At 43.5% G+C, this 72,089-nt stretch overlaps 3 protein-coding genes, 1 long non-coding RNA gene and 1 pseudogene across 17 annotated transcripts; 3 read left to right on the top strand and 2 right to left on the bottom strand.

Annotated features, from left to right (window-relative positions):
• The first annotated feature begins 1,271 nt into the window (after positions 1-1,271).
• On the top strand, positions 1,272-3,426 carry LOC127773475 (uncharacterized). Its single transcript, XM_052299542.1, has 3 exons — positions 1,272-2,738; positions 2,848-3,075; positions 3,193-3,426. The coding sequence occupies exons 1-3, from the start codon at positions 1,272-1,274 to the stop codon at positions 3,424-3,426; spliced, it is 1,929 nt and encodes a 642-aa protein (XP_052155502.1).
• Positions 3,427-4,233: 807 nt separating this feature from the next.
• LOC127774103 (zinc finger BED domain-containing protein RICESLEEPER 1) lies at positions 4,234-8,107 on the bottom strand. The gene is made up of 2 exons (XM_052300382.1): positions 7,836-8,107; positions 4,234-6,614 (listed from the first exon to the last, which is right to left on the bottom strand). Exon 2 carries the CDS (start codon positions 6,580-6,582, stop codon positions 4,414-4,416), a length of 2,169 nt encoding a protein of 722 aa, XP_052156342.1. The 5' UTR covers positions 6,583-6,614; positions 7,836-8,107; the 3' UTR covers positions 4,234-4,413.
• Positions 8,108-13,484: 5,377 nt separating this feature from the next.
• On the top strand, positions 13,485-18,351 carry LOC127774832 (uncharacterized; annotated as a pseudogene).
• Positions 18,352-22,119: 3,768 nt separating this feature from the next.
• On the top strand, positions 22,120-29,949 carry LOC127774494 (uncharacterized). 10 transcript variants are annotated; one of them, XR_008017761.1, is made up of 7 exons: positions 22,120-23,223; positions 23,326-25,506; positions 26,224-26,328; positions 27,827-27,891; positions 28,160-28,791; positions 29,119-29,207; positions 29,503-29,949. It is a non-coding gene; the product is annotated as an uncharacterized LOC127774494 (long non-coding RNA). The 10 variants fall into 10 exon arrangements; XR_008017754.1 differs by having other exon boundaries at positions 28,160-29,207; XR_008017760.1 differs by having other exon boundaries at positions 29,119-29,949.
• Positions 29,950-37,633: 7,684 nt separating this feature from the next.
• LOC127774492 (disease resistance protein PIK6-NP-like) lies at positions 37,634-60,507 on the bottom strand. Of its 5 annotated transcripts, none has more exons than XR_008017751.1 (11): positions 59,346-60,502; positions 56,415-58,503; positions 55,289-55,408; positions 54,832-54,942; positions 54,569-54,745; positions 54,286-54,414; positions 53,125-53,220; positions 52,666-52,851; positions 52,303-52,475; positions 51,866-52,193; positions 37,634-37,767 (listed from the first exon to the last, which is right to left on the bottom strand). XR_008017751.1 is itself a non-coding variant. In XM_052300752.1 (10 exons), the coding sequence occupies exons 1-10, from the start codon at positions 60,254-60,256 to the stop codon at positions 52,025-52,027; spliced, it is 4,161 nt and encodes a 1,386-aa protein (XP_052156712.1). In that variant the 5' UTR covers positions 60,257-60,502; the 3' UTR covers positions 51,782-52,024. The 5 variants fall into 5 exon arrangements, 1 of the variants encoding a protein (XP_052156712.1); XR_008017750.1 differs by lacking the exon at positions 37,634-37,767 and adding an exon at positions 44,471-45,079; XR_008017749.1 differs by lacking the exon at positions 37,634-37,767 and adding an exon at positions 49,788-50,257.
• Positions 60,508-72,089: the final 11,582 nt, after the last annotated feature.

Raw genomic sequence — 72,089 nt, forward strand, 5'->3', positions numbered from 1 at the left:
GGCGACGGCAACAGCGACGGGCCCTCCCCCGCGCGGATCTGACGGTGGCGGTCGTCCCCTGAGCGGATCCAGTGGTGTGCACGGGAGAGGCCAACCACGAGCAGGAGCGGTGACAGTAGGCTCGGGAGCAGCCGACCGCAGGTGGGAGCGGCTGCCTCCGGGTTCGGGAGGGGCGGATCGAGAGCCTGATGGAGGAGGCGTGGGGCAGCAGCGGTGGGGCCCTCCCTCACGCGGCCCTACGTGGATCCTGCGATGGTGGCAGGAGGAGCCTGACAGAGGAGGTGAGGGCGACAAAGAGGAGCGGTGGCGGACTATTGCGACGATGTCGCCGGCGGATAGCACCTAGCTAGGGTTTGGAGTTTTGATTTTTGGGGATTTTTATTTTTTTTATTTTATTTTTACGTGCAGACGACATAAACACTTGTACGCAAAAATAGTGATTTTCATAGACACTTTCGGGTAGACGAGCGGCCCACCCACACGCAAAAATAGGTTTTTGGCCGTATGAAAAAAAAAACTTTTTTAGTAGTGACTCTCACTAAGTTAACTTACGAGTGTTAGCAAATATATATGGTCTGACCTGTTTAGGAGGCTTATTTAACATGCCCCCACAACTTATGAAGCATTTTGGCCTCACTGGCAAAAAAAAAAAAAAAAAAAAAAAAACTTGCGAAGCATTTTTCCCAGTCTTGTTATTTATCAGTTACCTGGTTTTCTTTCCCTACATGTCCGGCATTTCAACATACGCAAAGTATAGCCTAAACTTGCACGGTTTGAAAAACTCTTTTGTTTCCTTTGTATTTTTATTTCCTGCATTGAACTAAATGCGTTTTTATGCTTATTAAGATCAAATTATTTATTTCATGCCGGTAAGGATCCACCAAAATACAATCTTTGAATTTTGAGCTATAGCATGTTTTGTTTTGTAAAAAAAAGAATGGCATATGATTCATTAGTTTGTTGGATGTCGATCAAATATAACAGTTGAAGAAAAACGATTGATAGCTAATGATGTTCCTCGCTAAACCCAATGCAACAGGGTCTTGACCGTCCACGATTACAGCATCGAGAGTGTTGGGGCAGTGTTGAACTCCACAACTAGTATGATTGAAACCTTTACGGCTTTCCAAAAGTCTGCGAAAAAGCATTTCACTGCTGCCTTCGTGTTCGGTTCGATGTGTGGTATTGTGCTGATGGTGCTCGCGCAAATAGTAGTGGTATTCCTCGCACTTTTAATTGAAGCTGTGCTGATCATCAATATGCTTGGGCCGATGGCATCCATGGTGATCTCAATGATCCGCCTAATACGGCACGATTATGGTGATGACAATGGAAATCTCAGAGCAGCCTTGTTCATATTTTACTCCCTAGCTCTGGCTCATAGTGTGTGCTTCTACTGCTGGTTCCTGCTTCAGTATTTCCTTGAGAAGTTGTCCAAGTCGGCAAGCAAAGAATTCGGCCTTAACAAGGACTTTGGGGGCCAAATATTGCTCCTTCAATACCTCCGAGAAACCAAAGCCAAGTGTGCAGATGATCTGAGCTTGCCCGGTGGCTGGAACATGGTCACATATGCTGTCGGATTGCTGAAATCCGTGTCCCGGGATGATCATCTGGATGGTTTACGGATGCTTGATGCATTCGTCGTCAACAAGAGGCCATCCATAAGACTGGAGCTACTGTCCTCCAGCGAATCCATCCAGAATCTGATCAAAATGCTTCAGTGGACTGGCCCGGCACTGGAGGACCAAGAGATGAGAGAACGCGCCGCAAGGATCGTGGCAGATGTTGCCACGGGTGCATTACACATTGTTCAGATACCAGGTGCCCTGCAGTGCATATCTTCTCTGCTTCAAGTATCTCCACTAAGACAATACTGCCAAGAGGTTGAAAAAGGTCCACAGAAACAGGATCAAGACAAGGAAGGAGGAGAAGAAGAAAAAGACAAGAACATGAATACTGCAATAGATGAGCAGATAACTGACAGGCTTCTAAGGATGGACAGAAGAGCGCAGAAATTCTTATTTGGGACGATGGATGAACAGAGCCCCTTCAAGCCCCAAGGCACTAGAGAGTTGATTCATCAGGGCCTACAGATACTTGAGAGGCTCGCATGTGACGACCAAAACTGCAGAGAGATCTGCTGCAACCAACGGCTGCTTACCAAGATCATTGCGCCAATCAATTCTCCTGCTTTACTTCACACAGATTATGACAATGCATGGGTTGATATACTGAGCATTTTGCTGAGGCTGGTGAGGCTGCTCATCAGTGCTCCTGGAGAAGCTGGCACAAGGGTATGCCATGATATCTCGGCTTGTGAGGACGCGGTCCGCAACTTGTTGGGGATTCTTGGCCAAAATGCAACTTATCCCATGCAACTTCAGGAAAATGCCATGGAGATTCTTACAGAAATAGCAATTGGTAGCCCTGCAATCATGGCGGAGGATTTCATCAGGAAGCTGTGGTGCATCTTCCTTTCCAACAGAGGAACAAGCAGATCGAGGAGAAAAGCAGGAGAACAACTTGCAAAACTGCTTTCTGCTCAAGGTGGAAATGGGCAGGTATTTGTCAAGGATGTATTTTGTGAAAATGATACAGTTGTTGCTCAACTCATTGATATACTTGTTCAAGACAAGGAGTGCCAGATAAGTGCGGCAGCAATATTGGAGCACTTATGTTGCCATTTTGTTAGGTACAATGAACTATCAGAGATATGTGTGGTTAAATTGTTGAGAATGGTAAACTTCTACTATTTTCTTTTACTAAAATCATTAACACGAATTAACCAAATGCAGTTATATGACACTTGATTATAAGTATACTGTTAATATATTATTATTCCTGCAGATACTTGATCTAATTAGTAAAATGGAAATAAAGGAGGAAACTGTACCAGGGGCAGGGGAAAGCAATAGTTTTGACGTACATAACGATGAAGAAAGCAAGCCTCCAAAACAATCTGGTCCGAAGAAGCCCTGGGTTCCGAAAAATGATGAGCTATCTGAAGAAACGAAATTTCTAGCAGCTCTGATGTCCCTTCTTGTGGTGATATGCAACAAAATGGTTGATGCACATGTATTTTGTTATGTCACATCAGTGGATGCAGCACTGGTGAAGAAGTTCAAGAAGATAATCGAAGCAAATAACAAAAACACAGCTGACTGTCTAAGAATAGTGAAACTTGCCTGTCAGGTGGTTATAGCGATAATTCATCTCAAACCTAGCTGCATCAAAGACTTCAATGGAAATCATTTCGATGCTGTACTGTCCACGGCTTTGAAGAACATGTCAGACATCGATAACTGCATGCTCTTTGCAGTCCAAGATTGTCAGATAACAAAGCCTGCCAGAACTCTCTCTTCTCTTGTAAAAGAAGCCCAGGGACTCCTCCAGAATGCACAAGATGTAACAGTCCTATCTGATTAAAATCATGTATTGCATCTCCAAGAATAACAGATCATCGAGTGTACTACTTGTCATCTGAAGACTGAAGTTATCTATTTTCTGAACTACACGAGCAAATGGAGTGTGCTGCCGTGTCTATTTTCTGTACCTAGTGTGCAAATGGAGTGTACCTTCTATATTCTGTACTATGCATGTCAATTGTCGAACATTGTATGAATACTTTAAAAGTGTAGTATCTCTGAAACATTTATTGACATAAGTACTGTTATATGTTTGGAATGGCAGTGTTATTATTGATTGTTTCAAAACTATGGTCTGAAGTTCATGTTGAGCTCAAATCTAAATTGGTGGATCCAGCCCATAATTGTAAGTATGCCATAGCAGTGAGTGAGTCAATATGCATTCTGTAAGATATATAACAGAAATTCTTACAGACAGAGCGGAAGATCATTTCATATATTCAACACATGTATTCTCTCTTACGGAAATTCTTACAGTTAGAGCACTAGATCCATTTCAGTCCAGAAATTCTGTCTTATTCAAAACAAAAGCAATAGATCATTTCATATATTCAACACATGTACTTAGAATTTGAAACAATTTAGGATTAAAAATACACCGTGCTAGGACGTACTTACAGTTAACGCCTGCTGCTGCGGCTTCTTCACCTGTTGCCCGATGCTTTTGTCGACGGGCACGGCAAGCCGTCCGCAAACCACCACCGCATGCTACAAGCCTACAAAGGATGATAATTAAGGGAAGTACGAACATAAGGCACCAACTGATACACATTACGCAGCCAGCGCACACACTACATGCAATGTCAGGTACAACTCTGATGGCATACTACAGACAAAGCGTACATAACAACATGAAAGAGTTAACAGAGTTCAATACAACAAATTACACCCTAGGAGGATAAGCTCAGATCACAATCAGTTCATAATCCCTGCCTAAAATACGCATAAGATGCTGTTGCTTCACAAAAAGGGGGGAATCACGGCGAGCCTATGCTGCATCCACCTTGACCAGCGCCGTACTTGGTGCCTCCGGGGTAGCTGGTAAATACTGAAGCCAGTCTTTGGCACAAACGAGCGCCTCCACAATTTCTGGACGCGATGAGCTTCTGTAGTCATCAAGCATGCGAGTTCCAGTTCCAGCAGAGAAAATAGAGTTGCCGCTGCTCACCATCGACATCGGAATGGCCAAGATATCCCGGGCCATCTTTGAGAGAGTAGGGTACTTGAGAGTGTTGAGCTTCCACCAGTTCAGAATGTCAAATTCCTGGATGCGCGGAGTGAGGGACTCATCCAGGTACTGTTCCAGTTCAGATTTTGTTGGCTGGCTTGTAGCTATCTCAGAAAGGTACATATCGAAGTCCACAAGTCCATCGCCGGTTGAAGGAGCAGTTGCTTGAGTACTATTCTCGCTAGCAGGTGCATTATTACCTCCCCCTTGCTCAACGTAAGCCGGCGTTAAGGGGAGGGGCTGTGCAACATACTCGTTGTAGAGCTCATGAACAGCATCATCCACCACCTTAACATATTTCGCAGCTTCAACACCATAAATTTTCGAGTAGCTGAACTCAACGAGCTTCATCTTGAAGCGCGGATCCATCACAACAGCAATAGCTAACACAAGGTTGCAATCTTTCCAGTACTTGTCAAATCTCTCGTGCATATCCTTGGCAATGCTGCTGAAAACAGGGTCTTCACACCCTGTGGCATTTGACAGCTCGAGCTGAAGTTTCCATGCCTCATGGAAAAAGAGATTTGAAGTTGGATTTGCTGCAGCCATGATGCTATGTGCTGAGTCATACAATAGCTTCAAGTAATTGCAGGCAGCCTCAACTTTTTTCCAGTCCTCAGCGGACGGTGCCTCGTTGTAGTTATCATCACTTGTCTCTAGAGTAGAAAAGGCCTGCTTATAATCCAAGGCAGCCAGCAGCATGAGATAGGTAGTGTTCCACTGTGTCGTAACATCCAGACAAAGGGTCTTGGTACTTGGGATCTCTAGTTGCAGAGCAATCTCTGCAAACTTCTCCTCACAGCTAGGAGAAGCTTTTATGAACTTAATGCTTTCGCGGATATTATAGATGACACCATGAATTGAAGCAATGACATCCTGAGCAACTGCATTCAGGATATGGGCATAACACCTTACAACAAATAGTTGGCCCTTGAGCATGAGGTTGTTCTTGTTGGAGAGATAATCCCTCAGATTCGCACTGTATATATCATGTGATGAGCAATCATTGTCCAATGTGATGGTGAATAGTTTGTCCTTCATATTCCAGTCTGAAAGGCTTGTACTAATAGCTTCACTAAGTGCATTCTCTGAATGAGGAGAAGACACCATCATGAAGTTTAGCATTCTTCGATGCATCTTCCACTCAGAGTCAATAAACTGCCCAGCAAGTGAAACATAGCCAAGAGTTTGGCTAGTTGTCCACAATCCAATAGCGAGGCTGATCCTTCCAGGCATAGTGTTGAATGCTTGCATGAGGTTTTCCTTTTCTTTCTGGTAAACAGCATACACCTCCCACTCCATTGTCTCAACATCTACAACCCTGAAACGTGGCTGCAGACTGTCAATAAAGGTAGTGAAGGCTGGCTGTTGAACAATGTGAAGTGGATAGTCATGCAAAATGATCATCTTCGCCAGATATGAGCAACTGCGTTCTTGATCAAAAGCAGCATTTGCATAACCAGTATATCTGTAACGCCTCTTAGACGGGCGCTCCACAGTACCCTCACCATCATTGTCAGTCCCTCCAGCTGGAGTCAGTAATAGCTTGTGCTCTTGGTTCTTAATTTTAGGACATGAACCCAAGGTAATGTGCCTCTTGAGATGGCTAGTGCCCGCAATTTTTGAACCAGAGCTGTAAGCAAAAGTTTGCTTGCACAGTTTGCAGCACGCCCGTGTAGCCCCTCCAGAGACAGCTTCAATAGTGAAGTGCTCCCACACTAGAGACTTCTTCCTACGGCGCCTTGATGTTGGAGGGATACTCATCTCAGCACTGACCAATTCATTTCCTTGGACCTCGTCACCTTGAATTAAGTCCTCCGCAAGGACCAATTCATCACCCTGAACTTCCTCAGCTAGAGCTTCCCCATTGCTTGGAACAATCTCGTTGCCTTGAACCACCAGGTTGTCGTTGCTGGTTTCCTCAGCCATGCTTCTTGGCTAGTAGCTAGAACTCACAAAATCTATCAAATAGTAACATGGTAACAGCAGAAGTCAGTATAACAATCATTTGGCCAAAAAAAAATTATCGAAATTGACTTATACACGGTTGTTTCAATAACAAACCAGTGTCACTACAGTGGCCTATTTAACAAAACAGGAAGACAAAAGAAAGACAACACGATTTCTTGATAACAAATTAGCAAACCAGGTTATAGCAACTGGAGCACAGATGAAACAACAAAAATATAGATGTCAAACTTAGACTGGGAAACATCTCTTCTCACTCCTCAGTAAAAATGCTTAAAGTACACAATTTAAATTAAATTTTATTTGCCACCGAAAGTGCAAACTTCATGAGCAGATACATGTGCTACGTTGTTTCCACAGTTGAGATATATTGACCCAACCATTAACTTCACCTATCAAGTTCATAACCTGAGCACCACATGTGTTTAGCCGAACACAGTGGCTGCTGATAATGAATTGCAGTAGTTGAATAGCACTGATAATGATATCTCACTAATGAACTGCATTCCCCAACCAACCTGATGAATAAACTGAAACAAATCAAGACCAAATATGATAGGAATAGGTTCATGAGTGCTATAACCACACAGCACTATAAATCTTTTTTGAGTTTCTAGTTTCATGAAAACAAAAACATCTAGTCTAAGATGATGAAAAACAAAAAGTAAGGACAATAAATTTAAACCTATTTCCAACTTATTTTTCATACTTGAAATGCATCGCTTCGGTAATAAAACTTCGGATGGTTTCTTTATTTATAAACTTGTAAAAATTCCAGGCATGATTAAAATTAACTCTTCATTTATAAAAACATCTCATTGCAAGTTAAACACTGAACTAACAACTTAGAGTTCTATGATATATACCATTTCTGAGTTTTTCTTTTCTTTGATCAGACTTTTAAGATCTTAACTTAGCAACAGATGAACTAACATACGCTCTGAATAGTGAAAGAATCAAGAAAATCACTTTGCAGTGAACTTAACCATACAAGTTCTAACAGCAGGAGAAAAGATATCCATGTACATATATGGAACTAGACAAGACATTGATTGAAAAGTATATACAGTTAAAATGCAGTAGAAATCAAGCATCTCAAACAGAATGTATCAAGCCATTCCACCAAAGAACCCCAAAGAAGGCATGTATGGCATATCAACTGCTATGCTTCTGTCCACACACGAGAAGCGGGTGAGGAGAGGATCAAGGTGTACCTGGTGCCGTGGATCTGGGCTTGAAGAAGACTGTTTCGACTCTGTGCAGCACTGTACAGCGGGGATGAAGGGAGGAGGCGCCTGCACCGAGGATGGAAGGGAGGCGGCGCCGGCACTGGGAAGGAAGGGGATGCGGTGCCTTAGGGGAAGCTGGCGGATGCGGTGGGAGGCGCTGGCGCCGCCGCCGGTGCGCGACGAGAGGAGGCGCCGGCGCGCGACGAGACAACAAGGAGAGGCGGCGCGGGAGCCGCTCGAGAAGAGAAGACGGGAGGCGGCCCGGAGTGGTGGATTTCCACCGGTTAGGTTAGTGGATGGATTTCTCTAGGGTTTGGGGTGTAATGGGCCGGCATATCCACCTTCCGGGGCCGAAATTTTACCAGGATTAAGTTCACCGGTAGTACCTCAACTTTTATATTGAGTTGTTTGACGTCCCTTATCTCCAGTACCAGAAATCTTCAGCCCTAACATATACAATACCGTGTAATTTGGGTCCTGTAGCAGTATGGATAGCTGGTTTCGCTGACGTGATATCCTAGTCAGCAAAATAAAAATAGAGTAAAAGTTGCAGTCTTGTGATAATTTCCCCACGCTATTGTTACAGCAAACCGAAATATATTACATGTTACAGCAAACTGATAGTTTTATCACTATAGTTGCAGTTTTCTGAAATTCACTCATAAAAATAATATGTGAGTTCCACATGTAAGTGAAGTGAGAAGAAAAAATACGGGGTCTGCTTGTCAATCCCATCATCTTAGAGAGGGGGAGGTCGGCAAGCCTGGGAGAGAGAGGAGGATAGAGGTGGCTGGCGATCCTGGCAGCCATGTTCACTGCCACACCCGATGACAACAAAGATGACGATGCACATGTACCATTGCGGCGCCCACCCTTCCAGCACCAGCCCATGCACATGAAGGCGGTGTCGCTCAGCTTCATCCCCGCGCGTGTTGACGAGAAACACGGTAGTCTGGGAGATATGCTTAACTTCAGTGCAGGTCCAAGACTTGTCTTGAGTGTGCTAAGGGCGTGTCAGCTGGTTTGATCCTGCAACAAGCAAGGAAAAAATAAGCAAAGTGAGTTAGCCAATAGCCGATCGGCTGATAGGTCGATGACGTATTGTTGATAGACTCAGCCAATATAGTTAGACCAAATCGGCTATAGACTAAGTAGGTCAAAGAATATAAAACCCTAAATATGTCGCATCGGCTATAATATCATCTACTTAGCTTGATAAATAGATTTCAAATGATATCATGAAACTAGTTGATGGAACAATATTTAGAGCAAGATATAGTTAAAAATAATGTACCAGTTAGTACTCTATTACATACTTATATAAACAAATCAATCTATAGAATTATATTAAATAGAGATCAATTACCAGGTATTATGAATGAAAATGTTGATAACGTATTATGAGTCATTCATTTATTGATCAATGTGGTACAATTTATAGATGGGAAAGGGGTAGCAACCGTAGACGCGATGGTTGTTGCCAAGGAGCGCCAAGTGGGGAGAAGGCGCGGTTGCGATCCTATCTTTAGAGATCACCCTATAGCTAGTTTCTTAACACATTTGAAAGATTATTTACATTAAAAACAATAAAACAACAATATTTTGTATAGCATATAATAGATAAATTATATTTTTAAAAAGGTAAAATGAAAAATCTAAAACTTATATACGAACTTTCATATTGTGTAAGGAGGCCATATGAAAAAATTTAAACTTGGATATATCAATTGTTAAGCTTATATATTCATAAGGGAATTTTGGGTTTTTTGAAAAAAGGCCCAACCCAATGATGCACTGTAAAACAATCTTCAGAAAAAGCAATAATTATTGAACTAAGATAAACTCAGTTGTATAAGATAATCCACTCCTATAATTTTTATAAGAGTTATTCTTTATATGTGGTAAGACCTATACTACAATTGCAACATTAGATATATAACAAAAAAAAACTCAGCCTAAAGTTGAACCACAGCCACCGAAAGGGCGGGATCCATGGCATAGTCTTTGCTTGCATTATCCAACAAGAGAAAGAACTCAGTGCTGGGTCCACTGGAAGAATAAGAAAAAGGAAAAAAGAGCATTGCTCTTCTTTGTCGGTTCGTTGCTTGAGCAGTGAGCCAGTGAGTACATGTTCCTCTTTCTCCTCTTCACGATCTAACGCCATGCCACGATGGCTTGGCCTTGGGGATGGTAGACGGCAGACCTGTATCCATATTGAATGAGGGTCTGTTTGAGGGAGCTGAGATTCTGAGAAGCTAGCTGGAGATTCTGAGAAGCTGACCTGAGCCTGATTGGGGAGCTTCTATGGGTTTGCTGATTGGTGTGCTAAGATGCTGAATTCCCTGAAATACCCCTGAAGTAGATGATCCTGATTGTTTGATAACTATTTGTTGTGTAGGGTAAACCCATGTACATACAAATTTTTAAAAGTACTGTTGTGAATACTGAACTCTCATAATTGTAGCTAATAAAAAAGTCATTGCTCCAATTTTTTAAGGCAATAAGGAGGGTCAAATTAATCACTTAGTGCAAACACATACATTGTACTTTTCCACCTAAATGTGTTCATCAAGCACATACAAAAGCCTAATTTGCCATCGCTATATATGCAAATAACAAAGTACTAATTAATTAACCACTACCATATATACATCAACCACATAGCAAAATACAACCTGAACCATATGCATAGTTTTATGTACCGCGTCGTCTATTTGCCATCAGAGAGTTTGCAATTAAATCCCGAAAGGGGCACATGTCACCATCATCTGGTGCTGTGCTAACATACGGTTCTTCTTCTTCTTCAGATGAATCGATTGGTGGCATATAGTCTTCATCATTGTCACTCACTGTGCAGCAGTGGGGAATAGGGTGATGTAGCTCGGCAGGGAGGAGGGGGATCCCTCACGGCGACGTTGGACCGGCGAGCTGATGGGGGCGTCGCGCGAGGAGGGACAGAGGACGCGAGGAGGGACAGAGGAGCTGACGACGAGCCGAAACGGAGGGGAGGAAGGGCCGTCCGCCGGGCTCCGGCGAGGAAGGACCGCACGAGGGCGTTGGTGCGGACCTCTCACATCTGGCGCGGCGTCGGCGTCGGCGCCGCCCCCCACGTGCGCGCGGCGACCTGGGGCTCGGCCTGGGCGCGACGAAGGACAGCTCGGCGGCGACTCCGGCGAGCGCGCGGGGGCTGGTTCCGGCGGGGAGGCGCTGCGCCGCGCCGCTCGCCCCTGCCTCGTCTCTCTCTCTCTCGCGCGGCTCGGTGTGTTCGACAGGGAAGCGTTGGATGAGGGGGGAGAGGGGTGTACCTCAGTGGCAAAGGTGGGTAATTTCCTACAACTTTAATGGGCTCATCCCTTAGAATCTCGGGAAGCTGAGAAAAGCTGGGAATCCCAGCTTCTACCCGGTAGTTCATTTTTGCAAGCTAGCTTTTTCAGATTGTACAAGAAGCTGGCCTGTTTGGTTGGGATTATGGCTTTTGGGACTAGCTGGAGAAGCTAGGGGGACTTACAAGGCCCCCCCCCCCCCCCCCCCCCCCCAAAACAGGGCCTGAGAATCCTCCGCCACTTATGGCTGGTTCATATTTTTTATGAAGTAAATTTTAGAAAACTGTAACTTTAGCGACAAAACTATCAGTTTGATATAACATTAGCGACATATTTCAGTTTGTTTCAATAATGGCGTGAGAATTTATCACGAAACTGCAATTTTTACATTATATGCTGCTACAGTACATATAGGTGACAACTGTAGCAGCATATAACGTAAAAGTTACAGCAAACTGAAACATGTCACTAATGTTACAGCAAAAGTTACAATTTTCTAAAATTTACTCTATTTTTCCGTAATTGATTATAAATCGTAATACTTATTAATAACATTCTTAACGAGTTTAAAGATAATAATAAAAAATAGACTGCGGTAGAAAAGATATCAAATCAGGAATAACATTAAATTTTAATATTTAATTTTTGGCTACGATTGATAAGCTGAAGAGTGTCCATTATTTGATTAATCCCTTACACAAGGGTTGAAAGAGATTTGGAGGAGAATAATTCTATACCGATTAATTCCCTTAATCTCCTCCCATCTCTTCAATCTTTGAGCGATGCTCTGGTTCTCTCTAATACTACCAGTATTATTAGGGGTAAATTAGTAATTTACTATAATATCACGTCACTTATTATTAGGGGTAAATTAGGAGTACCTGTCACTTATTTATGTTTCTCCCCAGCTAAATCAATCTACGATCATCCATTGCACCGGCATCGCTCATGTTCCATAAAAAATCTAAAAAAGAAGGAAAAAATATTTATTCACTACTAAATGAAAATTATACCCCTCCGCACATTTTTTTTGATAATAATGTCCCTTCATATTTCTATTATCACTAACTGAAATGGTAGTATAAATAGATCTAAACCCTTTGATCAAATTAGATCGAAAGTTTAGATTTAGTTTCTGCTACTAGTGAAAAGCATTGTACTGGGGCTCAATCTTTAGGCCATTTCCAACCCAAGACATTAGACATAGTTTCTATAAACTCCACATCATCAAACTACTCTTCCAATACAAACACCACTATTTCATACTTAAATTTAATACTACTTATCTCACATGATGTCTTAGATATTGTGTAGAAACCATGTCTCATGCAAGACATGGTTTCCTTCTCTTTTCTCATTTTTTCGCTTGCCACATCATTTTCTATTCTAGGTAGCAGCTTATTTAATACTATAGACACCATCCTAGTCATTGGGTTAGGAATGACATTAGGGCTCATCGAACAAGCCCTTGCTACATAATAAATTGAGCACAAAAACCACAGCTGTGTTCGGATATGGGGAGTTGGGAACTAAACTCCCCGCACGGAAAACGGAGCGGTCCATTAACGCGTGATTAATTAAATATTTGCTAATTTTTTTTTAAAAAAATAGATCAATATGTTTTTTAAGTAACTTTTGTATAGAAACTTTTGTAAAAAAACACATCGTTTAGTAGTTTAATAAACGTGCGCGTGAAAAAAGAGAGGGGTGAGTTAGGAACTCTGAGTTCCGAATACACCTGGCTAACCGAATCTTGTGCAACGAGGACCGAGGAACAAGCTTTGGGCGTTTCCACAGGTCCTCATTGCACCACATCCTCCTGCAATAGCTGCAATACCGACCTTGGCTCGAACTATCAAGTACTCCCTCCGTTTCGAAATGTTTGACACCGTTAACTTTTTAGCACATGTTTGACCGTTCGTCTTATTGAAAAACTTTTGTGAAATATATAAAATTATATGCCTACATAAAAATATATTTAATAATGAATCAAATGATAGGAAAATAATTAATAATTACTTAAATTTTTTTAATAAGACGAACGGTCAAATATGTTTAAAAAAGTCAATGGCGTCAAACATTTTGAAACGGAGGGAGCAGAGTTTTCGCCGTTGGTTCGATATATATATATAGGTGCAGTATTTGGTTGGAACTTAACCCATGCCAACTTCTTCTTCTCTCTCTCTCTCTTCTCGCTTGGTTATATCGGGCATCATATCCCACTCGAGATAGCCGCTACATATTACAGCTACCTATTCGATTGCAGGAGAAGATATATATAGAAGCAATTAGCAGGGGGAAGATCGATCAAATGAGAGAGAGCAACAACAACAACAACAGTGTCATACAAGGGCAGCATGAGGGAGGATCATCGGCGGCGGCGCTGCAGGCAGGGAGGCCGGAGCCGGACGCCCTCATCAACAGCATCGCGATAATCCGGGCGTTCACGGCGAAGGTCGTCGCCGGCGTGGGCTTCCTGGCGCTGACGTGGTCGACGGTCGTCCTCCTCGGCGGCTTCGTCTCCGCGCTGCCCATCAAGGAGTTTTGGTTCCTCACGTTTATCAGCATGATTCTTGCCTCCAGGTAAGTCATCGACGAAATTAACCCTCCCCTTTTAACATATCGACGAAATTCCCTAGCACAAAACTGCTTACTTAGCATGAGTGCTAGCCAGGGTTCACTTTATCGGTTGAGTCCTTTTGATCGGGGGTCATCGAAATCCCAAAATTTCTGAAAATTTGAGTAAAATTTAGTTAAATTAATTTGAACAAATATTACCCAAATTTATAAAAAAAAATTGAAAAATTTCAGCCGAAGTTATATCGTACCGGATGTGCGGAAATTTCGGTCCGAAATTTCCAACCCTGCTGCTAGCACGGATGCCGGTTAATTAGTGAGTGGTCTAATTCCATCACAGTTCAGTCTTCGCTATTGACATGATTAGATATTAGTACACGTTAGTTTATCACTAATCGTTAAATAAATTGTGACTACGTCATAAGTTATCACACATGAGTCGTCACAGTCGATATGTTTAATAAAACATTTTTTTATCACTAGTAATACGATAAAAATGATTGAAGAATATCTAGTCACTAGATATATCTAAAATATAATGGTGACAACAAGATAATTAGTCACTATAAAGACGCTTACTAGCTAGTGAGGATCAATGGCTTCATCACACAAAAAGAAATCACTGGTAATGCAGGAGTGGTCCAAGGGGGAGGACAAAGGAAAAAGGAGAGATGCTACGGATACAAGGGAGAGAGAGAGAGAGTGCATGGTCACAAGAAGAAATAAGGATTAGGCTTCAGCTAGCTCATGATGAATTGTATCATTTGTGATTTCGCCCGGTTCTTCCGTCCAGGAATGGGCCAGGTGAACCCGCAAGGGAGCGGCGCGGTGCCATTCCTGTCGAATTGATCTCCTGTTCTATCCCATTACCAACCCTAGTCCACAATATATAGATCTTGAATTCAAGAAGACACTATTTCATCCTTTTTTGACAAATTGATCTTTTCGAAAATTTATTCCGAAACTAGACTGTGAAAAAACTTTAACCAAAAATAGATCATCGGCTCAATGCCAACCGCCTTAGTGCTGAGGTTAGACAACTCAGTGCCATGCCCGTTGGCGCTGAGCAACCTGTCCACGTGGCAGCTAAGCCGATCCCCAAGTGTACGTGGCAGCGGATCAGCGTCAATCGGAATGGCGTTGAGTCAATAATCTCAGCGCCACTGTGATTGGCGTGGAACTCTGGGGCTTAGCCGCTTGCGCCCTGTCCGCCCAACACAGCTCCTGTGTTGGGCGGCCTGCAGGCGCTGAGCCGTCAAACCTCAGAGCCAGGGTAAATGGCACGGACACTTTGGACCTTAGCGCTAGCTAATTTGGCGCTGAGCTATGGGACTTAGGGACTTAGACGTCACTTGCGCTTGGGCTACCCAACACAGCTCCTATGTTGGAGCTCTGTTGGGCTCTGCCCTAGCGCTGAGGGTCAACGCCAATATCTTTGGTGCTGAGTTTGTTTGTTTGAGGAGGTAGGGCCCTAGGCAGAGAGATGACATTCTAGGTCTTTGTCCAGCCTTCATCTAAAACCTCACAAACAGAAATGCATGCCGGCCAAAATCATCCCCAAGAATCGAAAGTCATTTGCCTATCATCAGGTTCATTTACCATCTTATTCTCCATTTGAGTCACATCCAAGCCATCATCTGACAAATCCTTCCCTACGTCCACATCCATCTCATCCGGTACTTCCGACCATACCTATGCATTCTCCTCAACCTGTACTTCCTCTCATACCTCCACATCTTCCTTAATTGATTCTAACAAAGCCTTCCTACCTCCGCATCCTTCTCATCTGGTACTTCTACCCATACATCCACATCCTCCTAAACCCTACCTCCATATCTTAATTAATTAATTCTTCCTTCCGATCAACCACAAACACATCATTCTTCGGTTCATGACTGTAGGGGGGGGGGGGGTTTCTGTGCGCGGATTTTCACTGAGGTCTGAAATTTCTTTTTTCGATTCACTGTGGTCTATCTTTCAAGCAAACACCTCAAGCGATTTAAACTGTGAGCCCAATATTATATCTACATGTGTTTTCCATTCCACCTGTCCATTCAAATCTAACACATACTTATGTGATATGGGATCGGCGCCCACATCGTGTCTCCCTTGCATACAACCGACTCATGCTCCAATCCAATTCATTCTTCATGCGGAAAATTAACTCCTCAAATATAGGTTTGGCACGAAACACTAACGGCCTAATTAAGAGTCATCCTCTCAAATTGGCTTCCACCGATACTTTCGTCAACCACACAACCACCAAAATAGAGTCGTACCAATCACATCAATTAACTGATAAATAAGAGTGCATGATTATAAAATAGTATGTTGTTTTAAAGATAGAAAAATGACATGGGTACCCCAAAACTACCTACAAATTTTTTGAAATTTTAACGACTAACCACCGGCCAGAATATTCCTAGGATCTATACCTATCAACATGAACACGAATCAATATGAATCCCCAAAATATTTCACAATACAAAGGCACTATACATCCCTCCCAAATTCACCCGTAGCAAAAGAGTACAAAACTTGCAAATCAATACGAATCCTCTATACCAACATCAATATACAACTACAACATGACATACTTACCCACATTCCCTAATTCAACCACATCCCGAGCCACATTCAATAACCCACGGTTTCAACCAAAATACTCAACAAAAATGAGGGAAACATTGAGGAAATTAGGGTTTTTGGAGAGGATTTACCTTACAAATCAACCTCCAAAAGCAATGCCCACAAAATAACGTTCGATTTGAGGGAGATTTGAGAAGATTTTGGGAGCGAGGAGAGAGGGCTATGTGGGGTACAAATGAACCCTAGCCGGGCCCAGAAAAATAAGAGAGGAGTGCCTAGGCCGGGGCGACTCAGCCATGAGGTATAGGCCGCTAGGTTAGTGCCAACGCGGTTGGCGCGGAGGTTAGTGGGCTTAGCGCCAAGGCAGTTGGCGCTAACCACCTCCCACGCCAGCAGGGGATCGGCTTGGCCGCAGCATTGGCAAGGGGGTCAGCGCCAACCGTTTTGGTGTTAAGCCGGCTAATCTCAATGCCAACATTCCTGACGCTGACCTAGGGACCTATTTTTAGTTGAAGTTTTTTGAACGGGTTAGTTTCAAAATAAGTTTTTGGAAAGGACCAATTTGTCAAAAAGAAAAAAAAATGGCAAGCCTCGCCTCACTATGGAACACAGCCTTATGAATCATTTATTTTCATATTCATGTGTTTTATTAGTAGCTAATTAATGATCTTCCTCGCTGCATTTACTCCATTTCTCAATACCTGACTTTTTTTTTTACCTTCCCCTTAATTGCCCTTAGACCAAAGTGAATAAAAGTTTTATGCTTATATTTAGGGCATACCTCACTTTAGTGTTTACAAATTTTTAAAAAATAAGTTGTTAAAGTTTGAAAATATATAATGTTTGATGTCAGTTATTAATGATCTTAATCGCGGTAACCCAATGCAACAGGGTCTTGAGCGTCTACGATTACGTTAACGAGACTTACGCGGCACGAGTGAATCCTACGTTTGGTATGATAACCGGGGGATACTTCACGTTCCTCTCGAAGTTCGAAGCCAACCTCTCCGCTGGCTGCGCCGTGCGCTGCTGGAGGCTGTGTGTCATGCTCTTGGTCCAGCTCATCGCGATGGCACTGCTTATAGGCCTGCTTCTGATCGACGCCGTGTTCATCGTAAGCTTGGTTGGGCCGATGGCAACAATGGCGATCTCGCTGACGCGCCTGATACAGCACGACTACGATGGCTCAGACGCGTCGAGCAAAGGAAAGCTCAGGGCAGCCCTGTTCATCTTCTACTCTCTGGCTCTGCTCCATAGCCTGTGCTTCTACTTCTGGCTCCTGCTGCATTTCTCCCTCGAAATGTTGCCGATTCCGGCGAGCATAGAGGAGTATGGGCACGGCGACGGCGGCTACTACCAGATGCTGCTTCGTCAGTACCTCCAGGAAACCAAAACCAAGTGTGCGAATGATCCCAAGCTGCCAGGTGACTGGAACCTGGTGACATACGCCGTTGGGTTGCTGGATTCTGCATCCCCGGATGATCATCTGGATGGGCTAAGGATGCTCGACGTCTTGGCCATCAACAAGCAGCGCTCTGTACGGCTTGAGCTGCTGTCCTCGAGACACTCTGTCCAGAATCTCATCGAGATGCTTGAGTGGGATGGTCCGGACCAGGAGATGAGAGAGCGTGCCGCGAGGATTGTCGCCGATGTCGCTGCTGCGCTGCGCGTAGCCCAGATGCCAGCGGGAGCTCTGCACTGCATATCTTCTCTGCTAGAAGCCTCACCAAGATCTGACACCTTGAAGAAGCCGAAAGGCGGTAAGGAGTTGATTCATCGGGGCCTGCAGATTCTTGAGAGGCTCGCACGCGACGAGCACAACTGCAGGGAGATGTGCAACACCCAATGGCTGCTCCCCAAGATCACAGCACCAATCACTTCTCCCGCGTTCCTCGAGACAGAATATGACAGTGAATGGGTTGATATCCTAAGCATTTTGTTGAGGCTGGTGATGCGGCTTATCAGTGCTCCTGGAGAAGCCGGCACAGTGCTGTGCCATGAAATCTCAGCTAGCAATGATGCAGTCCACAACTTGCTGGGGATCCTTGACGGCCAAATCAAGTTTCCCTTGCAACTTCAGGAAAACGCCATGGATGTTCTTTCAGAAATATCAATAGGTTTATCTGCAGCCATGACCGAGAATTTAGTTAAGAAGTTGTACCACATCTTCCTTGCCAACAGTGGTATGAGCGGATTGAGGCCAAAAGCAGGGGAAGCGCTCGTGAAATTGATTTCTACTCAAGGTGCAAGTGGACAGGTACCTGTTATGGAGATATTCTGCAAAAGCATGTCCATGGAGCAAATCTGTGAAAGCGAGTCCACAGATGCACTGGATGTGAAGAGATATGGAACAGTTGTTGATCAACTCACTGATATACTTGTTAAAGACAAGGAATGCCAGATAAGTGCAGCAGCAATATTACAGCACTTATGTTCTCGTTTTACAAGGAGCTACGAACTATTAGAGCAAGATGTGGTTAAGCTGCTGATGTCGGCAAACCTCAATTGCTTTCTCTTTCTAACATCATTAGCATGAATCAACCATATGCAGTTATCTGAATAATTCAGTTAATGTGATGCCCGATCAAACAATATTAACCCTAAATTAGTAGTTCGCTCTAGATTGTTTATTTTTAGAAATTTGAATAGTGGGAGGTTATCTATATCAGATTTGCTATTTATCAATCATCTAGCATTCCCCTAAACTTGCATAATGCATAGGCTAAACTTATATACTTTAGAAAAGTACAACTTTAGTCTAGATGCATATTTATGCTTACATAGACCATAAACGTTTTCTCCATTTCAGTGGGGGATAAACAGCAAATTACTTTTTTTTCAATGTTTAGGTTAGAATATTCTTTGTTTGACAGAATAAAGGAAAAATATGAGTTATTGGACATTGACCTAGTGTTGGAAAAAAAGTGATTGATAGCGATATAGATACACTCACATGGTTATAACTTATACTAAGTACATTGCTAATATTTAGTTCCTTCGATATAAATTTTATTATTTACAATACATGGTTATAACTTATACTAAATATATTTGCTAGAAGTCAGTTCCTGTGAGATGAATTATATTATTGTAACTGTTGCAGATTCTTGATCTTATCCTATACGGTAAAACGGAAGGAGATGAGGAAACTGTATCAGAGGCAAGGGAAAGCAATAATTCTGAAATGCATAATGATGAAGAAAGCAAACCTCCAAAACCAGCTGGTCTGAAGAAGTCCTTGGTGGAGAAAAATGATGAGCTATCTGAAGAGAGGAAACATCTAGCAGCTCTGCTATCCCTTCTTGTGGTGATATGCGACAATTTGGTTGATGCAGATCTTTTTTCTAATGTCACATCTGTGAATGATGAACTGGCGAAGAAGCTCAAGAAGATAATAGAAGCAAATAATGAAAACACAGCTGACTGTCTGAGAATAGTGAAACTTACCTGTCAGGTGGTTATAGCGATAATTCATCTCAAACCTAGCTCCCTCAAAGACTTCAATGAAAGTAATTTCAATGATGTAGTGTCCACGGCTTTCAAGAACATGTCAGATATCGAAAACTGCATGCTCTTTGCAGTCAAAGATCGTCAGATAACAAAGCCTGCCAAAACTCTCTCTTCTCTTGTAAAAGAAACCCAGGGACTCCTCCACAATGCACAAGAAACAGGTAACAATTCTATCTGACTAAAATCATGTACTGTATCTCCAAGAGTAACATTGTACTTCTTGTCATCTGAAAATATTTTCTGAAATACGCGTGCAAATGGATTGTGCAGTCATGTCTATTTTCTGTACTAAGTGTGCGAATGGAGTGCGCCTTCTATATTCTGTACGTGTGCCGATTGTCGAACATTGTATGAATACTTTAAAAGTATAGTATCTCTGAAACATTTATTGGCACAAGTACTGTTATATGTTAGGAATGGCAATGTTAATATGTTATTATTGATTACTTCAAAACTATGGTTTGAAGTTCATGTTGAGCTCAAATCTAATTTGGTGGATCCAGCCCATAATTGTAAGTATGTCATAGTGAGTGAGTCGATATGCATTCTGTAAGATATAACAGAAAATCTTAAAGATAGAGCGGTAGATCATTACATATATTCAACACATGTATTCTCTCTTAACGGAAATTCTTACAGCTAGAGCACTAGATCCCACAATTTTTGATAATTTGACCCTTTGCAAAAACTAATTTTACAAATAAACCGCCGCCAAAACTTTTTTCAAAAATGACCCTTTTGTTCAGTGCCAAATTGTGTGGCGCTGAACTTAGACACCTCAGTGCCAAATAGCATGGCGCTAAATGTACGTTGGCACACTGACTCAGCCTTCCATCCGCGTTGGCACAGCATTCAGCGCCAGTTGACGTGGCGCTGAGGTGTCTAAGTTCAGCGCCATAGGATTATTTGGCGCTGAAAAAATGGTCATTTTTTAAATAAATTTTGGCGACGGTTCATTTGTAAAATTAGTTTTTTCAAAAGGACAAATTGTCAAAATTTGTGACTAGGTCCAGTCCAGCCCAGAAACTGTCTTATTCGAAACAAAAGCAATAAATCATTTCATATATTCAACACATCAGAAAACATAATGTTGGGCGGGTGCTGCTGCTGCTCAAGCATGCCACGTAGGATAAAAGTAGTGCGCGGGGGTGGAAATTTTGCCAAAAAAAACCCTCTGTTTTGTGTGTAATTCGATGTAGGTCCCTCCTACATGGAAACCCTTCTAAAAGCTGTATATTCCATGAAAAGGAGAGAAAGATCACGAATTAGGACCGCGCTGTGATAAATGGAAGCATAGGGGCTTTTACTCAAAACGACACCCACTAACCTTAACCTCACCCCAAAACCCTAGCTGCCGCCGCCACCCACGTCCCCTTCTCCCACTCGTCCCACTCTCTCTGTCTCCGTCTCGTGCCGTCACTGGGCGCCGCCTCCACCGTTGCCAAGCGCCTTCCCCTCGTGGCACGTCGTCGTCGTCACCACCGAGCGTGCCACCTCTACCTCTGCCTCGCGTCGCCTCAGGCCGTCTCCGACGGCCGATGTTCGGATCCGACCTCCATGTGGTCGGGGCAGGCAGATCTGACCGTCCACGTCCCCTTCTCGCCTCACTCTCTCGCTCACCTTCTCCTTCTCCCTCTGACCACCCCCGTCCAGATCCCATTTCGTTGCCGCTCCAGGTGCTGCGGATCAAGGGGCAGCTCAAGACGGCGAGCTTCGTGGTGGCACACATCGGCAATGACTTGGGCAGACAACATCCATGATGGCATGGGCTATTGGCGGCGGCAACCAAGCTCTAAATCTTATAGTGGCGAAGTCTTCCTTGTGGCGGCAACGACCGCATCTTCCTGGCAGCGACGGGATCACGGGATGTTCCTGGCAACAACAGCGGCGGCAACTTCTCGGAAGCAGCGGTGTGTTCCCGGTGACAGCAGCGGCTGCATCTTCCCTGCAGCGACGGTGTCTTCCCGGCGACGGCAACGTCGGCGATGACATCTCTCCTGGTGCAAGTTCTTCCTTCATCCACAAGAGAAATTTGCATATTTACCATCGCATAAAAGTGGCTTCGCTAGCATAACATCACTTAAATAGTCTTCGCTGGAATACCATTCTCAACTGGGTGCGGTCTGACACCTTGCCTTTTTCATCGTTTTTGGCTAATGAAAAAAATTTTGCTCGCTTTCAAGTTTTTTTTTTTTTGCCGAAACTGCCCTTGGATTTTGTTTTCCTCTCTATCCAAACCATGCCGTTCTTTTTTTTCCAAGTTCTTTCGCTCGCTCGCATCTCCTCCTGTCGACCGAGCGGAGGCGGAGGCGCGGTCTTGCCGGCGTCGAGCCACCTCACCGCCGCCGTCCTCGCCTTCTCTTGCCCCGTCCCCCATCCGCCCCACATCCCGCTCTCTCCTTCCTGTCGACCGAGCGGAAGCGCGGTCTCGCCGGCGTCGCCTTCCTGTCGCCCCGTTCTGCTCCCGCCGCCGCTTCCCGTCCCCCATCTACCCCAAAAGCGCCGCCGGGGAACGGGGAGAGGCGGCGCGGCGGTAGCTGACTCGGCAGCTAGCGGCGGCGGTGATGCCTGCGAGGGGAGCAGCGGGATTCGGGGGTGGTGGGGAGAGAGGCGGTGCAGCTGGCGGCATGGTGGGGTAACGGGGAGAGGCGGCGCGACGGCGGCAGTGGTGGGCGGCACCAGCGTCGCCGCTTCACTTTCTCCTCACGCCTCCGTCCTCAAGCAACCGAAGTCTCGAAGCAGCAAGAGGTAGAGATTCAGCATGTTGACCCCGGGCCCGGGGCATAAACGTCCGAGAAAAAGTGTAATTGAGGAAAAATAATAATTTCGAAATGCAAAAAACCACAAAAATGGCATCGCAGCGAATACCCACGACTTGGGAGTAGCATCCCAGCAAAGCCCTTTTAAGTTATGGTATTCTAGCAAAGCTATTTTTATACTATAGTAGATATGCAATTTTCTCCCTCCCTGCATGGACCACCTTAGCACCGTGTGACCCCCAACTCTGAGGACGACTAGCGGCGGCGGAGGATGGGGTCGTCACGGCAGAAGGCCTTCCACATGGTCCGGAAGCGTGGCAGGCGGCAGCATGTCGACTTCCGGTACCCGGCGGCCATGTCAATCGAGGAAGTCTGTGATCCCGACGAGGAACGCGTCGTCGCCGTGTTCCACGATTGCCTCGCCGCGCACGGCCTGCTCCTGGACAACCACGATGACTACCATATTATGCTAAAGGTTCACCAAAAGTTGCTTTGCTAATGGTGACTTTGCCTTCTCTTCTGATGCAGGTTTCTGAAGGTTAATCGAAGACGATGCAAATGTGGGCAGAGATGCTGAGATGGAGGAAAGAGATAGGAGTCGACATGATGTTGAAGGTGACCAGATAACAAAGCGCATTTGATTTAATAAGTTACAGTGTCTGAATAATATTTGGTTTGATATATTGATGAACTCCAGTGCTATGTTCTTGTGGTTAGGAGTTCTGCTATGTTCTTATGGTCAGGAGTTCCGAACAGGGATACCATGTTGTTGATCAGGAAGGCCAGCCGATGTACATCAAGAAGCTTGGCAAGATCAATCGAAACAAGCTGATGCAGATCACCACAGTGGACAGTTACAACTTACATCAATTAGCATGTTGTAGAGATTTAATTGCAGGTTATTTGCCGATTGCCATTAATAGGTTTTTTTTTGGCAGATTTTTTGCTACCTACAGTTCAGTTGACATGCTTTCTTACAGCTAATATTCAGACTACAACCACTACCAGTTCAACTAGCCTGTTTCTTGCTTCTTTTCATAAAGTTACACATATCTACATGGATTAAGTGTATTGTCAGAATCAAAACCTGGTAATTTTTTTAGCCTTTAAACCATTTATCTACTCCTAGCTATTTTGCTCATGCTCGATGTATTCTAAAAGCAAGATTGCAACCTTTGTCTTTGTTGCTATTCTAGGGTCATGGTAGTGAATTCATGGTAACACACTTGATCGTTAATTTTCAATTTCGGGACTTACTTTCTTAATTGAGTCGTCCTGTCAATTGGTTTCCAGGGAATTGATGGGGATTTCATAAGTAGTCAAGCTCGCCTGCCTTTAATTCTAATTATTGTATCCATGACGAATGGTGCGGCTTTGTGCACACATTGATGGCCATCTCCAGCATCATTCGTGTTCTTTGTGCATCACACACACATACCCCTCATCTTATTCTGTCTGCATCCAAACAAATTGAGGTTTGGATTGTAGGTCATTTCTATCATCTTAACAAATACAACTATATTTATCTAAAAAAGTGAATTCAACTATTTGGATAGGTAATTCTATGTGTGTATTGACCTCATTTTCAATGGTTTACATGCAAAGGTGAACACCAATTCTTAGTTTAATACAATTATGCCTGTTTGATGAAGCTACTGAATAATAAAACAGTCCATTTTAAGCGCAATAAAACAAGCCATTTTCAATTTTCTAGCACATCATGCAGGTATAGGACAAGCATTTCTTGTGTTAATCACTAGATTATGTTTACTTCTGGTGGCTCGGCTGTTTTGGTTTTTCATATCTTACAGCAAGCAGCTCGCTAAGTTTTTTTTTTCCTTTGCAGCCCTATTTACAGAAGAAAGATCAGAGTGGTGTTTCTAATATGACTGCAAAGATGAGCTATTTTATCATATGGTAAGAGCAAAGTATAAGGTCTAATCTATCTAGCCTTGCAGAGCACATTGCCGATTTCTACTAATGTATTTTTCTTTTCGTTGGTGGTCACAAAGTGTCCATAGGAGCATAGTTGCAGTGTTCCTTCAGTTATGAACAGGAACATGCTTATCTAAGCTGTTCTATTTTAGCTCTCTTTGTATGACTTGATTTCTTTTATCTAGCATGATTTATTTGTTCTACCATTCTTTAAAACTTGTTTTTTGCCTATTTTTTGGTGATTGACAAATACCACAGACATAAGACCAATTCAATATACACCATGCTGCATACAGGTAAATGTTAAACGCTTTCTTCTCTAATTTAGTTTCCTCTTCTTAAGTTTGAGATTTTCTAAGAGATACTAATACATTATCTCCTCCTGGCCATTAATACATTTAGGCCCCTTAAGGAATGCTAAGTTAACTCTTTAGGGGCATTTATGTGTTCTGTTTTTCAAGTTCGCTTTAAAAAAAACTTATGCTTTTGTTGGCATTTTTTTTCATTATACAGATGATAAAATATATTTTATAACATAAATATGCTTGCAATTCTACATCACAAACCATAAAGCCTCTCAGGATGTGCCCTTTTTAGCTATGACACGTCAGGTTACTGTAGTAGAAGCACACTAGGATTATACGGTGCCATTAACTGTTGTTGTGTGCTTGCATGTGCAGCTCTTGTTGGATCGTGTCTGCCCCGCTGCACGGCGCCGCCCCTCCGCTCCCCCCCCCCCCCCCACCCCCCCCGCGCCTTCACCACTCTCCTCGCCTTCCCCATCCGCTGTGCTGCCCCGCTGCACGCCGATTCCCCATCCACCGTTGCTCGATTTCTCTCCTCTCCCGCGCCGCCCCTCTGCCTTCGTTGCATCCCTCATGTGTCGCGCCTCTCCGTCGTCGTCGGATTGTCATGCCACCCGCCGCCGCCGCTTGCTCGTGGAGATGGCGATGACCGTTGAAGGTGAGGGTCCCTCGGAGTTTTCCTCTCTAAGATTTACTCAATTGGTCTGGTTCTGTACTGGCCTGATTTCGGCATTGTTTGGGCTCCGATTCGAGTGTCGCGGTGCGGCGATTGGGCAGCTAGTGTTCCGGTTCGAGTGGTGCTACGATTGGCTGGTGCTTGTTTACGGATTAGGGCGTTGGGTTCCCAATTGATCGCGCAAGATTTGTTGTAATGCTTGCGGCAATTCAGCAGTTGTCAAGTTAACTTTCCCAGATTAGTCTTGGCATTCTGTGAACACGACTTGCCCAAAAGCGTATCTGTTTATATCATTATATGTCACTTCAAAAGAGAGAGAGAGAGAGAGATAGAGAATAATCAAAGTGAATTAGATCCTCCAAGTTAGCACCCTTGTGTTGGGTCTTATGTTTTTGCCAGTAGTTTTTTAAGGGTGATTGCATTGATGCAGTCTGCCATTGTTTCCCTGGATTTCATGGCCACGACTGTAGCAGAAGTGAGTTCTATGTCTCTATGCTATCCATCCGTTTATCGAACTATTTTTCTTCGTCATCTATTAAGCTTTTCAGCACAGGTTCTTATGTGAAAAGATTTTTGTATGAGCTGGAATCCTTTAATGAATACCTAGATGGTAGAGATACATCTTTCTTAACTGATTGGGAGTTTTGCAGCATTTTATTGGGAGTTTATTTATATCTTGTTTTATGTTCTGCTTTTTAGGATTCAAGCACAGCCAATTCCAAGGGGTATAAATGGTATAAATAGAAGACCTTGAGGGAACAGAAAGAATCACCTTGCCTGTGCCTAATTGCTCCAAATTAAAAGGTAAGCACATATTGAATGAATAATTCTTGTTTTCAAGGAAGTTTCACCATCTTAATCGGGAATGTATAGCTCTCATAGCATTAGGTATATTTCTATGGACCTGAAACAATACACTGTTATATTGATGTAATATGCCCGCTTGTCAACTTGTTTGAAGCTGTATTTGAGACGTTTTACTTTAGAAAATCTTGATAAGCAATATTGCGTGCATAACTTATGCCATATAGCACCCTAATTTTATCGGTCAGAGGATAAAATAATAAGAGGAGATGGGTGAAGTGATTCCACACTAATTAACAGAGTGGTGTTGTATAGAAACCAAAGAATAATCAGTTACACCTACTGAGTTTCACAAATAAAAATGACAGACCTAGCTACAATGTACATCTACTGTAAACTAAAATGCAATCTTAAAAATAAAATCATGTTTACCTTCAAACCAGGGCAGATGGATTGAAATTCAATCTTTATGCTTCATAAAAATATTGTCCCTCAAATAATACCTAGGGTGACAAATACACTAATTATACAGAACTAACTGGAGTCATTGCCTCATCTTTTTTGGAGAAGGTTGAAAAACCTTAGGAGCAATTTAAGTAACAAATATTCATTCAAACTCATTTCCTTTTCTAAATCTATGACCAAAATAAAAATGGTTTCTTTTTTTCACAGTCCACAATAATTGTATTGTCACATGCTATAGCTAACAAATTCAGTGGAGTGTACATTTTATGGGACAAACGGTCTATGGGAGCACTATTCATTTTAATGTGCATTTTAATGAAAAAGGGATTTAAACAGCTGTATTTATAGTCACTGGTGTAACCTGTATGCTCATAAAATGTGTGCATCTTAAATTATGTTATATGGAATCAAGTTTCTCTCTCAGAAAAAAAAAGTGAAACACAAATTTCTGAGTTTGGTTTCTATACTAAGGGCTCATTCGGAATGCAGGATTGAAAAAACATAGGAATAGGAAAAATATAGGAATAGGATAGGAATGCAAGTGTAAAACAGAGGATTTGAAAACATAGGAATTTAATGTGAATAGGTGTGGATGGAGTAAAGGAAAAATATAGGAATCTTTAGAAGAAAATAGGTGCACTATTACAAAATTATCACATACTACTAGTGAATTAAACAACATTAATCAACCTAATAATGTGCTTTAGTTGCTTGATGGCATGATTTGCCTCGTTCCCACGCGAAGGGAGAGAAAAAAGAGGTCAGCATGGATGTTTTTCTTCCTGTGATCTTCCAGTGATATGGCTAGCGCAGGAAATTTCCCTATGTATTTCCTACGAATGTTTTCCTGTGATCCGAATGACGCCACAGTAAAGCAATCCATAGGAACTCAATCCTTCATTTTTCCTGTGTTTCTCCTCCATTCCAAATAAACCCTTAGGGTATGTATGCATATTCTGCAAACCTATTCTGTGTGGTACTCATGCGTATGTATGCATTGATGGCTAAACATTTTCACATGCGCATTTGACAGCTCAGGTACGACTTGCAGCAAACAGGAAGCTTTCTCCATTAGAAGGAATCAAATCGATCAAGAAGGTAGCGGGCACTCTTATAACTGTCAAAGATGCAAGTCTAGATAAATAGTCATCCATGTGAATTGCCCGTTCTCAACTCTGGATTTATATAGATGAGAATGAGATAGCTCATTTCGAGAGTAGATGCCGTGATCGGTTCACTCTATTTTGCTTATCCATTTATAGATAGCCGTCCCTTGTAAATGCACATTTCATTGAATCCAACCATTGAACTTTGACTGTGACCACAAATGATTGAATCATGATTTCTTCTTTTTTTTTTTGGCCAGTCACTTGAATCAGGACCTAGCATACATATTCAGATAGGAGGTCTACGATGGGCAGCGGTGTGGTCACGAGTTCCACAACAGTGAGTGTCTATATTCCGTACAAACGACATAGAACCATACTTATTTCCTCAAATGCTGTTAGTCTTAAGTATATTTCCTCAAATGCTTATCTTTCTAATTCTTAAGTATACTTCTGAAGTGCTGATCCTGACAGATGGCTACCTGGTAGCTGTAGCAGTACTTAAGTACAAAATGTTAAGAGTATAATCTATTTATATATCTATTAATTTTTACGATGTGAGCTCTTCAATCTGGATATTTCTGAGTTTCATCTATTTCTGATATTCAAATGACTGGAGCGGGGCATCAGTATCAAAGTATGAAAACTAAGTCTGCCCGACACAACAACGTGATTCTGAAATTGACAAGGCTAACCCCATATTCTTCTACACTACTTCTTTTTTTATTCCTGCAAACTAATGCTACATTGTTATGCCGACTAATGCTGGGAGCACAGGCCGCGTCTTAACTGAACATGAGTATGCAAAAACTGAAGGTGATTCTTATTTTCTAAATCTTTATCTCAATATTTCCTCTAGGGGTTACATTGGAGCGGGCCAAATATTGTATAGGTAAGCATTTTGCCTCTTGGCTATTACAAGTTTTCCGTCTTATATATGTATCTAGAAGTTCCTGGTGCCGTGCGCTGCTTTTACGCATGCTGCCATGTACACATGTTTAGTTTTAGTAAAAATAAGTAAGGTTTCATTGCACGATAAGTATTGTTTACAGGTGTGCAAATTGATAGGAGCTAATTCATGCAATGGCTTCTAAACATAATGTTACTTGATAACTAGGATATAAATTAATAATTACATGGAAGAACTAATTTATATCTATAAGTTGCTTTCAATTTTACCATGAGTTAGTATGTGCTACCATAATCCTTGGAATTGCAGGGTTTGTAGCAGATCTCATCAGTTGTAAGGAAAGTGGAAAAAGTTTATTTGGTCAGTGTTAAGCTATCTTACCGTGCAATGTACATTAGGTAATGTATGCTGTTAACAGTTATTTTTGTTGTTAAATCCAATCCATTTTCTTAAATTCAATAAAGTATTGATGAAACAACTTAGATGCATCCAAACAATGCTAGCAATGCTCTTAATGGGGAGCAGCAACCTGAAGGGTAGAGTCACCCATATATTCTGGTATATTTTTTATAATGGAAATGTGTTAAGGGGTAAATCAACGTGTACCAGACCTTTAGATAATTCTGTATCATTTGCCTGCACAATGCAAATCATGAAAATTTTGCTGTAATTTTTATCATTAATGCCTTTCAGGAATTTAGGATGAGTTCAGGAAGTCATAAGATTGATCAGAATTACTACCACTTATGCCATTAGGCTTTAAGTTTATATGGAAGGGGTGTGGATTGGCAGCATGCGTTGAATAATTCCTCCTAAGGCCACAAAACAATTGGCCTTCCCAGTTTGATTGATTGGTGGTCCAAGGATGAAAGGCAATTACAATTTTGTATATGGAGTTTTTTCTTTGAATTTTCAGTATTTACCATTTTTGTCATTGATGAGTAAATGATAGTACATATCATATATTAGTGATAGTGAGATTCAGAAGCCGTACGTGCTAGCAATCTCAACATGTGTTCCTCGATTCGAGGAGCGACCTCGATCGTTGTCTGTTTTCACTGTCTTATTGACTTGGCAATGGATCAACAATGTAACAAAAGTACTTTGTATGATAGATATTTTATTAATCATTTTAGGTTATGAACTACCAGACCTTACAGATACCATATTCTAGACAAAGGTGATATTTACACAATGCATGTAGATAAACAGATTCTGTGCTTATAATATGCTCAATTCAATTTATATTGATCACAACGTGCATTGTACGTGCACGATTACTAGTCGGATCTTGTAGTTGTAGTTTTTAGAGTTTATTGTCTTGTTGGTGTTGATGCAAAATACACACGGACCTGGGAGATTGTCACGCCCGGAATTTCTATCCAAAATTCCAAACGCTTACATGTGTGTTAAATCCTCGTCTAGGAATTAGCCGAGGCACACAATAACAAATTGATAATAGAGTACTATCAAACAATTATTAATACTCGCGAAATAATAAATTATTAGAGAGGTGGATAGTTACTCTCAAAAGAATAAAATTATACGCAGCGGAAATAAAAACAAAAGACGGAACAGCTATGGCGACTCCACTCCACAAGCAACTTGACCCGGACAAAGCCTAATCCTCCAGACCATCACCTTCACTGAAGTACTCATCCTCTGACGAATGAATATTGCAAAAATGAGCATATGACATACTCAACAAGCCACACAGCAAATATGCAAGTGCACAGGATAACAAAGGATAGCATAATACAGCTCAATTGCATAAACAACATTTAATAAATATTTGAGAGAATAGTAAAACAGTTAAGTAATTAAGCAATATTAAATAAACACTATACAACACACCCGTGTTGCATAGGCCCAACCTCATCTGAACAACCAACCCTGGTTGTACAAATCAAACCTCCATACCAGGAATATACCATTCCAAACCAGGAGTCAATTTAATTATCACAGTATTATCATTAATAGTGAGTAGTGTGGGACTAATCACGAAAAACATTGTTAAACCCACCCATAATCGCGAGCACGGCTATTCGAATAGTTTTACTCTGGCCAGAGATGTACCACTGTACCCACAAGACACAACTCCACAACATGTCACCATGCGCCTCAGTACCACCACAGTACCTTGGAAAGGAACTGTGACAATATTTCTCACACAACACAACTCACCACAGTGCACTGTTCCTGGATCATAATCTCCCCCTCAAAACCAGAGGCAATGGACTCCCCAGCGACCCCCACGGACTTCTCGCCGCTTCTCAGTCTGGCACCCCATAATGAATCATGCTATACAAAAGGTAAAGCCGTTGCCCACGCTGGCTTGTGGTTGGCACGGTAAATGTTTCACAACAGTAGCTCGCGAACCGGTCCTTAATTGTCATGAGCACGACCATCAAAACCATATGCTCACAACCCACCTTTAATCAGGTTTTAATTATCAATTAATTATCATAACACGATAAACCATCGTGAGCTACCATTAAATATAACCATAATTAATAATGTAGTATGATTCATCCCATTAATGAGCTAATGTTCCTAAGCATGGCTAAGCAATTATATATAGAGCATTTAGCTAAACCAATCCAATATATAAGGTCCAAGCTAATCAATTTATTACCCATAGGAAAATAAAGTCATCTTCGGCCATTAATTAATTGGAAAAGGCTCACTACCCGATCACATTCGAAAATAATACATAAGTTGAAATAAAACATTAGCTTTAAACGGGTTCAACATGCTCAAAGGGTTGTTTGGGATCTATGTGACTTGCCTTGAGCTTCTTCAAACGCTTCTGAACCTTCCTCAACGTAAACGCTCTCCTCCGGAATGTCGGAAACTAAAGCAAATGAACAAAATCAACAAAACAGTACAAAAACAAGCATAAACAATACATTTGGATATTTTTAACATGTAGATCTCGATTTTAGATGAATTTAGCAACTTGAACCACTCGAATCCGAGTTACGATGATTTAGTTATGAATTTCCGAAGTTTAATCGATTTTCATCTAATACAGAAAATTAGTACGAATTAAATAAAGGATTGATGACGTCACGATGACATCATCGCCGACCATGGCACTGGACGACGCGACCACCTGCGATAGAGGGCTCGGCCGGGCTATCTGAGGACACCTACGCGAAGAGGACGACGACGCGAACTCACCGGTGCAAGAAATAACGACGTACGGCAGCCGGCGACGAGGACCAATGGCAGCTCGGCTCGGCTCGATGTCGACGGCGGCGCTCCGGCGGTCTTTGGCGGCTGCGAAGGGGCGGACGGGGTGCTCCTCCACCGTGCGAACCCGGTGGCGGCGACGGACGGCGATGGCGACGACGCTGGCGGCGGCGCGGCGCGGCTGGAGCGGCGTCGGCGGCGGCGGCGCTAGGGCTACGCGGCGGTGGCGCTACGGGCGATGGCGAGGCTCGGGACTTGAGGAAAACGGAAGAGGACGACTAGGGGGTGCTATTTATAGGCTCGGATTAAAGAGATCGAACTCCAAACGAGAGGAATCGAAGCCGGAAAATCCTAGGGTTAGTTTGGAGAGATAAACTCAAAACGAATTCGATTCGGTTTATCCGGGCAAAATTGATCTCCGAAACTTTAGGGAAAAGGGAGAGGATAAGGAGGAGATGATTTCCCCTCAAGCAATCGAACTCGGAGATGGCCGGTTGGGGTGGAATCGAAGGGGAGGCGGTGGCGCTCGGGCTCGGCTCAGCCGGCCGGAGGTGGAAGAAGGCCCTGACATGTGGGCCCCACATGTCGGCGGCTGAGAGGAGAGGGTGGGGCGGCGGCTCAGCTTGGGCCGGCGTGGGCCGCACAGCCGCGCGCAAAGAGAAGAGTTGGGCCGGAAACGGCCCAACGGCCTAGGGGAGGTTTTTAAAGACTTTTTCAATTAAAATAATTCGTGAAATGATGTTTCATTTATTAAAAATACCTTCCTTGTTCAAATAATTCCCAGAAAAATCTAGAAAACAGATAAACAAGCAAAGTATTTAATGAAATTTTATCTAGCTCAATTTTATGTTGAAATTTTCCCTAGATTATTAGAGTTCAACTTGTAGGCTTTTAAAAAAATAATTTCTAAAAATGCATTAAAAATTGAATTATTAAATTAGGCGATTTTCAGGGCATGACAGAGATCTGCTTAGCTCCAGTGCAGGTCCAAGATGTTGATGAGATGCGTGCGTGCCAGTCAATTTGATACTGCAACTGACAAGATATGTAAACAGCAAATAAAACAGCCGATCGGCTGACAAGCCGATGGAGTAATTCCAGCTGATAGCTGATATTAGTTGATGTCGATAAGGTTTTGAGCAATCGGCTATATGTCCAATGCAGATAATGATATAAAGACAATTGACCGATGATAATAAAATATAATAATAATATAATCCAATAGAAACCAATCGATAAATAATAATATGATAGGATAATGTCACGCCCAGGAATTTAGCCCAAATTTTCAGACTATTTTGTGTATTAAATCCCTGTCCAGGAATCAGCCAGGGTACACAAAACGGCAAATTAATATATAGATCCAAACGTAAATAAAGAGTAAAATACTTACAGAAGAGGCACTTAGTCCTCACACCGAAACAAAAGTAGCAGCAGCGGAAAAAGGCAATCCTAGCGGGGCTTCAGCTACACTCCATAGGCAAAACTCAATTGGGGTCTAAGCCTTGGTCCTCTAACATCGTCTTCGGCTCAGAAGCACTACACTTTTGAAAAGGGGGAATAATAGCAAGGCTGAGTACAACCACCATATTCAGCAAGCCACACCAATGATGCAGACGTGCAAGGGGATACAAGAAGGGTTGTGGCTATTTGCATAAAGGCGGTTGTAAAGCATTTATTGAGCAAAACAGTAAAACTGTTGTTTAGTTAAGGTAATATTATATCTCCACTGAACAATGCTACACCACGTTGAACAGGCCTAACCATCCCACCTGAACTAACCAGTGCATTGAGTCGATTTATTAGGGGTAAGACTAATCACGGTGAATCTGATCGATCGCCCATAACCGCGGGCACGGCTATTCGAATAGTTTTACTCTGGCCAGAGGTGCACAACTGTACCCATAAGACACAATCCACCGGCATGTCACCGCGTCCGGCCGGACATGTCACAATGTCGAGTGATTGTGACAAGACCATTCATATAACTCCCTCTGACCAAGCACACCACACTTCAGGTTTCGCCCTTACTCCTCAACAGGCAGCGGGCATCCCCTTCTCGTGTCTAGGCGAATCAACGAGCCGCAAAGGCCGTCGTAGGGCCCATCCGAACTCCATCACGCTCACCCTTGCCTGGATGCTTCAGCCGGAGGAAAGCTATACTACAGATCAAGCAGTTACCCATTCCCGCTTCTGGTAAGCGTTGTATGTCTTCTAGGGTTTCCCACGAACCGGTCCTTAAATTGCCATGGGCACAACTAGCAAAACCATACACCCACAGCCCACCACTCAGTTGTATTTTAGTTGGATAATTACGACCAATGAAACATGGCCGGATGTCCCGAGCATGCAGCTCATCATGATACTAAGAGGTCTAATACTGTAATTATCCCATTTTGTGATGAGGACCTACCTACCTCCTCACATTCTTCTACAACTGCCACTCCCGATCCAACAATCTCCAATGCGTATAAGGGACCTATCACATGAGCACGTGCACGGGAAATTCAAAATAAGGTGAATATGTTCCTAAGTACTTTGAATTATGATATTAGTGAGCATAATTTACTACCTAATAGTTGCTCTTTTCTTGTGCTCAGATTTGAAGGAATGACATCATTGGAGACCGAAAGACAAGAGGAAGAGCTCTCTGATCCAATACTTTGTTTAATGGTGCAAACCCATACCGATATTACCAAGAGGGAGGTGTGGAGGGATGGCACCAGCGACAAGATAGAAAAAATCAGCACCAACAACAAAGGAGAGTTGCTGTACCGGAAAACTGAAGATAAGAAGGAGAAGGCCCAACTCAGACTCGGGTAGCAGTCTGAGGTTGCCATACTAAAAGAGGCCCAAATCAGTCATACGGACTCCGATTGGGTTGTATGAGCACTTGTTGGAAAGATAACTTCAAGCCCGATCCAGATTGTGCTCATGGGCTACAAGACTCGAAGCGGTCACATCGCAATCATCAAAATAATTCGTGCCTGTAATATGTAGTTTCCAAATTGACTCCTAGTTTGTTTCCTAGTATTTGAATTGTATGTAAGGCCTTGTTGTCACGCCCTGAAGTTCCCCTCCCTTCCCCTCCCTTGCTATAAATTCATAAAATAAATCGTCCGAAGAAATTGGTTCAAATTAACCTAGAGTTGAATCCTTAATTAATAAACGCAAATAATAATCGGAATCGGCATGTGGAATTTTTCTTGGATTCTACCTGTCAAAATATGCTAACATGATTTTTAGTGGAATTTTCAGAGCCTTGGAAATAATTTTATACCAATTAAAAATGAGCATATGCTTTAAAAAACTCCCTAGAAATCCTTTTATTTTCCTTTTTCCCTTTTTCCTTCCTTTTTTCCCTTTTTTTTTCTCCGTTCGGCCGTCGGCCCATTCCTTCCTCCTCCTCCCGCGCCCCTTTCTTCCTCTCTAGGGTCACCGACAGGTGGGGCCCACCTGACGGTCGTCTCCTACCTCCGGCCGTTGGAGCCGGAGCCCCAACTGCCCACGCCGCCGGTGCCCCACCTCCTCCACTCTACATCCCGCGCCCACTCCGCCACCCGCCTTTCCCGCGCCCATGTCGCCGCGACGCCGCCCTCGGCTTCCCGCCCGCGCCGCGCGCCCACAAAGGGCGGGATTCGATTTGAATCCCCCTCAACTCTCTCCCCACTCCCCCACGTCGCCGGCCAAATCAGGGGGGTTTCCCGGCTGTGTCCGCCTCTCCCGAGCCCCTATAAAGCTTCCCCACAACCCCCTCTCTCGTTTCCCTCACTTGCCGGCCTCTCCCGAGCTCTCCACCGCTCCCGCACCGTGCACCCACCCGCCGCCGACTCTTCCACTACTCCGGCCGCCTCTAGACGCCGCTAGGGCCGCCGCTGCACCGCGCCACCGCCGCCGTCGGGTTCGCGCGGCCGAGGTCCACCTCGTCCACCTCCCCTCCGTCGAGTTCCACCGCCGAAGCCCGCTTCTTCCCGCGCCCCGGTGAGGTTCCACCATTGCCGCCGCCTTCGGCCATGTTTTCCTCTCGCCGTGGACCACCCTTCTCCCTCTAATCCCTCCCATTGTGTTCCCTAGGTGGTTCCGGAGCTCGTCCGCCCCTCGCCGCCGTCTCTCGGTCGCTCATCGTCGCCGTTCGTCGTCGCCTCCCTCCGGCCGGCCGAACCCCTCGGTGAGAACCCCCTCCCCCTTTCCTTCCTCTCGCTAGCACCGCCGCTCCTCACATCCGCGTCGCCGCGATGCGCCGCCACCCGCGTCGCCGGCCACCCGAGTCGCCGGCCAGTCGCCGGTCGCCGGTAGCCGGATGACGCCGCCGTGCGCCATGCCCGGGCCGGCTTGGATGACGCGCATCCCCAGCCGCCCGATCTGCCTTTCGGCGGATCGTGGCCGTCCATCCCGTGGCCCGCATGGCCGACCACGTGGTGCCACGTCGGCTCCACGTGTGCGCCACGTGGTTCACCTCTCCTCGGTCCCGTGGACTCGGTCCACAGTGGACCGGCGCCCTTGAGTCTATGACAAGTGGGGCCTATCTGTCGGCGCCACCACCCTCCCTTGGATGATGTCAGCAGGGACCTTTATTGCGCAATAATTAATTAAGGACTTTTTCTTTTATAGTAATAAACACAGAGAATCTTCTAAAATTCATAACTAATTCATCTGAGCTCCGATTAAGTCCATTCAAGTCTCAGTAAATTCATAAAAATGCATAGAATCCATTAAAAATGGTTGTGTTTCCTGTTTTAGTAGACTTATAACATGTTTTGCTTGTGTGCTTTGTTTGTCGCGTAGATTTCGGCCGTTTCGTCGATCCACGGTTCCTCGAAGACGTTGCTGTGGTCTCATCAGTGCGAGAGCAAGGCAAGTCATGCTTTACAATTGATCATATTGTACCCAATTTACAAATGTCCCGTATTTCTATTAAATGTTGCATTCTTTTACAATATCATGTGGGATGGGTCCTACTACTCAGCCATATATTGTTTACCTTATGCCATTGGTAACTTGGGTTTTAAAATGACTAGATGTTGGTTTAGGAAATGGTTAGCCATGCTTAGTTCAACTAGTACACAAAGGGGGATCACATTAATGCATAGACTTTGATTATTGGTATAGCTTTGGATTAATGCCACCGTAATGGTGTTAGTTAATTAAAATACACTACATGGTGGGCTGTGGGTGCATGGTTTTGCTAGTTGTGCCCATGGTGATTAAGGACCGGTTCGCGGGAAACCCTAGAAGAACTTATCGTACTTACCACAAGCCAGCGTGGGCAACGGCTGGGCTTGTAGTGTAGCTTTCCTCTAGCCGACGTACCCAGGCGAGGGTGGGCGTGATGGAGTTGGGTCGGCCGGGGTGACCGGTTGATCGGCTTCCGGATTCACCGCGGCACGAGAGGGGGGCTGCCCGTTGCCTGCTGGGGACGGGGGCGAACCCAAAGGTGTGGTGCGATCGGTTAGAGGGGGTTATGCGAAGGATCCTGTCATGCCCGGAATTTCTATCCAAAATTCCAAACGCTTACATGTGTGTGAACCCTCGTCCAGGAATCAGCCGAGGCACACAATAACAAATTGATAATAGAGTACAATTATTACTCTAATTAATAAGCGAATAAAATGTCATTACAGAGGTAGATAGTTCCTCTCAATCAATAAAGATCTAAGCAGCGGAAAATAAGATAAACGGCGCAGACGACTCCACTCCACAGGCAGCTTGACCAGGGCTACACCTAATCCTCCACACCATCAGCATCACTGAAGAATTCCTCCTCTGATGAATGATTGCAAGGTGAGTATATGACATACTCAGCAAGCCACGCAGCAAATATGCAAGTGCACAGGATAACAAAGGATGGCATAGTAGGGTTTCGTTTGCATAAACAATATTTAATAAACATTTCAGAATTTAATAAAACAGTTAAGTAATAATTAAACAATATTAACCCAACGCTATACAACATACCCTGTTGCATAGGCCCAACCATTCTGAACAACCAATCCCGGCTGCACAGTTCTATCTCCAAACCAGGAATATACCATTCCAAACCAGGAGCTAATCAAATTATTACCAGTTATAGCATCTTTTATAATGGTGAGAAGTGTGAAACTAATCACGAAAGACATTGTTAGACCCGCCCATAACCGCGGGCACGGCTATTCGAATCGTTGTACTCTGGCCAGAGATGTACCACTGTACCCACAAGACACAGCCCCACGACATATCACCATGCGCCTTGATACCACCACGGTACCTCGGAAAGGAGCTGTGACAGTACCCCTCGCACAACACAATCCACCACAGCGCACCGTTCCTGGATCATAATCACCCCCTTATAAACAAGGCATGGACTCCCCAGCGACCCTCGTGGGCTTATCTCCGCCACTTCTCAGTCTGGTGCCCCGCAATGAACCATGCTATACAAAAGGTAAAGCCGTTGCCCATGCTGGCTTGTGGTTGGCACGGTTAATGTTTCACAACCGAAACTCGTGAACCGGTCCTTAATTGTCATGAGCACGACCATCAAAATCATGTGCTCACAACCCACCATTATCAGATTTTAGTTGGCAAATCAATTAATTAACTAATCAGGATTAACCATCATGAACTATCATTAAGCCATCATTAAATAATAGTGAATTATAAGTTATCCCAATAGTGTGCTAATGTTTCTAAGCATGGCTAAGCAATCACATCCAATATCTAGCTGAACCAATATATAAAGCCCAACTAGTCAAGTTATAAAAACCCAAGGTATCAAGGAAAAAAGTAATCAAGAATTAAAGGGCTATAACAAACAATAGGTTAATTCCACCCAATGACATTCGAAAATAAATGCAATAGTTGAATAAAAACGATAGCTTTAAACGGGATCAACATGCCCAAAGGGTTGTTTTGGGATCTGGGTGACTTGCCTTGCTGGCCTTGGAACTCTTCAAAATCTTCTCCCGCAAACTCAGACTCTCCGGGAACGTTGGAATCTAAACAGAAAAGAGAAAAAACACCAAAACAGCACATAAACAACCATGAACAGTACATGTGGATATTTTTAACATGTAGATCTCAATTTTAGAAAAATTTAGAGACTTGAACCAACTAAATCCGAGCTAAGATGAATTAGTTATGAATTTTTAAAGATTAAATCGGATTAAAACACTTATATGGATTTTAATTGAATTATGACGCAATAATGAATTATTTTTGAAAAGAAAAAGGGCATTATTGCGTCAGCGGCTAGGGTTTGCGGTGGACCGGGCACACGGCGACGGTTCACAAGATTGGACAGCCGAGATCGATCCATCCAAAACGGACGGCCGAGATCGATCGGGTCCACCGCGGCTCACGGATGGACGACGACGATGACGTCAGCGACGACGTCACCACCGGCGGCAGCTCGGGCGCGCATGCTCGCCGGCAAACGACGGCGCGACAACACGAACGGAAGGCACCTACAGGTAGCGGACGGCACGGCGAACTCACCGGTGACCAAAGAAGCGGCGGAGGAGCAACGGACGGCGACGGCGGCGAAGAAGAAGCGGCGGCGACCTTCGGCTTGACGACGGCGACGGTGTTCCGGCGGTCTACGGCGACGACGGAGGGGCGAACGAGGTCGGCGACGACTTGGCGATCACGACGGCGGCCTCCCCGAGCGACGGCGAGGACCGGAGCGACGGCGGCGCACGGCTGGAGCGACGGCGGCGACGGCGGCGCTAAGCTATACGGTGCTAGGGCTCTACCGGCGACGAGAGGCGAAGGCGAGGGTGGCGACGGGTAGCGGAGGACCTGGGGATCCTTTTATAGGGGCAAGGAGGCGGCGGCGAAGGCCCACGGCGGCCGGCGACGCGAAGGAAAGGTCTAGGGTTCGAGAGAGAGAGACGAATCCGATTCGAGATCGAATCCACGAATTTCCAAAGCGATTTAGACGATGTTTCCAAAAGGGAAAAGGTAGAGGAGATCCCGAGGATCATTTCCCCTCAATTGATTTCACCGGAGAAGGAAAGACGCGGCCGAATTTGGAAGGAGACGGCGGCGGCACGGCGCTAGGAATCGGGCGGCGGCGGCGGCGCAAGGAAGACGAAGACTGACAGGTGGGCCCCACCTGTCAGCGAGCGGACGCGCGCACGCGAGCGGGCGGCTGCGGGCCGGCTTGGGCCGAGGAAGAGAGAGAGGGTTTTGGGCCGACTTTCGGCCCAAAGCCAAAAGAGACTTTTAAAAACCTTTTTCAATTTAAATTATTCATGAAATGCAATTCCATTTATTAAAAATACTTCCTTAGCTCAAATAAATCCCAGAAAAACCTAGGAATTATAGAATTAAGCAAAGTATTTAATGAAATTTTATCTGGCCACATTTTATATTGGAATTTATTATTTAAAATTAGATCTTCTCTTCTAGGCTTTTAAAATAAATTCTAATAATTCCAATTTAGACAACCATTTATATATTTGGGATTTTTAGGGTGTGACAGGTCCTGTCACGGCCTCTTTCTGGTATGTCGTGGTGGCATGTCAGCGCACGGAAACATGTCATGGGGCTGTGTCTTGTGGGTACAGTTGTACACCTCTGATCAGAGTAAAACTATTCGAATAGCCGTGCCCGCGGTTATGGGCGGTCGACCAGATTCACCGTGATTAGTCCCACCCCTAGTTAGCTAATAAACTGGTGTAGTTCAGGTGGTTGGTTGGGCCTGTTGCAACGTGGTGTAGCGTTGAACAGTGATTGGTTAATATTGATTAATTACTGCAACTGTTTTACTGCTTTCAACTACTGCTTTTAAATGCTAGCTTTATGCAAAATAACCTTTTGCCTCCCTTGGATATATCCTGCATCATACCTTCTCTTCCGGTATGACTTGTTGAGTACAGTAGGTAGTACTCAGTCTTGCTCTCTTTTCCCCCACACCAGAGTTGAAGTTCTTCTCAGTTGGAGATGTCTCGAAGAAGTTGGTTTCGTCGCTGCCGTCAAGGATGCCTGTGGAATGGAATCGCCGCTGCAGGAGTCAAGTCTTCAGGCTTAGCTCGCTTTTATCTTTTCCGCTGCATTTGTAATCTTTTATATTTTTGTCAGGCGTGGATCTGTATGTCAACGATTGTCGTTTGTGTACCCTGGCTGGTCCTGGACAGGGGTTTAATACACATTCAGCTTGGAAATTCTGGTTCGTGAATTTCTAGGCGTGACACTTGTGCTCGACCAGAAAGGTTAGACCATATTTATTCTAATGAAAATTGCAGCAAATTTGCTCTTGTTCTTCTCCTAGGTTTTGTGCCGCCGCTGCCAAACTAGAGAGAGGGATTGAGAGTTCTGCCATAGATTGTTCTTGCTTTTCCTTGCAGGGAATTGAGGGGGCAATAGATCCACTTTTGCGTGGTCAAGTGTATCAACCTATCAAAGCGTGTGGTTTTGCGAATTCATGGTGAAAGGTGCGTTGCACGGGCAGCGTGTTGTTCATCCAGTTCGTGAGGTTTCACGGTGTATCCGGATCCTACGTCGAGAAGGTCAGGCTTACCCCATATCATCTTGGTATCAGAGCACGGTTGTCTCGGTAGGATCTTTTACCCTAGCTACATATTTTATTTCTATCCTATACACAAAAACCCTAAAAAAAATAGCCCATAGTTTGCAATCTGGTTCTAGTTTTTTTTGTTAGGTTTTAATCCATTAGACTTGTGTTTGGTTGCTGATCTTAGTGTTCCTTCGTGTTACACTTGAGCCTATATCAATTTATCTTGTTTGCTTGATTTTGTTTCTTGTCGCGTTCTGAAATTTCAGTGCGTATTTCGTTCAGTAAAATAGTCATCAAAGTTGCATAGAGGGTCGGAAATCAGTGTTTAAATACTTTTTGGAAAGAGCACGTGGTGTCCTACAAATCATTATCTCTGGTCGACATCTTAATTCGGCCATTATCTGCGTGTTTCAGACACAACAAAGTTAGTGGCTGTTCTGAGTTTTGTTTGAGTCTTATTTCAGTTTGTGTGCTATTCCATATATCAATAATACAAAAAAAATAGTGAGCCTATTCTATCCTTTGCGAATACTTTTGAACCCATTGAGACTAGCTGTAGGAAGTTGCTTTTGGGCTTTGCACGGTTGTATTTTTACAGTCATACCCATATTGTTCAATCCGGTGTGCTGATCGTAGTGGCAAAAAAAAAAGAAGTATAAGAGTTCAAAAAAAAAGAGAAAGCAAAAAAAATAACAAGAAGGATTAAAAAAAAAGAGAAGTGCTGCGTCACCACATCTATTGTTTATTTCAGAAGTTAGTCTTTATTTGTTTTGTGCAAATCTGGTAGCCCAATTCAGATTTTGAGCAATCAGCTAGCGTCTCTCCTTGTACTTTTGAAACATGAGCTTTTGATTTCATATCCATTTTGTGTAGCTCTCTTCTTGGTTGCATAGGTCCCATTATCGTTGCGTGTGAGTGCTGTACACTTCATTTATATCTTGTGATCAGCTACTAGGCATTTTGTTCTAGCTTGGATTACTACTTAACAAGAAAATATCTTGAATTTAGAATTGCTAGGACCAACACTTAGCCCTCCAAGCTCCACATATTTACTACTTGTGCAATTGCTCCTGAACTGTGAGTTCGCCTAACCATCACCTTTGAGTTGTCTACTACCATCAAGGTGTAATCAGCCCCTCATCTCAAGAAAGGAAGGGTAAGAACATCGATTGGTAAGAAGGGTGTAGTTGAGAGATTCCACAATTTTTTTTTCTTTCTATTCGCTGCTGCATATAGGAATTTTTTCATAACTAACCATGGCAAGAATAGGAGAAACTGAAGATGTTGAAGAGGATGGTAATAACAATGAACCAATCACCCGTCTCCAATACAATGCATTAAGAGATGTGTTGCGAAGGGAGATGAATTCCAGGATGGACACTCTAGAGGGGAGAACAGATGAACTATCACAGAAGTTCGAAAAGACTATTCAAGATTTTGAGGTGCAAGTGAACAACAATATGGAGCAATTGAGGCAAAATATTGTTCAAGATCTTGAACATCTTCTGAGGCCTGATGTTGAGGATGATAGTGTCCATGGATCCTTGCTTGATGAGACGGATGGTGATGCTGCTGCTCGTGAGAAACGTCAAGCACAACAAAGACGCAATATTGCTGCTGCACACGCCATGCGTCCACATGGGCGTGGACGTGGTAATGGTGGCAATGGGAGGGGCCGCGGCCGTGCTGGTCGTGGCCATGCTATCGGTGCACATGAAGATGATGTTGATGCAGACTTCGCGTTGGATCAAGATGATGGGCACCAACGGCATCGTGCTCGCAATGGCGAGCGTGAGGACAGATTTGGAAAACTCAAGGTTACCATACCAAAATTTTGTGGTACCAATGATCCTGAGGAGTATCTCACTTGGGAATTAAAGGTTGATAAGATATTTCGTATGCGCAACTACACAGAAGAAACAAAGCTACACATGGCATCACTTGAATTTGATGAGTATGCTCTGATTTGGTGGGAGCAAGTGCTGAACCAAAGGGAGGAACACGATGAACCTGCTGTTGCTACATGGGTAGAGATGAAGCATGAGATGCGTGCACGATTTGTTCCTAGTCACTACAAGCGTGATCTTTTTGAAAGATTGCAGAATATGAGGCAAGGGACACGCTCTGTAGAAGAGTACTACAAGGAGATGGAGAAAGCCATGATTCGAGCCAAAGTGAAGGAAGATGAAGAGCAAACAATGGCACGTTTCCTTGTTGGTCTAAATCATCCCATCAAACGCATAGTCAATTTTCAGACATACAACACTATTGTGCAATTGGTGCACCAAGCTACAAAGGCAGAGCATCAAGTGCAAGAAGATGCAAAGGTGGCACGCAACACCTTATTTACTGCTCGCTCTTTGTCCTGTGGGGGTAGACCGACCCCAAAGTTTAACTTGAGCAAGAACTTCATCTCCAGCAACTCTCCTTCTCTCAATTTAGCAAGTAAGAAAGAGGAGAGTACACAAAGTGCAAGCAAGAAATTTGTTGTTCCTACAGGTAGCAGCACCTCTTCGGTGGGTTCTACGCCAAAGAGTAGCAATATTCATTGCTTCAAATGCCTTGGACGTGGTCACATGCAGAAGGACTGCCCAAATAATAAGACAATGCTGATTTTGGAGGATGGTGAATATGAATCAACAAGTGAAGATAAGGATGATCCAGCTGCTGATTTGACGCATTTTGATGATGCTCAAGAGGAGGATGAGGAAAATGGTGTTGTGTATTGTGACTTTGAAGAGGGACCTTCACTTGTTACTCCAAAAGTTTTGACGGTTCAGCCCAAGATTGATCATGAACAACGATGCAATTTATTTCAGACCAAGGCAAAAGTTGATGGCAAGGTATGCAAAGTAATCATTGATGGTGGTAGTTGTCATAGCCTAGCTAGTAAGGAGATGTGCGACAAGCTTGGTTTGAATCTGGTGCGTCATCCTCATCCGTATCATGTGCAATGGTTTAGTGATTGTGGGGAAGTGAAGATACAATTCATGGTGCAAGTAACATTTCAGATTGGGGACTATTGTGACACTGTGGAGTGTGATGTGGTGCCAATGACGGTGTGTCACTTGCTGCTTGGTAGGCCGTGGCAATATGATCGTGCGGCGCAACATGATGGCCGTACAAATCAGTACAAGTTGAGGTGGAAAGAAAAGGACATAGTGCTGCCACCTATGACTCCTTCACAAATTATAAATGAGAATTGCCAAAAGCTAGAAGTTGTTGTTGAGAGTGAGAAAAAAAGAGAGCAAAAGATTGTTATCCACAAATCGGTGAGTGAGAGCCACAAGCCAAAACAAAGTGGTAAAAAGAAAAGTGAAGGAGAGGAGCTTGTGATGTTAGCCACAAAATCAGAAATGAGAGAAATGAGAGATGATCCCACTATGTTGCACTTTGTCTTGCTATACAAAGATGCACTGATTTCTACTAATGAGTTAACATCTCTTCCTAGTGTGGTCTCTCATGTTTTGCAGGAGTATGATGATGTGTTTCCACAAGAAGTGCCAGCTGGTTTGCCACCAATTCGTGGTATTGAACATCAAATTGACTTGATTCCTGGGGCATCTCTTCCCAACCGTCCACCTTATCATACCAATCCAGAGGAAACAAAAGAAATTTAGCGACAAGTGCAAGAACTTCTAAACAAAGGGTATGTACGTGAAAGCCTTAGTCCTTGTGCTGTCCCTGTTATTCTTGTTCCAAAGAAAGATGGTACATGGCGCATGTGTGTTGATTGTAGAGCAATTAATAGCATTACTGTTAGATATCGCCATCCTATTCCTAGGCTTGATGATATGCTAGATGAACTTAGTGGTGCTGTCATATTCTCTAAAATTGATTTGCATAGTGGTTACCATCAAATTCGAATGAAAGAAGGGGATGAATGGAAAATTGCCTTTAAAACAAAGTTTGGATTGTATGAGTGGTTAGTAATGCCTTTTGGTTTGACTAATGCACCAAGTACATTCATGCGTCTGATGAATCATGTTCTAAGGGCTTTCATTGGGAAATTTGTGGTAGTGTACTTTGATGACATTTTGATATATAGTAAAACAATGGAGGAACATCTTGCTCACCTTCGGCAAGTGCTAGAGATGCTTAGGTCTGAATGCTTGTTTGCTAACTTTGAAAAGTGCACTTTTTGCAGAGAAAAGGTGGTGTTTCTTGGATATGTTGTTTATGGACAGGGTGTATAAGTTGATGAATCTAAGGTTGAATCAATTAAAAATTGGCCTACACCTGTGAATGTTAGTCAAGTGCGTAGTTTTCATGGCCTTGCTGGTTTTTATAGGCGCTTTGTGAAAGATTTTAGCACTATTGCAGCCCCGTTAAATGAGTTAACAAAAAAAGGTGTGTCTTTTGAATGGGGAAAAGCACAAGAGGATACTTTTTGTGAGCTGAAAAAGAGGCTAACTGAAGCACCATTGCTTATTTTACCTGATTTCACTAAAACTTTTGAGATTGAATGTGATGCAAGTGGAATCGGTATTGGTGGTGTTTTGATGCAGGAAGGTAAGCCCATTGCATATTTTAGTGAGAAGCTTGGTAGTGCACAATTGAATTACCCTGTTTATGATAAAGAACTCTATGCTCTTGTACGTGCTTTGGAAACTTGGCAACATTATCTTTGGCCGAAGGAGTTTGTTATTCATTCTGATCATGAAGCTTTGAAATATTTAAGAGGCCAAGCTAATCTGAACCGTAAGCATGCTAAGTGGGTTGAGTTTATTGAGTCCTTTCCATACATTGTGCGATATAAGAAAGGAAAAGAGAATGTGGTTGCTGATGCTTTATCTCGCAAGAGTGTGCTTTTGACTCAATTAGACGTGAAAGTTTCAAGTTTAGAGAGTTTGAAAGAATTGTACGCTAAGGATAGCGAATTTTCAGATCCATATTCTAAGTGTTTGGATGGGAAAGGCTGGGAGAAGTATCATGTGCATGATGGGTTTTTATTTCGTGCTAACAAGCTATGTGTTCCAGAATCGTCTGTGCGTTTGCTTTTGTTGTAGGAGTCACATGCAGTAGGTTTGATGGGACATTTTGGAAGAGAAAAGACCTAAATGCTGCTATCTGAGAATTTCTATTGGCCTAAGTTGAGGCATGACGTTGAGAGGTATGTGCAAAGGTGTGTCACTTGTCATAAAGCAAAATCGAAATTGAATCCCCATGGTTTGTACACTCCATTACCTGTTCCTAATGCACCTTGGGAGGATATTAGTATGGACTTTATTCTAGGATTGCCTAGGACAAGGAGGGGGAGGGATTCAATATTTGTAGCTGTTGATACATTTTCAAAAATGGCACACTTTATTCCCTGTAACAAAAGCGACGACGCGTCGCATGTAGCTGACTTGTTTTTCAGGGAGGTTGTACGCTTGCATGGAGTACCTCGCACTATTGTATCAAATCGTGATGTCAAGTTTATGAGTTATTTTTGGAAGACTTTGTGGGCTAAGCTTGGGACTAAGTTGTTGTTTTCAACGACTTGTCACCCCCGAACTGACGGACAAATGGAGGTGGTGAATCAAACACTTTCTATGTTGCTGAGAACGATGATTAAGAAGAACTTGAAAGAATGGGAAGATTGTTTGCCACATGTGGAGTTTGCATATAACAGGGTGGTACATTCTACTACTCAACTTAGTCCGTTTGAGGTCGTGTATGGCTTCAACCCAATCACACCACTTGATTTGCTGCCCCTGCCACTTCAAGAACGTGCCAATATGGAAGCAACAAAGCGTGCAGATTATGTGAAGAAAATGCATGAGAAGACGAAGGAGACCATTGAGAGGAAAATTCAGTCCTATGCTGCAAAGGCAAACAAACACAGAAAGAAGATGCTATTTCAACCCGGTGAATTAGTTTGGGTGCACCTTCGTAAGGATCGTTTTCCAGAGAAGCGGAAGTCCAAGCTTATGCCACATGGAGATGGGCCATTCAGGGTTTTGGAGAAAATCACTAACAATGCTTACAAGATAGATCTTCCCGGTGATTACGCAGTTAGTAACACATTCAATGTGGTTGATTTGTCACCATTCTTTGGCACGGAAGAAACAGATTTGAGGACGATTTAAATATGAATTTTAGAAGTTTTGAGCTATTTAAATGAATTTCTAGAATTATTACCGATTTATTATGCAATAATTATTTATTTTCTTAAAGGAAAAATAAGGTTATTGCATCAACAGTGGGACGGTTGTGGACTGAGTCCACCAAATACGGGCCCCACGCATCAGCCAAAGGGGAGGGGCGGTCCACCGTGGACTAAGTCCATGGCGGCGATCGGCCACGCGGGCACGCACCTGATGGCCCAGATCGGCCGAGGGCGGCTGGGCGGCGCGGCCGGGCAGGCGCACACGGAAAGCGGCCGGCCTGCCGCCGGCTAGCGGCGACCGGGCCCAATAGCGCCGGCGGCGAGCAGCGGCGGCATGAGCAGGGCCGAGAGAAGGCGGTTGAGGCGGGGAGGGAGGAAGGGGACGCACCGAGCGGAGATGGCGGCTGTGCGGCAAAGGAGAGCGTCGGCATTGAGGGGTTGGAGGCGGCACCCGTGGGTCGACGGCACTGGCGGAGTTCCAACGGTGATTTCCAAGGGCAGAGGGGTGGACGGGGCGCGGCACGACGTTGCGACACCAACGGAGCGAGCGGCGCGGTCCGGGGTGGTCGCGGTCGACGGCAATCGTCGATCAAAGGCAACGAATGCGGCGGCAGCCTCGGGTTGGCGGCGGAATCGGCACTATGGCAGTGTTTCGCGGCGAGCGAGGGACGGCTAAGGTAGCCCTTGGTGCGGCGAGGTCGGAGGTCGTGGCGGCACAGCACGGTGGTGGCTAGAGCGGCGAGAAGCGGCGGCCGGAACACGGCGGATTGCAGTGCCGGCTCGGTTTGGTGGGGGGAGTAGTGCTACGCCGGTGGATTGGGGGAATGGAGCGGTGGCCGACGGGCGGCGTGGGATGGCGGAGCTGATGGTGGCAGCGGATTGGCGGGGCGATGGCTAGGGCGGCGAGAAGCGGCGGCTGGAGCACTCCGGTGAGCGGCGGCGCACGGCTTCACGGGGAGGAGGTGGTTATGGGCATGGGGAAGCTTGGGAGAGAGAGAGGGAAACAGATGAGGGGAGCACGAAGGTGCATTTTATTGAGCTCGGGGGCGGAGGTCGTGGCCGACGGGGCGGCAACGGCCGGCGACGTGGGGGAAGAGAGAGGGGGGCGGCGGATTGAAAAACCGAATCTGCGCCGATTCACGGGTGCGGTGCGGCGCGTGCGGAGTGGAGGAGTGGGGCGGGGATAGCGGTGGCACGCGCGAAGTAGGCGGCGAGGCGTGCGGGCGAAGTGGCGATGTGGGAGGAGGCAGCGACTGGCGGTTGCTGGCGAGGTGGCTGGAGGAAGGGGAAGGGGATGACAGGTGGGGCCATGGGTCCCACGTATGGGCGAGGGAGGGTGACAGGAGTCCGGAAGAGGGACGCAAAGTAGACTTTGCAAGGGGGGCGAAAGGGCTGGGCCGAGGGAGAGGGATAGGCCGGCCGGGGAAAGGGGGGGCATGGGCCGCAAGAGGGAAGGGGGATTTGGGCCGAAAATGGCCCAAGGAGAATAGAAGGAGTTTTAATTGGTTTTCTATTTAATATAATTGATTAAATGAACTTTGTGTCTTTAAAATTACTTCTTGAGCTCCGAAAATTCGCAGCAAATTCGAGAGAATATATTAGGGCGCAGAGAATGTTACAAAATATTCCCGGCCATGATTTTTGAAGGAAATTTTAATTCCCTCTATAATTTCACTTGATTGAATTGCTTTAACTTTTAATATAATTTCTAGAATTGATTTTTAATCCCGAACGAAAATCAGAGCATTACATATAAGTACTGATCCGATGGTTAAAGCATACATCAGCTAAAAGTCCGATGTCATAAAATCCAATCGATTTAGATAAACAGTGAAACCTTTCTTGCAATCGGCTAAATATAATTTGTATGTAATCTTTATAAGAAGATGTAACATCCAGATAACTTATCGGCTAGCACCGTGATAAAACATTAGCATGAACCTATCGGCTTAACAAGAATTATATTAACAATAACAATCTAGTAGGTTGGATCTAACCGATGCAGCACGAGATTATATATGATAATCTAATACTCGATGAGCCGATAGATCTGTCTAATGTGATGGATATAATAAATATATCTATAACAACATTGTGATTGTAGAGATATATCGGCTAAGACAGAAGATCAGACCTAATCTAGACAGTCCCAACTAAACCGATGCATCTCTAAACACAATGCAATTAGAGATAGAATTGAGATATCAGGTAGGCAAATATATCAAGCAAACCAGAGCGATCCAAGAGATCGAAGCGATGCAGCCTTCAACAACACCAATGTAGCCGATAGATTCAAGACCAACGGAATGTAGGACTTACCCCTTCGCCGGAGATCGAACTGAACCGATGCAGCCCCGCGTCAGGTGCCAAATTCCACCAGTTGTTAAGTAAAACCTCAAAAAAGAGGGTGGCGATGCGCCGAGAGTAGTATTGATCGAGAGATAAATTACAATGACCCCGGGTGTACATATTTATACCCTCGTCACCTCCGCTGCGGCATCGCCTCTCGCTAGCCGCCAAACCTTTTCATCTCCCTCCTCGCCCCGCCGACATCCTACCGACCTGCCGGCCTCCTGCCTTCTCAAGCGTCGCCACAGTCACCGCCGTTGCGTTGCCCATCACCGGCCGCCGACGCCCTCCTCTCCCGCCTCACCCCGCCGGCCAGCCTGCGCAAAGAAGTGAGAGAGAGATAGAGGAGGAAGGGAGAGAAGAGGGGAAAGAGAGGTGCCGACGTGGACACCCTGACGTCGGACAAAACTGGGGCCAAACCACCTATGGACCTAAAGCGTGAGTGGGCAAACTAACTTGGGACTATAGGTGATGACTGGTCTAAAAGCTTTATCTACCTATTATTTTAGAAACTTAAACGTTTGAAACCTAGTATTTAAACTACCATGTTTGTATAAATGGCTAATTCTTTCAAACAAAACAGATAAAATAGGGCAAGCATTGTAGGCTTAGCATTTAAGATTATGCAATATAAATATAATCACTAAATGCCCAATGCATGTTAGCTAAAATAAAATGACAGAGTGATCGTTTGGATCATACAAATTCCTAATGTTTAACAAAAAAAAATTAGAGTAAAAATATTTAAATCATGAAAACAATCATACCACACTACATAATAATCACGCATGCAGAGTTATTTTTAGCTATGAAATTATGTTCTTGTTAAGCTATATGGAGTCTCACACACTCTGCACGACAATGAGCTCTCTCATACTGCGAAATCAATTAAGACTCGAGAAGGCTTTTTATTTGAAATATATATAGTGTCACATGCACCCAAGGCATCCATTAATAAACAATGAGACATAGCATATAGAAAAATAATAGTAGGTGTATCCCAACAAAGGACAGTAAGTTATAAAATATGTAGCCAATTTACTACATACCTAAAGGAACACAAAAATAACTGTCAAGTTCTATTGATTGCTGAAAAACAATGATATGGGTACAAATATCATTATTTTCATAATCAATCAATGTAAAATGACAATTTTAAGTCACTTATCCAACGTTTTAATTGAATGAACAATTATGCTCATCACACTCCTACACAAATAATTTTCGCAAGCATTCTTTCCACATGTTCCTCAAATGTGCAGCCTCATAGTTAGTAAGTCTTTTGCCTAAGACACATGCGCCACCTTTAGAAATAACTTTTGTAATGTTTTTAGACATAGGAGTACTTAACCCACAACCCACAAGGTAGCGTTGAAGGTTTTACATATAGAAGTATTTTATCGGAGTACTTAACCCGTAAAGGTAGTATTGAATCGATCTACTCTCTTGGCTATAGAAAAAAAAAGGGCTAATTTTACATCCTAACAACATTTTATTCTTTTAAATTTATGCTTCTCTACAAGTCATATTTCACTTTGACACATCAAGAGACGAAGGTAAATGATAATTAAACGAATTCACTTAGTTCCACGCTTTGCACATAGAAGCCTATAAGGTGTCAATACAAAATCAATAGCATTTCTTATAACAATATGATTAGAAGTTTCCTACTAAATTACGTTGTAAGACTAATATTGACTAGGTAGTTTTCTTAAAAATATTGTAGGGTCCTACGTATAAGAAGCACTATCTAATATATGTATATTTAGGGAAAAAAATACATTTATGAGCAATACGAGTTTCTCAAGATTTTTTTTTAAAAAAAAACAATGAACAATCAATTAAAAAGGAAAATACCTAACTTTAATTTAAACTTATTTTGGTAGACCTGTTTTTAAACAAAATAACAAGCATGCGCGGGCTACCTTTCCAGTTTGCTTTCTAGTTTGTAGTAAGTACTTCTTCCCTTGATGAAATTTGGTCTGCCTTTCTTGACCGGCTGGCGAAAAAAAGAATCTATCACCATAGGCCAAGCAAGTATTGCCATCCAGCCTGCCAACCGTATTGAGCACCCTGTCCACACATCATCCGCTGTCACCAAAACGCCCCTGCTGAATTGAATTGCTGATGATATCATCGGGTGTGTCCAACGGCTCCAGCACATGAACTGCACCATCGCTCATGCCGACTGCAAACTGGTTAGGCTTCCAGGGATGCGCAGCGACAACCATGGGATACACAATTTCACCACCGCTGGAGTTGATAAGATGAAACAAGAGGGCAACATTAACAGGTCACCAGCATTAAAATTACCAGACTCGAAACAAAAACAGAAACTGTTGGAGTTGGACACTGCATATACCTAGAAACTGAAGATGGTACATAGGCAGAAGGTGCAATCCTGCACTGTAACATGAGAGATTCCACTTGAAATACTCCAATTGCACCATCACAGAATCCAGCGTAGATCAATAAGCCATCCGATGAGTATACTGCACTCGAAACTGGAGCAGGGAGTGGATCACTTGGGAACCACTGCACGTTGTCAAGCAATGAAAGGTTAAATATCAGTGATGATTACAATATATTGTGAAGGTTAGGAGCATCATAAATATTTATCTCACTGCTAGCATGATGTAACATGTTTACTCAAGACCGAATCAAGACTGCATATAGCAAGTGATAGATGCAAATACATTGAATATAAATTTTGTGAACAACTTACTGAGCACAAGCATTCTAGCTCCACATCGTAGATCGCCAATTGGCTCTCATGAACTACTAAAAGGCGCTTTTGGTCATAGTGAAACTGCACCATTATATCACCAACTAAAGCTCCAGAATGATTAGATGGAGGTTGGATATATCTGGATTTCTTCTTCGCCCAATCTTCCATACTCCAAACACATAGCTGCAAATTCCATTTCATTGCACACACAAAAAAAAAATGATTCAGAAAAAAACAAGTATAATATACGTAGTTTCCATGCAATCAAGCATGTATTTTTTTTTAATTTCTTATCTTTTGGAAAATGGACTAAAGAATGGCCTGAAATGGGACTCATATAAATATGGATTTTGAAGCTATGCTTATATGCACCGAGCTTACATTTAACTCAGCATCCATTCAATAAACAACAAAATTGCCAGTCCAAAAATCTTTGATATATATTAGAATTTACACCTGAGAATCAGCACCTGAAGATACAAGCACATTCATTGATAGCGAGAATACCAGTCCAGTTATCTTTTTCTGATGGCCCTTGAGCACCCATTTAACCTGTGCAATTCGATTAAGATAAGTCAATATTTTGTCATGTTGCTGCCAAATATAAACAAACGGTAATTAGTATATTAAGTATAGGACTCCACATAGGAAGAACCGAACAATCAATTACCATTGTTGGGAAAATTGACTCTCGGCATGAAAACTTTGAGGCAATTGCGCACTGCCGTTTTCCACCCATTGCCGCGTGATTAACATGTTTTAACTCATGATTATTACCATAATTATGCAATCACGTGCATTGATTGGTAGCGCCCACAACCTTATGTTTTTGGAAAGCCCCCGATTCCCCTCAGTGCAAAATAAAATGGGAGGCCGACCCTAGAGGAAGGTGACAACTTTTTCTCTCGGTCTCAAATCTCACCAACACAAAAATAACGTAATCCCGATCAAGCTAAACCGCTGGAGGGGAAACATGGTACAGTTCCAGGCCGATGCAGGTGGAGGCCGGAGGACGCTGCCAGCCTGCCACATCATCTCTGCTTAAACTACTACGCCGCCAACGAACACCAGAGCAGTTCAAGAGACTCCATCCTCTTCTTTCACTCCGGTTCCAAGAGAGGAAATCGCAACAAGTGCAATGGCTTCAAACAATGGTTATCGCCCCTAATATTCCGCATTAGGTGATCTTTTAGGCTTAGCATATTATGAATCTTAAGTAGATTATGAAATTTACAATCATTATGACTTCCCATATCTTCAAATGTCGAGCTGACAATATATGAGGTTTTTGGGTCATACTGGGTACCACTTTCTTCATACTGTTGCCAAGAGATACCACAAAATAGCTATAGAATGCGTGTACCTTGTGGTATCTCCTCAAAGACCATAAAAGGCTCACAATTTATTATGTAAAAAAGAACATATGTAAAACAACATTTAGAATCTCACCAGATCCTGATACATAAGTAAAAGATGAGGAGATATATAGTCTGAAACGAGAACATATTATTTCACAATGGGTACTGCACTTCCAGTGGGAATCATAGATAGTGAGTTTTGCCAATACTTTTGAGATTTATGCAAACAGGGGACAAGAGATGCACGGCTAACACTCACCTCGTCAACACGGATATTGTAGAGTAGAATCGAAGAGTCATCCGTTCCAATAGCTATGATGTTATTGTCATGCGGGTGGAATGCGAGGAAAGTTGCAGAGGGTGGAGGTGCTATGAAAGTAGTCATGGTCTGTGAGTGATTCCACAAAATCAGTTAAGTAAAAGAAAGGCCATGATCGATGCAACTATGAAATAAAAAATATTTTCCGGAAGTAGTCATGACCTGTGAGAGATCAATCATGAAATTACCAGATTATTGTGTTACATGACTGAAGAAGACATACCTTGAAATTAAGCATGTTGAACAACGAAACTTTGCCACCAGATGCAGAAATTAGATAGCAGTCATTTTCGGATAGTAGACTGCAGGCAGCTGCTTCTTCAGGGTTGCCATTAGCAGTGTCATTCATTAGAATGTCACTTTCCGGTTGCCACACTTGAGGTGGGACAGATGTGGTGGACTAACAAAAGGTAGTGATGGTTTTAAGAAAACAACCAAACAGAACTGCGCTGTTGAAATCAAAATAATTTAGTTCTCCTGTCTAACCATGCCAGCAGGATTCTTGTCATTGCTCTCCCATTTCCACAGCTTATGAACAGCATTTGAGCTGAGAGCTAAAAGTCCCTTCCCACTTTTTCTATAAAACAGACAGATAACCTATAAAGAAAAGAAATAAAACACAATGCTTATCAGAATTGTATACCGATCTGAATATTCTAGTGAACTGCCAGAATTGTATACCGCTCTGAATACAGCTTATAAGTTATACCACTATCGCTTTGAATTCTAGTGTGCTACATCACAAAAATGAGAAATCACATCCAATGTCAATATCAACAAATATAGACGCTTGTGAAATATTTACATGCAAATATCAACAGATACTGTGATCTTCCTTGCATTAAATAGAATGTAAGGTCCTATGTTTCAGGTTGATAACTTGATATTTCATGGTCAACGTACTAATACCAAAAGATGCACATGCAAACATCGCTGAACATACTTTGCTTGAAGATGCTTCTGTAACTGGCATACGCAGTGCTCGAATACGGCCAGAGCTAACAATGTTCGCCTTCCAGGCCTCATTTACCAACTCCGGGGTTCTGCTCACATGCATATATGCCTGCATTTTCAATACAATTAGCAAATAATATTGAACAGCAAACGAACAAGAAAGTGCAGCAAACTCAGCTGGCCACTCATGAGTTCCTGGCTATACAACTACAGTACACACATTCCAAATGGAACCAAGGGCATTCACAATCAGGGGCTGCATGGTAAAAAAACAGTGGTTATTTTTCCTCTTTCTCCCAGTTTCTTCATCCAACGGCCAACCAAGCTCAACAGCAGCAACGGTCTTCCTGTGGCAGGACACGGCAGTAGATGGGTGTCGAAGCATCTCCACGTCATGAAGAAATCTGCAGTGAAATGAATTGGCACAGAGGACAGTGATGGTGGGGAGACGTCAACCAGTACTAGAGAACACAGTCAAGCCAGAGATACTCAGGGTTTTCAATTTCGGAAATTGTTATTCTGTGGGAGAGAAGAATAACTGAGGCATCAGCCAAGTTAGAAACATTTGCATGGTGGTGTATCTCTGAGGAATCGGCCCGGCACCCACTGACAGTTTAAACCGATGGAGTCACTACCAGGTCACCAGTGCACACTTGCTACTGCAGGCTAAAGTAGCATACCTCCGGTTTGCTCGCTCATGTGTATATTGATCCACGAGAACGTGAACTCAAATCAAGAAGGAATAAGTTTAAGGACCATTGGTAACTTAACTCGAATATAAACATGGTGCAACTAGTAGCATAGGCCCTCAAGAGGCCTGTACCTCATAAAGATATTGTAATCAAATTGAAGGCCAAACATGCATCTAGGTACGTTTTTTGCAATATCAAATGATAGACAGGACATGAATTTTTCTACTCGTATAAAAGAAGGGAAAGGAATGGAGATAGGACTAATTAAAAGAAGAGAAACTAGAAGTGGCTAGATTCGACTCCTAGTTTGTGAGGCATAATATAGGGGAAGTAATTACCTTTACTACAAAAAGCAACATGGGAATGAATTAATAAGATGAACCAACGTTGGTCTATCAATGTGCATGCATGATCAGTTCCTACCTCTTGGTAGGGTGAGAGCACAGCTTGTTCGTCTTGCCATTTGGTTTGAACAGTTGGGTGTTTGGGATGGACCGCAGCTGAGTTCATCAATGCAGCAGCCACTTCCTCCACCTCTGACAGACGGGCATCTCCACATTTCAGTACTATGGTGACTTTCTGGAGCGAACTTCTTCCAAGCTTCTCGAAGCTAAGCAGCTTGTCAAAACCAAGCTGGGTTGCATCTTTCAGGAACCGCATATGGACAGCAAACTCGAGGAATTCAAGACTTGGCATGATAATAGATGCTAAGCTTCTATTGTCTGTGATGTTGCACTTGCTGCCGTGCAGATCAAACCAGATAGATGTTCCAAGTATCCTTAAGATTCTCAACTTCTGAAAGTAGCCAACATCTTCAGTATGAATCTTTATGCTAACCAATTCGGTCTCATGCGAACGCAGCACAAGGCAGCGGAGCTCTGGCAACCTCGCAAGGGTTTCCATGTCCTGCTCTTTCACAATTAGCACAACCACATCCAGACAGGAGAGGTTCGGAGCAAGCGATGATTTAATCCATGCTGGCAGTCCAGAGAACACAAAGCAATTCAGACACAGGTATCGGAGATGCAGGCAGGAGACAGATCTTGCACTGCTTGTCACTAGGGGTGGACCCTCAATGTGCAGGTCCCGGATATTGTGCAGGTTGCTTAGGGACTCCAACAAAGCTCTCTCCATGCTCTCATTCAAATCCTCAAAATAAGTCCGGAGCACCCTTAGTTCCCTCAGTAGGCCCAGCTCATTCACAAACTTCATCGTAGACTTCATAGTATCATCAACAGCAGCAGCATCATCATCATCATCAACAGAAGCAGCATCGTCATCATAAACAGCAGCAGCAGGCTCTATCCAAAGCTCTTGCAATGAGGTCAACTTACCGATCAAACCAATCTTCACCCTTATTTCCCAATCAGCTCGTAGGCAAACAAGTTGTGTCAGCAGTCCCACCTCCTCTGGCAGCTCCTTTATGCGACTTCCCCTTAAATCCAGTGTCTGCAGAAACTTGAGATACCTTACTTCCCTGGGCAGCTTAGTGATATATGTATCTACTAACCCGAGGTACCTCAGGTGAAGTAAACTCCCAAGATGGCTTGGCATAGTTTTGTCCCTATCTTCCAAAACATTAGGCGTCTCACTTTCTGCACAGTTTATCACATCTAATACACGTAAAACCGGAGTGTGTAGGCATAATGAACCGAAGCACTGACTGGCAATAAGGGATCTCACATTCTTCAGAGTGATATTAGCTAGCTGACCATCCTTGTGCACTAGAACACGCTGCAGGGCTAACCTGCGAGCAATGCTCCCTGGAAGTTTCTGTCGCTCATCACCATTCAATACAGTGACAAAATTTTCTTCACTCGATAATGAGTGGATCATATCAAGAACCATATCATGAACGCAGCAACCATCTACATACCCTTCATGTTTTGTCTCCACTGGCTGGATCATGCTTCTATTTATCAACTCATTGAAGCACCTCTCCCCGAGCTCAAATAATCCTAACCCTGCTGCTAGTTCCTCATGGATGAAACCTTCAGCTATCCACTTCCATATCAAACTATTTTTCTCTATCACATGATCTTCCGGAAATACACATAGATACAATAAGCAAGCTTTTAAATGTGAAGACAGATCATAGTAGCTAAAAGACAATATCCTTCTAGTATTACCTACATCATCATTGTCTTCATGCCCAAAACCGATAGAGTTGTAGACCTCAGACCAGTCCTCCCCTGGTTTACTGGCCAATAAACTAGCTATTGTAATGATAGCTAATGGTACACCACCACATTTCTTCAAAATTTTTTCACATGCCTCAGCTGATGGATTATCGAAATACTTCCATTCACCATCAACTATTCTTGCATACAATAATTTTTCAGAGTTATCACGAGAAAGTGGCTGAATTTTGTAAGCTTCACCAGCATGTGTGGCAACTTCAGAAATACGAGTAGTTATGACAAGTCTACTTCCACAATCACTTTCTTGCAGAGCACATCTGATTAATTTCCATGACTCCTTGTCCCATATATCATCAATAACAATGAAACACCTATGTCATGATTGGATAGAAGTATCAGAGCAGGAGGAAAACCAGTGCAGTTCAAAGTTAATCTTGGTTCAGTCAGAGTTAGGGGTCAGAATCAAATTCAGTTAAAATTGAGTTTAGAGTTTGAATCTGATTTGGCTAAGTTCTTTGAAGTTTGTTTAGACTACAATTCAGTTAGTATTGGAGTCGGTTTGAATTGGGCTTGGCTATATTAGCTGGTTGTACATCATGAATTGAATCATGCACTTATATTTTTGCAGGATAACTGACATGTACTTACATCTCCAATGTTTGTATGTGATGTATGTCTTGTGCTTAGTGCTAAAAATACAACTGCATGTTGTTATATAAATATAATTTGCAGTAGCTCTAACAAATAACCAGTTAACCTACATCATTAATTTATTATATAGCTTGGGCCTACCAAAATCGACATGATGAATGTCTCTCTTTTCTCATTAATGTGGTTGTTTTTTGCAACTCTTGGGAGCAAATGAGCTTGATATGTTTAAATTTGTTTGAATAATATGACTAGCATGATTTTCTTGTGATTGCGTGGTTAGATAATAAATTAATAATACTCATTTGTATGAGAAAATATATCTGAATATTATACAACTGTTTTTGCTTGCTGAAAACACATTTACATTTTTATGCATGACTGTATTAAATCAATCTGCATCGATTAGCGTTGTACTATTTTCTAGACTTGAGATGTAAAATGCGCTCCTTTCATCCTTTATTTAATAAAGTAAATAGATATAAGGAAGGAATTGTACAGATACTGGAATTCAAAGTCACAACGTAAGCAGTGACTGTCATTGGATTGGTGATTACACTCATACCTCTTCTCCTTGACGAATTCCTTGAGTTCGTCCATGAGCTGCTTTTCATCCAACACCATCATATTCGGATTCGTGTACTTTTCCTTGTCAAGATCAATGAGAATGTCTCTAAAGACTTTCTTCATGTCAGGATTCCGACCCACTGGAACAAAAGCTCCGCATTCGAAATGCGGTTCAACCTGGTCATCGAATGCTTTATTCATGTCAGGATTCTGGTCGACTGGAACAGAAGCCCTGCACTTGAAATGCGGTTTGAAGTGGTCATAGACAGCTTTGGCAAGAGTGGTCTTGCCGAGTCCTCCAAATCCAACGACAGAGATGACTTTCATCTTCTTGTCGGACACATCAACATCACCCCCCAGGGATAGCTTGTTTATGAGATCGTCCCTTGGCCCGTCAATGCCAACAAGCTCTGTTGCCCTTTTGTACAGATTCTGGAGACGAGGATCGATGGTCGTTGCCGCTAGAGACTTGAGGACAACGCTGTCGACTGTGTACTTGACATGCCTTGCTTTCACCTGCTCGAACTTCTTGTTAATGTCTTGGATCAGGTTAGAGATCTTACGGCGAGCCTTGCTCTTCTTGAACAGCTTGCCTAACTTCTTCCGGAGGCGCAGGAGCATGTGTGGATCGGTGGGGTCAGGGCCATCGTCGTGCACCAAGAATGTGTCGACGATGTCCTCCATTTCGTAGGATGCCTCCCTGACATCGCGCGCCCAAAGCTTGACCAGCTCATCGACCTGCTCCGATGGCACATCGCCGATCTTGCGGAGGACGGCGTGCACGACATCGAGCTCCCGTGAGAGAGACTTGATCTTCTCCCTCACGCCCGTTTGCAGGCCGTACTCTTTCTCGAGCAGCTGAAGCAGCTTGGGCAGCAGGCTCCTCATCGCCCCCGTCGCCAGCTCCATGCTTGCAAAATGGGGGTCGGGAACAAGCCTGTCGTAGACAGCAAGGAAGGCCCGCCCGCCCCAGATCCGCCGCCTCCTCTTGGCCTGAAGCAGGAGGGACGCGCAGCTCTGCTGTCCCTGCCGCTCGCCGGCCAGATCCAGCCCCTGGAAGGGGTTGGTTGACTTCTGTGAGACCGGAATGGAAGTCACTCCGGATGGCTAACGCAAAGCAGCAGGGGAGTGAGTGAGTAGTGACTACTGACTACTGACTAGCGAGGACGACAGCATCTGCAAGGGTGGACCATCTCACTTGACTGGCTGACTCTGTGATATTTGTGACTTGGAGTATACTTCCTTCGTCCTAAAATATAAATATTTTTAATCCTAACATAATTTTTGAGATACTATTTTAACTAACAATATCTATAAAAGTAAGATTTTTTATTTCTATAAAAGTAAGATTTTTTAAATAAAATGTATAGCATATTTTAATAATTTGTTCAATGATAAATCTAGTAACATCAATTTTATATGATTATCTTTTTTATTTCTTTTAGTAATGGTCAAAGCTAAAAATATTTGACTTATTACTGTATTGAAAATGCTTATATTTTAGGACGAAGGGAGTACTTTTGTTTAAACAATCCGCATATGACAATGCGATATTTCGTATTGATAGAGCAGGAAAATAAGTTACAAGTCTGCAACCCTAGAAGGCGATATAGTAGGAAAAAGAAAAAATAACAACCACACCGTGTGTCTATAACCAGATCCCGCTACATCCCTAAGGAAAAAAGAAGCAGGAACACAACATCCCTAAGGAAATGAATATTCTAAACGACACCTTTAGGAAGGATACGACACTAAAAGTGTCATCGTCGCCGACCTTGAACCCTCGACGTGGTTTTCACTTGAAGAAATCCATCAGGGTGAGCAGAGAAGATCACTCAACAATGCCCCAAGGGAAAACGGCGCTCTCAAGCATCACCATTGCTGCCCTGGAGGGGCTGGGCTTTCGCCTGTAATCTCTCTGCTCGCCCGTGTTGTTGCCTGCTGGAAACATAACCACTATCAACTGTGCACCTTCAACACGTAGCCACCGCGCTAGCGCCTTGCCGCTGGCTAGCCATCAAGTAGGACCTCAACCTTTGGCGCACTCCAAACCCATCCACGCGGATGGGTTAGAAAGGGAGAGGGTGAGAGAGAATAATGGACCAAATGTGGCCACCTTGTGGCGGCAAGGTGCCACCACAGGAGGACTAGCGTCTGGATAGAAGCCCATCGCAGGCCTACTCACCCACCTCACGGCACGACCGTCATCGCTGCCTCAGTCAAACTGCTCGCATGCCTTAGGCCGCTTGCCCGCATCGCCGTCGCCTCGTCCTAATGCCCATGCCTCCACCAAGACTCCAACTGGAGCGCCGACCGCAGCAGACCCCGCTTGTGCCACGCCAGCCAGCCGCGGCTCTTCTTACTCGCACCACGCCGCTCCCACCGCCATCATCATGCCTACTTCCTACCACTCCTACCATGCCAACCCGCGCTAGGTCAGCCTCCCGCCAACCTCCTTCCGTGCGCGACCTACCACCGACGCCGACCGCGCCACATTGGCCACTATGCCCTTGCCCCACCGTGTTAGATGCTCGGTGCCAGCCAGAGCCAACCACGGAGTTGCCAGGCGCCAAATCTAACCATCGTCTCGGCCCTCACTCCACACCGTTGTCTCCTTGCGCCCGACGCCGCTGTCTCCCTGCACCCGGCGCTGCCTTTCCCGCACTTCGCCGCCTCCCACAGGACCACCCCACCGCCATGCCCGATCTGGCTGCCCAGCTGCTAGATCTGCTTGGTCGACGTCTCAGCTCAGCCGTGCTGGCCGGATCCGCGCTACCGCGGCCTCCCATGATGCGCAACCGTCATTGCCACTCCTCCATGCCCAGCTCGTCGCGTCGGCATTGTCCGCTGCCCTGGCAACTCGCCGCTACATGCCCGCACCGTCGAGAGTGCTGCCGGAGTGTTCTTCCCGCCACCTGAGTCGGGGGTGAGCGGCGGCTAGGTTTTTCGCCACCTGGTTGCCCATGCGGGGAGCGACACTTGGAGTCCAAAGTGGTCTCGTTAAACCAGCCACGATATTACTTTGGAAACTCAACACAGAATAGCATCGCGAAAAGATCTAAACTGGTGACGATATCGGGGCTCGATTTTTTTAACGAGACATGATTACATGCACTTCTCTTCAATCTAGCATATTAAAGTGTATCTAGGCATTCATAACCCTCGATCGACTAGGCCACTAACTAGTCAAACCCACACCTATATTACTATCGTCTTGTAGTTATATAACCAGTATGTCTCTCTATGTACATAGAGAGAACTTAGGCTGCGTTCGGCAGCTGTGGTTGGGAACAAATCCCCTCCTGCATGCAAAACGGGGCGGTTCACCATTAACACATGATTAATTAAGTATTAGTTAATTTTTTTTAAAAAAAATGGATCAATATGATTTTTAAAGTAACTTTCGTATAGAAAATTTTTAAAATACGGACCGTTTAGTAGTTTGAAAAGCGTGCGCGTGAAAAAGGAAGAGAGTGAGTTGGGAAACTAAAGTGCCAAACTCAGCCTTAGGATAGTTTGACTCTAACTTTATACTACACTGTTACAATTTCAAACCGTCAAACTAACTTTATACCCATATTCGACGATAGTTTTTCTCTTATGGTACAGTACTCTGTTGTACAGTTTCGGTTTTGCGCGTTAACGGTGGAGTGAGATTTGTACATGGCCGTTAGGCAGCTAATATGTAGTGGCTGCCATGTAGGCAGCTAATATGTAGTGGCAACCAGACAACCAGTCGATGGACTACTAATCTATTTTGCACTGAAGTTAATTACAAGGCCACTAGCCTGAATTTTAAACGAGCTATGTACCGGGTACAATCACATATTGTTACCCACACGATCGCTTTATCCGACTGGTGGGCCAGGTTCACATATTATATAATAGATTAGGACTTAGAAATTATATTGTCTTGTTACGTAAGGCATAGCTAATAGTCCTAATTGGATACGATTATGTCAATAGAAAAGGAAACTCGTGCCGTGTCCAGCAGGGTTTTTCTCCTTTTAACCTTGTCTTTGAACCTGTATAAGAATGGCAGGAAGCCCCAAGAACATAACCACAACTCGATCATCAGATCAATAAACACTCGACGGATCCAATCCTGAAAACAGGAATATAATATTTCTTCTCACCGAAAAGACATGAACCTGCATATCCCCTTTGCTCATCCACTTTATCTCGTGTGCTACGCCTTTTCTCATTGCCAATTTCTAGAATCGGCACATATGCACGTAAACACAAGTTTGAAACTATAATATTCGGTCTGGACACATACTTGGTTATCTTAATTTCACTAGACTTGAACAAACGAACTACAGTCTTTTCTCTTAGGGCAAGTTTTATAGTAGGGGTAATTGTCACGTCTAATTGTATTCACATAAGATAAGAGGTGATATATACAATACGCCACATCTACACCACCTCTATCATTGTAACCTAAATAGTTTTATTTTATTTGTTTATCCAATCCCCTATTTCTTTCATCTCCTTTTCCTTGGGGTTTGTGTGAAGGTTGCCCCTTGCATGAGGGGTGGCTCACCTTCTCTTTCCTCAACTATTACTCCCACCTCATCATCTAATCGTATATGGTATTTTTAGGGACAACACATCAAGCATCATAGTACTTGCCCTTAGGCTGTGTTCGGGAGCCCCACTTCCTTGCACGGAAAACGAACCAGTCCACTAGCATGTGATTAATGAAGTATTAGTTTTTTTTTAAAATGAATCAATATTATTTTTTAAAGCAACTTTCATATAAAAGTTTTGTTTGAAAAAAAACACGCACCGTTTAGTTGTTTTAAAAACGTGCGGGCGGAAAATGAGATGAGTGAGTTGGGAACTTAAAGAAACGAAATCAGCCTTAGGTAGTCTTCTTTTAGGCGGTGATTTTCCCCCACGTTTCCAACTTCAACTATCTTGTTTTTCACGCACATGCTTCCTAAACTGCTAAACGTGTATTTTTTAAAAAAAAATAGTTTTTCACATAAAAGTTGCTTAAAAATCATATTAATCCATTTTTCAAGCTTTTTTTTGCTAATACTTAATTCATCACACGCTAATAGGTAACATCGATTTCCATGCCCAGCCTTAAGCCATTGCAAATTTTTCATATTAGAAAAATGCCACTACTATTTACAATATCGGCTGGATGCCATTGGAATTTTGTCAAATTGGATCTATACCATAGCCATCACGTTTTTAGTTCGGGATGAAAACGGAGCGGACACGGATAGATAACGCTCGTACCATATTCGTTTTTTTTTTTTGCCGAATATGGATTATCTCGAATATGATCGGACACGATCACACGAATACGGAAACAATTTTTCCTCGGAACACAAAAACCAATTCAACTTCTAATATAAACAAATATCAACATATATAATTAGCACATTTTATATAAAATATAGGATAATTTATAAATAGTTTTAAATAATTAAATAATATTAATAGTGTGGACTAGTGTCAAGAGATAAATACTATTAAAATCTAAAAAGTTATATTGAAGGTCATCGGACATCCGAATTATTATTTGTATCCGACGGAAACCCTGATACCATATTCGTATTCGTATCTAGGAGAAAATATCCATAGCTGTATCTATATTCGAAAGGTATCCATATTCGTTTTTATCTGGAGCGGACGGAAACAACTATCCGCTTCATTTTCATCCCTATTTTCATTCTTCATATGGACCAAATACCCTTGAACTTGGGACCCATCTGTCAGTTTCATCTCCTTCCTCCATCCCTCCTCCAGCCTCCCAGCGCCTCTCTCCATGTTCGTCTGCAACCTCCGCACCCGTAACAACCGCTTCAGGACAGCTTCAAGTGGTCCACCATGTCGGCGAGGTGGGCCAGGTACACCAGGAGCACTGCCGCAGCGTACCATAAAATTCGATTCGAAGTTCTCATATTTTAAAATTAATTTTTAATGACTATTTTCGCATGCGGTCCTATTAATGAGGCGCATGCAAAAATCTATTTTCGCATGCAAACTCTTAAGTGGTTGCGGCAACGGCGACGAGTGGGCGGCAGCGGCAGGCGGCAAGGGCGGCGGATCCGGCGGCGCCGTCCTCGGGAGGGATGGATCCGCCGACCTAGGGAGCGGCTGCATCGACGGCGTCGGTGGGCGGCAGTGGCAGGCGGGGCGGCGCTGCCGGATCCGCCGCCCTAGGGATGGGCTCGGCGCTCCGCGGTGGGCACGGCGCCGCAGAGGTGTGTATCTGGCACCGCCCCATGATGGCCGGTGGCATCGGGCGGCGAGCATGGGCCTGTCGGGCACTAGCCACGCGACGGCCAGCGGTGGGCGGCGTGAAGCTAGAATTGCAGGCGGCAGGCGGGCGGCTAGCGTTTCGGGATTATTTTTATTTTTATTTTTTCACTGAAAAATATGTTTGCATGTGGTTGGCTATATAAACCGTATGAAAAAATTCCTTTTTTTGCATACGGTTGTGTTGCCCGCATAGCGATTTTTACAGACCTTTCCGTGCATGCGGGCCAGCTAACCGCATGCAAAGATTCGATTTTGCCTGCACGCAAAGATTTCTTTAGTAGTAGTGCGCTTGGGTAGCCGCAGCGAGAACGACCTCCGCTCCTCGAGCGAGTCCTGGAGCGTGTCGGCGTGGTGCGCGGCGCGGTGACCGTTGAAGGGGTCGGCCACCGAGTGGTTCGGGGAGAGCGACACGGACGGCGTCGCCGCGGGCGCTCCTGCGTCATGCCCGCCACCGCCGGAGTCAGCAATGGAGCGCGGTGGCGACAGTGTGAGGCAGAGAGGCAACGGCGAGGAGAGGAGGAGGATCGGAGCGGTGGAGAGAGAGAGAGCAGCTGCGTCGGGAGCATGTTCTGCAGGATGGTGAGGAAGGCCCAGCAGCGACCATATCTACGATCCATTGCCGTGAATTGGAGCTCTAAGCTCTGAGCTGTGAACTCAGCTAGCTTCTTGCTGATCTACTGCCTGAGCTGCTAAGCTGGACAGCAGCGGGACTGATGCCATCGCCATCGCCCCGATGCCGAGCTGCTTGCTGCTGCTTTGGCTGGCCATCGGGAGAGGAAGGGAGGGAGAGGAGAAGAAGAAAATATATACGGGAGTGGAAAGGGATAGAAAACGTGATGGCGATGGTATTGTTTAAACTTGATAAAATACTAATGGTACCAAACTAATATCATGAATAGTACCTAGTAAAAAACAGATCGGACCGGCGATTCAACCGAATAGTCAATAGTAGTGGTATTATTTCAATGTTTTTTTTATATTTTAAACATTTTTAATAAATAATTTTAATAAAAAAAGCTTGCAGTAACTTATTAACTTATTTCCAAAAATGAACCTGCCACACCATTGTAATCGGTGTGGCCAATCTGAACAGCCATGCCATTGGTCACGTGTGGCATGTCAAAGGGTGCCTCATGGCAGACGTTGTCGTTGACAAGATCAATCTGGCGCTGACGTGGCACTTCTGCCACGCCTGGCTCCTTGGCGTGGCAGGTGTAGTCTGCCACGCCCGACTTGTTGGCGTTGCAGTGCATCTAACCCAATTATTTTATATTTTTGAAGAAAAAAATTATGATAAGAAAATTTCATGTGTTAGGAATATTTTTATTAATTTCATGACCATTGTGGTTTATGATGAACATGCTAGGTTTGTATTTAGAAAATTGATACTAAACTGGTAAAGATCGGATAAAGTTTTTCCGGTATTTGTGAGGTATTACTAGAAAACTTCTTGGGGTTTTGATTAAGCAAGAGATTTGATCTACCTAGCATTCGCCAAATTAACTTCAAGACGATAATCATCATGGCAACAAGTTTAGAACTAGGCAACACTTCAATATATTTTGTGAACAAAATATTCATGAAATATTGGTTGCCACACTTGATGAAGATATTCTCCCCAAATTCAAAGGTATTTATATTAGCAAGCATACGACAACTGCATACGTCGAAGGACGTGGTTACTCAACAATTGTTGGGAACAATAAAGTGTATTAATTCAAGGATTTTTCTTGGGATCCCCCTTTACATGGCCCTAGGGGTCTAGTTATAGTCCTATTACAGATCCCCTATTAGGGTTTAGGTTTTACAGGGGAATTTATATGGTTGCCCTTATGAAAGGGACACTTGTATGGGTATACAGTGTAATTGAGATACATGGGCCTCTAACAGGCCAATTAGCGAACGCTGGCCCACTGGCCAATGGGCTAGAGCGGTTGGGATGGCCCCTTGGGCCTCCTTGGAGTTGGGGTTGAAACGGCGAAGTTATCCTCCTTCGGCATGCACCCTTCGCCATTTAGTCTTCGCCCAGGACGCATTTGGACTTGCGGGATCCCAAAGCGACTCTTCACCCTTCGCCGCCTTTGCCCCATAGTCTTCGCCACGAGGCTTCGCCCCGATGAATCTTGACGTCTCGAGTCTGAATCCTCGCTGGTTGCATGGTTTCGGCAGGTCTGGTCGAAGGGTCTCATGACATACCGCCAACAATAGTTATATCTATTAAGCTAAAACCACGAGTGAACGGAATGAAGACCTGCAAAAGGAGTCTAAATGAATGAACCTGAGTTATAAGACGACATTGTATAGAGAGAATAAAATGAAGGTTTACACAAGAAGGTAGAATGATGACTTATGTGCCATATTAACTACAACACATAGGCACAACTATTCATAATTTGAAGGCTACAAACTCAGGTTGAGACAAAGAAGACCAAGGATGACCAACTACAAATGTCTGAATAATAGAGATATTTTATTCAAGACCTTGATCTGGAGAAATGGATGTGAACCAACAATTATTCAAGATAGTAGTACTAAAGAAACATATTGTACTCATTTATCCTAAAAATATAAATGGGTATATCAGACTAGGAGAAAATATATGAAGAAATTAAATGATACAAAAATATATGTTAGAAATATACAAGATCCCTTCAAGGCATGACAAACCATGCTACTACTCGAAGACGTATGACTGAAGGAAGAAGTTTACAATTTTGGCAAGTGCCAAGAGTTTGATCGGATATTGACAATGTATTTGGATAAAAAGGGTGCGAGCCATCTACGACAAATTTTCTTTAAAGATTGAATTCCCAATTTTCTCTACACTAGGAGAATCAGCATCGAAGTTTATGAATCAACAAGGAGAAAATAATTAGAGGACACAAAATTATTGGTTGAAAATATACCTTGAACAAGATCTATCCAGGGTATTCATTGTCAGATCCAGCGTATTCAGACCTGAAATGGACTCCCACTCTCTCACGATGTGGCCGCCGCAAGACAAGAACAGGAGAAAAACTAGGGTTCTAAGTTACTCTAGGACAAATTAATTTGCTTTTTCATGCCTTCTTCTCATTACGGCGCTGGGTTATATACTCCCAGTCGCATTTTCACCCACATGTTCAAAATTACAGCGCTGCTGACATAATCAGAGTAAAAATCGTGCTCGCAGGCAACGACAAATACTAAATAGTGAATAGTACAAGATAACTCCTTCTACACCTTTGGATCCTGCGGTAAAGTTTAATTTCCTTCATCCGGCCGTCCATCTTCACTTACGTTCTCAGCGAAACGATATGTCCTGAACTCTGCTTCTTCTCTGCTTATCTGAACTTCTCTGCATGTCTGAATATTTGATCTCCATTTCCTACTCTGAAACTCCCCATCCTGACATTCATGACCATAAAAATTTGGAGATTCATGACTAGAGCTAGAGATTTGTACTTCCGACAAGTGCAAGGAGTTTGAATTTATACCAGTGGTATATTTGGATAAAAAGAGCATAAAGCGTATATGGCAAAATTTCTTACCCACAATAGAGGAATCAAGCTACCAATTTTCTGGACACACTCGATAAACACTTTCAACTCCAAGAGCTATATTACAGGCCAATCATTTGGAAAGCAAGACTATTGACGTACAACAAGAATAAAACGACGAATAAAAGTGCGACTGAATGGAAATAGGTCAATATAAGGAATACTTGTACGCAACAATGGAAAAAATTCAAGAATAAATTCACTACCATCTAAATTCCATGGATTTTGAAATATCTCACAATATTTCTTAAGCGAATGTAGTGAATCATACACCCTGATTGCTAAGAAAAACTTTCTTACTCCCTCCGTCCCAATATATTACAACCTAGGATGGGATTAGACTCATCCTAGGACTACGAAGTCCTAGGTTGCAATATATTGGGATGGAGGTACGTTACTCGCAAATAAGCAACCAAGACTTGGATTTCTAATGAAGGAAATGCGTAGATATAGTTAAAGAATATGACTTCAATGTTCGATCCTATTCAAGAAGGGATAATGTAATAATCGCCATAAGAATACAACATCTGGTTATGGTATGAAAAGTAACGAAGAAATATATAAGGAGATGATCAGTTACTATGAACAAAGTATTATTCATGGACATGTGAGACAGTACAAAATTAGAAGTCAAAAATTTAAGTTAAGGCGTTACAAAAGGTTGGAAGAAAATAATGTTCAAAAGAAGATCCTGCAGCCGACAAAAACAGATGAGAATCATGCACCAGTTTTATCTCGAGGATACTAGAAAAAAGTCTGACCTATTATATCTTAATGTCGAGAAGAACCAGAAGATCATAATAAACCTCCTCAATAAGTGTATATATATATATATATGCTCGAAAGATCGAATCCTATGCAGAAATACCCTATGACATGTCTCTATTTGGAAAGGCTGTCAAGTGTCGGATTTTCAAACTTTGAACCACATGAAGTTAAATCAAGTAATCTACAGCTTTTTATTACCCAATGCATACATCCAAGAATATTCCAAGAATACAAGTTATCTACCAGCAGATTAATCAGTCGGATATCCGGAATTTTGGGAAGGACCAAAGAAAGAATAAAATTCCCACACTACTACCTGGACTCTTCAGAAATCTCGAGGATGAGATTATTTAATGGGGTAGGTTTGTAACATCCTGAAAATTAACTATTTTCTAGTCATGTGTCATGCCGATTCTTATGTTTCTAATAACCTTCTAAACCTAGAAAAAAATAATTAGAGGGACCTCCTAAAACTAACTTGCATAAAACCTCTCCTTGGTATTCAATCTCTTTTGTGGTTTTCATTTAAAAATATATTTTGTTAAATTGAGGAATTTCTTGATTGAAATCTAATTTTGAATATTAAACCTTTTTTTATTAAAAATCCTTTATTCAAATTATTTGAAACCCTTTTATGAATTATGGTCCAAGAAAATCCTCCAAACCAAATCCTTGCAATGCCAATTTTATTGGAATTAATTGTTGACCCATCTCTTGATATTAAAGCTATCCTTAGTTCTCCTTCCAAATATTCTAAATTCCTCCTTTTGATTTAGCTACTAATTTAATTCATATGGCTTGATTCCTCTTGGGCATAAGAATAGTACTAGAAAGGTCTCGCGCGCTGCGCCGCACGGGTGTAATAGACGTGTCTAAGAGCCGCACGGGTGTAATAGATGTGTCTAAGAGCCTAAGACGCATGTTATTGGAGCTTACCGAAAGTGTTATATTTAGCTGGCTATTTAGCCTGTGTGGGAACAACAGAACAAGTAACGCATTTCAAGCTGTAATGAGCTTGATTGGTTTTTTAGATCGTAAAGGGTCTTTCCCACCCAAAAAGCTAGCCAATGAGGTGAGGGGCTCCCCCACTTATATCTTAGGTCCTTTGTCCTTCCACAACCAATGTGCGACTATGTAACGCATTTCAAGCTGTAATGAGCTTGATTGGTTTTTTAGATCGTAAAGGGTCTTTCCCACCCAAAAAGCTAGCCAATGAGGTGAGGGGCTCCCCCACTTATATCTTAGGTCCTTTGTCCTTCCACAACCAATGTGCGACTATTTAACAATCTCCCCCTTCACACATTGGTGTCCCTTAGCCCTTCACCGCCCCTTCACCGTTTCTCCACAGTCCCTTAGGTATACGGGTCCCGCAGGCACCCACGGTCCATCAGGCCAGAGATGTTGAACTAGCCAGGCTTTGATACCAATTATAGAATCGTAAAGGGCCTTTCCCACCCCAAAAGCTAGCCAATAAGGTGAGGAGCTCCCCCACTTATATCTTAGGTCATTTGCCCTTCCACAACCAATGTGGGACTATTCAACAGTTTTTTGTTTAAATTTGGGCTCTTATATACTGCTATGATTGGATGTACACCTCCTGTTAGATTCGGGCAATCAGTAAGTTAGCATGTTCTCAAGCTTGGATTACATACGGTATGTTCATCTGTTAGAGCTGTTGTTTGCACCCAAATTTGGCACCTATGGATGAAATAGGGGAAAATTGCCAAAGTTTGGAAAGCGTCGGGTTTCCTTCACAGGGCCGGTCAGACCACAAGTATGTGGGTGGTTTGACCGGTTAGTAGGGCCGGTCTGACCGCAGTGGCGGTCTGACCGTCAGGGTCCGAGTCCGAATCTGTTTTCGTTGGGTCTCGGGTTTCCTTGCTCGGGAAGGCTATGTTTCGTGTTTCCTTTGGTTTCTATCCCGAGTTGAATGTGGACAAGGGTCTGTAGAGGGCAAGACCAACCCCTATTTAAGGGACAAGGCCAGTTCATTGTAAATCCCCCGAATACAATTTACTTGAATTGTTCTTTTATCATGTTTTCTATTTTACCCTAGTTTTAGTCCATCTTTGTCGATTTGCGTTGTAAATCGTCCGCCGCCACTGCGAGAGTGCTGCACCTCTTTGTAGGTTTGTCCTAAAAACCTTTCGTTTTGC

This window comes from Oryza glaberrima, chromosome 5 (genome assembly GCF_000147395.1).
Source record: "Oryza glaberrima chromosome 5, OglaRS2, whole genome shotgun sequence".
Lineage (NCBI taxonomy): Eukaryota > Viridiplantae > Streptophyta > Magnoliopsida > Poales > Poaceae > Oryza > Oryza glaberrima.

What these genes read in the sequence shown, in the direction of transcription:
- LOC127773475 (XM_052299542.1), top strand. Translation starts at nt 1,272, where the DNA reads ATGGCATCCATGGTGATCTCAATGATCCGCCTAATACGGCACGATTAT. An exon ending in TGGTTAAATTGTTGAGAATG is followed by an intron (nt 2,739 to 2,847) that starts GTAAACTTCTAC and finishes TTATTCCTGCAG; the next exon opens with ATACTTGATCTAATTAGTAA. An exon ending in ACAAAATGGTTGATGCACAT is followed by an intron (nt 3,076 to 3,192) that starts GTATTTTGTTAT and finishes CTTGCCTGTCAG; the next exon opens with GTGGTTATAGCGATAATTCA.
- LOC127774103 (XM_052300382.1), bottom strand. Translation starts at nt 6,582, where the DNA reads ATGGCTGAGGAAACCAGCAACGACAACCTGGTGGTTCAAGGCAACGAG.
- LOC127774492 (XM_052300752.1), bottom strand. Translation starts at nt 60,256, where the DNA reads ATGGAGCTGGCGACGGGGGCGATGAGGAGCCTGCTGCCCAAGCTGCTT. An exon ending in ACAAGAATCCTGCTGGCATG is followed by an intron (nt 54,746 to 54,831) that starts GTTAGACAGGAG and finishes ACCTTTTGTTAG; the next exon opens with TCCACCACATCTGTCCCACC. An exon ending in GTACCATCTTCAGTTTCTAG is followed by an intron (nt 52,194 to 52,302) that starts GTATATGCAGTG and finishes TATCAACTCCAG; the next exon opens with CGGTGGTGAAATTGTGTATC.